Here is a 72,089-nt window from a genome sequence, read left to right as displayed (position 1 = left end):
TAGGTCTAGACAGAGTAGTCCTGCTGTTCAAGGCTACTCCTGTGACCACGAATACCGCGACTATATTGCTGTGTGTCTGGGACTCTGAACAGACTCAGCGTTTCATTTGAGCTTATTTGCCTGCAGCTCTGTGAGTATAACAGAGCTTGCTTTTCTGCACTGGGTGCCGTCTAACCCTTGTGCACATTACCGCCTTGTGGACCCCGGGTGGCGAAAGCACTTTATTTATTTTTTATTTAGTGTCTTCCGCCACTCCTAACAGCCCGTTGGCCCGAATATGTTTCCGAATTAGTTTGGGTCTATAACAATAGGGTACATCGAGTGACTGGCTATACCCCCTATTTCCTGTTGTTTGGGCGAGAAGGTAAAGCGATCACGGAGGTGGAGTTAGACCCCGAAGAGCCTCAGCCCTGGACTGGAGTGTCGTCTTGGGTCCGAAATCATCGCTATCGACTGCAAACTCTTCACCGAATTGTACACACCAAGCTCCGAGACTGGGAGCACCCAGGGAAGAATGCAACCCCGCCTCCTCACCTCCAAAGCGGGAACCGGGTGCTTGTACTAGATCAACGCCCCCAGAACAAACTGGAGCCGCGTTGGGAAGAGAGTCCTTATCGGGTCTTACGCAGTATCCATCCAGATGGACCGGTGTACGAAATACGACCTGAGGAGGATGAAACACTGCCCACTCGTGTTGTGCATCGTAATATGTTACTCCCATGTACTTCCTCCGACCCAAAGCAACCGGAGACTACCCCATCGACATCCGAACCGTCTTCCGTATGTTGGGATCCAGACGACGAAGATTGTCTCCCAGGACCCGGAGGCCCTCCACTAAGTAATGAATCATCTGACACAATTAGCCCGCCCGCACCAACCAGCCCACCGATGTCCACCACCCCAGACAACTCTACCCCAGTTGAACTTAGACGCTCTGAGCGGTCAACAGCCGGCAAACCCCCTGAACGATATGAGCAAGAACAATTCATATGGAAACAAACATTGAAACCCCTACAGACCGATCTCAATAGACTAAGGCTCTCGCCCGAGGACTGGCGATCTTACAGGGTGGGGAATGTGGGGAGGAGGACTCCCAGACAGTGAATGGGCAGGTACCCAGGGGACCGCCATCAGGGTTCCTGAGGGAACGATACTGGGAGGACAGTAAAAGGAAAAACTTGACTGGAGTTGTCAGGGAAACAGGGGGTGGGGCAAGCTTAAAAGGAGCAGGAGGCGCGCTGAAGTGGCAGTTGACAGAGAGCCGGACAACAGACAGGGAGCTGTGTAAAAGAGAGAGGACCGAGGGAGCGGATGGTGTGTTTTGGAGAGACCGGGAGGGGTCTGTGAGGGGAAAGTTACAGACTTACCGACAATTGACATGTGAGAGATTGGCACCGGCGACCGCTCCCCGCATACGGTCGCATAGAGCCACTCCCGCTGCTTCCCACCCTGTTGTGACAAGGCCGCTATCTCAAGTGACCGCTGCGACGCTAGATCATTCCGTTACAGCGTCCAGGGCACTACCTCCCTGCCTTCTCCCACAGCTGCGGCCCCGTCATCACCGGCCCCAGTGGGCGCCACCCTGCTACAGGTGTCCGTACAGGCCCACGTCCGGTTTGCTGAGGGACTCTGGGCTGAGATTGGTGAGCGGTTAGATTTAGAGACTGCATCACTACCGCGCCCCTCACCGGCATTGTTTCTTCAGGGCCTGTTGTGCCCCACTGGCATCATTTCTTCAGGGCCTGTTGCGCCCCACCTGCATCATTTCTTCAGGGCCTGTTGCACCCCACCGGTACAGTTTCATCAGGGCCTGTTGTGCCCCACCGGCACCATTTCTTCAGGGCCTGTTGCGCCCCACCGGCATCATTTCTTCAAGGCCCGTTGCGCCCCACCGGCATCATTTCTTCAGGGCCTGTTGCGCCCCACCGGCATCGTTCCTTCAGGGCCTGTTGCGCCCCACCGGCATCATTTCTTCAGGGCCTGTTGCGCCCCACCGGTACAGTTTCTTCAGGGCCCGATGAGCCCAAACCTTCCCGGAAGATCGAGGCGTCAAGGCAGCCACTTCAACGACCTCTAAGCGGCTACATCTGCAATCCCGAGCGACGCATGGAAGGATAAGTGGACGTTAGAAATAAGTGTATTAGTTTGGCCATATTCTGGCCTCTGACACCCGGACTAGCCGGGTTACTCCCAGTTACACAGAAAGTATTGTTTATCTTATTGAGTCCCTGCGAGGACAGATTGTTTGTTACCCCGTTTTGCCCGCTCAGCCTAGCCCCAGTGGCTTCAATTTATAAAAGTTTATTATACAAGTCATACCCTGTCTCGTGTCTCGTCACTGCATCCTGAGAACCTGCTAGAACCTTACATAGAAACAATTTGTTGTTCATATGTTCAGTCTTTTGAACGTCTTTTAACACTTTTTAACGGTTTCCAAAGACATGAAGTGGTTAAAACAACCATTCTTCTGGTGGCTTCCTTTTTCTGCTCGCTAGTTTTTCAATACATAGAATCATAAAATGGTAGAGTTGGAAGGGACCTCCTGAGCCATCTGGTCCAACCCCCTACTCAAAGCAGGATTCGCTAAATCATCCCAGACAGATGTCTGCCCAGCCTCTGTTTGAAGACTTCTATTGAAGGAGAACTCACCACCTCTCGTGTCAGCCTGTTCCACTCATTGACCACTCTAACTGTCAAAAAGCTTTTTCTAATATCTAATCTGTGTCTCCTCCCATTCAGTTTCATCCAATTGCTTCTAGTCTTTCCTAGTGCAAATGAGAATAAAGATGATCCTTCTACAATGTAACAACTCTTGAGATATTTGTAGACAGCTATTAAGTCTCCTCTCAGTCTTCTCTTCTGCAAGCTAAACATTCCCAAATTCTGTAACCGCTCCTCATAAGACAGGGTTTGCAGACCCGTCACCATTCTGGTCGCTCTTTTCTGAACTTGCTCCAGTTTGTTGATGTCTTTTTTAAAATGTGGCACCCAAAACTGGACACAGTATTCCAGATGAGGTCTGACCAAAAAGAAGTAGAGGGCAATAATGACTTAACATGATCTAGACTGTATGCTTCTGTTAATACATTCTAGATTTGCATTTGCCTTTCTTGCTGCTGCATCACATTGTTGACTCATATTCAGTCTGTGATCTATTAGTATACCCAAGTCTTTTTCACTTGTGCTGTTGCTTACCCCTATTCCTCCCATTCTGCATATGCTTTTTTCATTTTTATTGCCCAGATGTAGTACTTTGCAATTTTCCCTGTTAAAAACCCTGTTAGTTGCTGCCCACTGCTCCAGTTTATTTTTATCTTTTTGAATCCTCTCTCTCTCTTCTCTAGTATTGGCTATCCCTCCTAGCTTTGTGTCATCAGCAAATGTTATCAGTTTACCCTCAATTCCTTCATCTAAATCATTGATAAAGATGTTGAACAATACAGGGCCCAGGACAGAGCCCTGTGGTACCCCACTTGAGACATTCTTCCAACTGGATGTGCAGCCATTTATGACCACTCTTTGGGTCCGATCACTAAGCCAGTTATGAATCCACCTAACAGTTGCCTTGTCCATTCCATACCTAATCATTTATTAAATAAGGATTGTGTGAGATACTTTGTCAAATGCTTTGCTGAAGTCAAGATATAGTATATATACAGCATTTCCCTGATCCACCCAATCCGCGATTCCGTCATAGAAGGAAATTAAGTTAGTCTGACATGACTTATTAGTTACAAACCCATGCTGACTGTTTAATCACTTCATTCTTATCCAGGTACTGACATACATAATGTGTTCAAAGATCTTTCCTGGTATAGAAGTCAGACTCACCGGCCTATAGTTGCCTGGGTCGACCTTCTTCCCCTTTTTGATGATAGAAACAGCATTTGCTCTTCTCCAGTCTTCTGGGACTTCTCCTTTTCTCCAAAAATGTTCAAAGATTATGGAGAGGGGTTCAAAAATTTCTTCTGCTATCTCCTTCAGTACTCTGGGGTGTAATTCTTCTGGACCTGGAGACTTGAATTCATTAAGGTTAGCTAAGTGTTTCCTCACTATCTTTCTGTTTATAGATATCCTGGATTCTTCTATTCCCTTAATAGGACAGTGAAGAACAGTTGATGTTACATTTCCTTTCTGAGAGAAAATAGATGCAAAATAGGAATTTAAAAGTTCGGCCTTCTCAACATCCTGTCTTACCATTTCATCATTTTCATCCTGTAAAAATCCTATAGCATCTTTGACTTTTCTTTTACTTTTGACATCCCCAAAATCCTTTATTATTGCTTTTGATGTCTCTTGCAAGCCTCAATCCATTGTCAACTTTAGATAATCTGATTTGTGCTCTGCAGGTTCTGCAGACAGCATTATATTCTTCTTTAAATATGCCTCCCTCTTTCCATTTTATAAACATTTATTTCTTCATTTTTAGCATGTGCTTAATTTCTGTGTTCATCCATCCTGGTTTCCTTAAATGCTTCCTATTCTTCCCTCTTTTTGGAATTGTTAACAATTGTGCTTTGAGAATTTCATTTTTCAAGATTTCCCATCCTTCCTGAACATTTTTGTCTTTAAGGATATCCAGCCATTGGATCCCTCCAATTCTCTTTCTGAATCCCTTAAAATCTGCCTTTCTGAAATCTAACCTTGACGTCTGAGTCTTCACAAGTCTTCCTCCTCTAGTTATCCACAATTCTAAAATAGCATGGTTGCTACCTCCTAGGGTCCCAGCCACTTTTACCTCCTCAACCATTTCCTCCGTGTTTATAAGGATTAGATCCAAGGTAGCAGTTCCCCTTGTTTTTTCCCCTACCTTTTGGAAGATAATGTTGTCAGCAGAGAGGATAAGAATTTCCTTGACCTGTTAGTTTTGTCTGAGAGAGATTCCCAACAAATGTCTGGTTAGTTGAAATCTCCCATGACAACTATGTCATATTTTTTGGAGAACTTGGCCATTTGATGCATAAAGAGTTCATCCATATCTTCAGCTTGCACAGGCGGCCTGTAGTACATGCCTACAATGGTGTCCTTTCCATTGTTCTGTCCTGTTGAGACCATTTTTTCGTGGCACATTATAATCTATGATAGTGGTAAATTTAGATTGATATATTTTGTGTTTATTTATAAAAAATATCAGAAACTTGACAATAATGTAAAAAAAAATTGCAATTTTCAAACTTTGAATGATTATCCCTTTAATCCAGATAGTCATACCACAGAAAAGCATTAATAAATAACATTTCCCACATGTCAGCTTTACACCAGCACCATTTTTAAAACGCTAATTTATTTTGTTAGCCTTTTAGGAGGTTTAGAAATGTAGCAGTAATTTTTCATTTTTTCAGGGAAATTTACAAAATGTATTATTTAGAGGGAGCTATCCAGGTTTGAAGTGACTTTAGGGGTGCTATATATTGGAAAACCCCAAACATGATACCATTTTAAAAACTGCACCCCCTGACTTATTGAAAACTGCTGTCAGGTAGTTTATTAACCCTTCAGGTGATTTTCAGGAATTAATCCAAAGTGGTATAGCCGCAATGAAAAAGTGTTTGTTTACCACCTAAATGTCACTAAAGGGCCTGTCACACTAAGCGATATCTGTTGTGAGTTAATTTTCCCCTTCGTCACTGAGGTCTGGTAAACTCCCTATTCTGGTAAAGGAAGTTAGTGAGCCTGATTATCAGGCACCTGAGCCTAATGAGGCTGACTGGCTGAGTGGAGTCACGGACTGGATATAAGGCTGCCGACGCCCTTCTGCCCTGCGGGTGATTTCTCTGTGGACTTCTAGGACACCAGTCTGATTCCTGCTCCTCTAAAGCTAAGTTTTCTGCTTTGCCTGTTAGCATTTATGTTTTGTTTTTGTTTTCCTTGCTTTTCTGTATTCTGCCATTCCCTGCTGGGGTGAGCTGAATCTCCTTTTGCCTGTAGCTCTGTCTTCAGAATATTCCTGAGTACTGACATAGCTTTTTTGAAGCCTAGCATCTTCAGGGCCTTTTTCACTGTCAGTCTGTTGGCTCTTATTTTCATAGGGTTTTTCACGGATTGCAGACAGCAGCCTTCCTGTCCTTTTCTATCTAGTTAGCTTGGGCCCCGTCTTTGCTCAGTCTATCTTTCTGTCTGTGTTAGTGTTTTCATCTTGCTTCACCGTCATTATATGTTGGGGGCTGCCTTTTGCTTTGGGGTCTGCTCTGGGGCAGTTTAGATTTCCCCTTTCTTTCTTTAGGCCTATTTAATTCTCCGGCTGTGATCGAGGGGTCTAGGGCATCGTAGGAACCCCCCACGGCTACTGCTAGTTGTGTTGATAGGTTCAGGGGTCTGCAATCCGATAGCTGCCAACTTCTCTGGTTTTCTGGACTTAGCTAGCATTTCTGTTTTTGCCTCCTACCGTGACTCAATCATAACAGAATCACCCGCCATACCGCAGATCCTAGGGTACTCAATAGCAGGAAAGAATTGTGTTTAAAAAAAAAAAAAAAGAAAAAAAAAAGGTGTGTGTATATTCTTTCCTCTATATCTCTGAGGCTGTAGGGGGAATTTTTTTTCTCTCTCAATGGAGATAAAGCAATTGTCTGATCGTGTGGAGCAGCTCGCTGCGGAAGTGCGGGGAATTTCCGCCTACCTTGCTCGTTCGCATGCTGTTGAACCAAAGATCCCTACACCTGATGTATTTTTTGGGGATCGATCTAAATTTTTGAGTTTCAAAAATAATTGTAAATTATTTTTTGCCTTGAAGCCTATCTCGTCAGGGAGCTCCGCGCAGCAGGTTAAAATTGTCATCTCTTTGCTGCGTGGCGATCCCCAGGATTGGGCGTTTTCTTTGAAACCAGATGATCCTATTCTGACTAATGTGAACGCATTCTTTCAAGCTTTGGGGTTGTTGTATGACGAACCTAATGCTATTGATCAGGCTGAAAAGACCCTGTTAGCATTGAACCAGGGTCGAGATTCTGCAGAGTTGTACTGTCAAAAGTTCCGAAAGTGGGCGGTCCTTACTACCTGGAATGATAATGCCTTGGCTGCTCTCTTTCGGAAGGGTTTGTCAGAAGCCGTAAAAGATACTATGGTGGGATTTCCTGTTCCCTCTGTTCTGGACGAATCTATGTCATTAGCCATTCAGGTTGATCAGCGTTTACGTGAATGCAGGATTGCACGAGAGGTGTTGCCACCGGTTGAACAGACATCTGAACCTATGCAATGTGATAGAGTTTTGTCTAAGGTGCAACGTCAGGAGTTCAGAAGGCGTAATAAGCTGTGTTTTTTCTGTGGAGATGCCTCGCATATTATTTCTGTTTGTCCTAAACGAGAGAAACGCTTTGCACACACGTTTTCTGTTGGTGGTGTTCAACCTAAGTTTCTTCTGGCAATTACTCTGATCTGCTCCCTGTCCACATTTTCCACCAAGGCTTTTGTGGATTCGGGAGCAACGCTAAACCTAATGGACTTGGATTTTGCTAAACGTTGTGGATTTCCGATGACACCTCTGCAGACGCCTATCCCTTTGAGGGGGATTGATGCTACTCCTTTGGCTAAAAATAAACCTCAGTTTTGGACCCAGGTGGTCATGCGGGTCGCCCCAGACCATCAAGAAAATTGCAGATTTTTGGTGTTGCATGGTCTGCTTGATGCCGTTGTTCTGGGGTTTCCCTGGCTGCAAATTCATAATCCAGTTTTGGATTGGAAATCTGTGTCTGTGGTGAGTTGGGATTGTCGGTGTGCCTTTAGTGAGGCTCCGGTTTTTTCCACCTCTCCTCAGTCGCATGATGTTCCTGACTATTTGGCGGACTTTTATGATGTATTTAGTGAGAATGAGTCTGCGTCCTTGCCTCCTCATAGGAGTTATGACTGTGCAATTGAACTAAGCCCGGGGTGTAAATTTCCCAAGGGTCGGCTCTTCAATTTATCTGTACCCGAGCACGAGGCTATGCGGTCCTATATTAAGGAGGCGTTGGAGAAGGGCCATATTAGACCATCCTCTTCACCCTTAGGTGCCGGGTTTTTTTTGTGGCCAAAAAGGATGGTTCTTTAAGGCCTTGTATTGATTATCGTGCCCTCAATAAAATTACTATTAAATATCAGTATCCGTTACCCCTGATTTTGGATCTATTCTCTAGAGTTAGAGGTGCTTGCTGGTTTACCAAGCTTGACCTCAGGGGGGCCTATAATCTTATCCGCATTAAACAGGGGGATGAATGGAAGATGGCGTTTAATACTCGGGAGGGACATTTTGAGTACCTGGTGATGCCTTTTGGGCTCACTAATGCCCCTTCTGTCTTCCAGTGCTTCATGAACGATATTTTCCGAGACTTTGTCGATAAATTTTTGATTATCTATCTGGATGATATTTTGATCTTCTCCAAGGATTGGGATTCTCATGTGGAACATATTCGGACTGTGTTCCGGATCTTGAGGGAGAATTCCCTGTATGTCAAAGGATCGAAATGCCTTTTTAGAGTACAGAGGATTTCATTTTTGGGATTTATTTTGTCTCCGTCAACTATTGAAATGGACCCAGCCAAGGTACAGGTCATTTATGATTGGGTACAGGCCACTTCTTTGAAAGCCCTCCAGAAGTTTTTGGGTTTTGCTAATTTTTATCGGAAATTTATAGCAAAATTTTCTAGTATTGCCAAGCCATTGACTGATCTGACTAAGAAGGGTGCTGATGTGTTGAATTGGTCTCCGGAGGCTGTTGCTTCCTTTCAGGAGCTGAAGCGAAGATTTACCTCCGCCCCGGTTTGGGGCAACCTGATGTCTCACTCCCGTTCCAGGTAGAGGTGGATGCTTCTGAGATTGGTGCAGGAGCTGTTTTGTCTCAAAAGGATCCTGTAACATCTAAAATGAATCCCTGTGCTTTCTTTTCCCGAAAGTTCTCTCCATCTGAACGTAACTATGATGTGGGGAATCGGGAACTGTTTGCCATGAAATGGGCATTTGAGGAGTGGAGACATTGGTTGGAGGGAGCTAAACATCAAGTTGTGGTCCTCACTGACCACAAGAATTTGATTTACCTAGAGTCGGCTAAACGCTTGAACCCTAGACAGGCTAGGTGGGCCTTGTTTTTTTACACGTTTTGATTTTGTGGTCTCTTTTCTTCCTGGAACTAAGAATGTCAAGGCAGACGCCCTCTCTAGGAGTTTCTTTGCTGATTCTCCTGTGGTGACCAAGCCTGCTACCATCTTAGGCGAAGGGGTAGTTCTTTCTGCCATCTCGCCCGATTTGAGACTTGCTCTGCAAGAGTTCCAGGAGGACAAACCTGAGCGTTGTCCCAGTGGAAAGTTGTATGTTCCTGACCAGTGGAAGAAGAGAGTGATGTCTGAAGTTCATTGCTCTGCATTGGCTGGTCATCCAGGTATTTTTGGTACTAGAGATCTGGTGAGTCGCTCTTTTTGGTGGCCCACCTTGACTCATGATGTCAGGAATTTTGTGCAGTCCTGTGGGACTTGCTCCCGGTCTAAATCTTGTTCTCGCTCTAGTGGGTTGTGGATGCCTTTGCCGGTCCCCAGGAGGCCATGGACCCATATTTCAATGGATTTCATCTCTGATATGCCGGTCTCTCAAAGAATGACTGTTATTTGGGTGATTTGTGATAGGTTCTCTAAGATGGTTCATCTTGTACCACTCCCTAAGTTGCCATCTTCCTCTGAGTTGGTGCCCCTGTTTTTGCAACAGGTGGTTCGCTTACACGGGATTCCTGAGAACATTGTATCTGACAGAGGAGTTCAATTTGTGTCTAGATTTTGGAGGACTTTCTGTTCCAAGCTCTGCTTTTCACCCTCAGACCAATGGGCAGACAGAGAGAGCAAACCAGACCTTGGAGTCGTATTTGAGATGTTTTATTTCCGCTGATCAGGATGATTGGGTTTCATTTTTGCCCTTGGCCGAATTTGCTTTAAATAATAGAGTTAGTTCTGCCACTTTGATGTCACCTTTTTTTTGTTACTTTGGGTTTCATCCTCGATTTTCTTCAGGGCAGGTGGAGCCTTCTGCCTGCCCAGGTGTTGACACTGTGGTGGAGAGAATGCACCAGATCTGGGACCAAGTGGTGGATAAGTTATCTCTCTCCCAGGAAAAGGCCCAGCGGTTTTCCAATCGACATAGGACCATTGGTCCACAGTTTAAGATTGGTGATATGGTGTGGTTATCATCAAAAAATATTGCTATGAAGGTGGCTTCTCCTAAGTTTAAGCCTAGATTTATTGGACCTTACAAGATTTTGGAGATTATTAATCCGGTCTCTTTTCGTTTGGCTCTTCCTGTCACATTTAAAATCCATAATGTGTTGAACCAGTTGTTCCTGGGGTGGCACCTCCAGACCCTGTATTGGTTGAAGGTAACATGGAATATGAGGTAGAGAAAATACTGGATTCCCGTCTGGCTAGGCGGAGACTCCAGTATTTGGTTAAGTGGAAGGGTTATGGTCAGGAGGATAATTCCTGGGTCTCTGCCTCTGATATTCATGCTAAAAGATTGGTGCGTGCCTTTCATCGGGCTCACCCTGATCGCCCTGGTGGCATGGTTGAGGGTTCGGTGACCCCTCCTCAAGGGGGAGGTACTGTTGTGAGTTCATTTTCCCCTTCTTCACTGAGGTCTGGTGAACTCCCTAAAGGAAGTTAGTGAGCCTGATTATCAGGCACCTGAGCCTAATGAGGATGACTGGCTGAGTGGAGTCACGGACTGGATATAAGGCTGCCAACGCCCTTCTGCCCTGCGGGTGATTTCTCTGTGGACTTCTAGGACACCAGTCTGATTCCTGCTCCTCTAAAGCTAAGTTTTCTGCTTTGCCTGTTAGCATTTATGTTTTGTTTTTGTTTTCCTTGCTTTTCTGTATTCTGCCATTTCCTGCTGGGGTGAGCTGAATCTCCTTTTGCCTGTAGCTCTGTCTTCAGAATATTCCTGAGTACTGACATAGCTTTTTTGAAGCCTAGCGTCTTCAGGGCCTTTTTCACTGTTAGTCTGTTGGCTCTTATTTTCATAGGGTTTTTCACGGATTGCAGACAGCAACCTTCCTGTCCTTTTCTATCTAGTTAGCTTGGGCCCCGTCTTTGCTCAGTCTATCTTTCTGTCTGTGTTAGTGTTTTCATCTTGCTTCACCGTCATTGTATGTTGGGGGCTGCCTTTTGCTTTGGGGTCTGCTCTGGGGCAGTTTAGATTTCCCCTTTCTTTCTTTAGGCCTATTTAATTCTCTGGCTGTGATTGAGGGGTCTAGGGCATCGTAGGAACCCCCCACGGCTACTGCTAGTTGTGTTGATAGGTTCAGGGGTCTGCAATCCGATAGCTGCCAACTTCTCTGGTTTTCTGGACTTAGCTAGCATTTCTGTTTTTGCCTCCTACGGTGACTCAATCATAATAGATATCGCTAGCAATATCGCTATAACGTCACAGGTTTTGTGACGTTATAGCGATATTGCTAGCGACATCGCTATGTCTGATACTTACTGTACCTCCGACCCGCTCCCCCGCTGATTATCGCTGATCGCGTGAGAACGTCCTGGACCGTTTCTCGTCGTCAGCTTCCTGCTGGGCTTCCTGTGGAGAGACGAGCGACGAGCGTGGACATGGGCGAGAGGATGTCAGGATCGCCTAGTGTGACAGGTAAGTATCGACCCCCGACCTCAGCGATGTCGCTGGTGAGATCTGCCTGTGTGGCAGCTCACTAGCGACCACTTAGCGATGCACCAGCGATCCTGACCGTGTCATATCGCTGGTCGGGATCGCTGGTGCATTGCTAAGTGTGACAGTACCTTAACTTCTGAACTGGTCGCTGTAGCCGGCAGACTCTAAGGCCGCTATTTGGCCATGAACTGCTATGGCAAACATCAGGACCACACAATCATGATCTCGGTGTGTCAATTAGATTAAAGTGCAAGCCCCCACAATCTATTAGCCATTTATTTGATGTGGTCACTTTTGACAGCAGCAACTAAGGGGTTAAGCAAATATGGATGGTGCCATCACCGATCATTTGTAATACAGCAAGTTGTCAGATTTAGTGGACAGCCGACAGCTGCTGGATTGTCACCTGTATGGGTATGATATTCCCTTATATCTCAGGTCAGTAAATATATGTATTGGCTGACATGAAGGGGTTAATAAAAAGCCAGTAACGAAAAGATGTCAGAAAAACGGTCCCAAAAATGCAAAACAAAGACACTTCAGTACAAAAGATGGCAGAATTTTATGATACATCTCCTTGTAAAAGCAAAAAAATATTGACTTTATTACTTACTAGCTAAAGAGCCCAGCATTGCCCCGGGCATAGTAACTAACTGTGGTTAGTTGTGAGCTCCCGTCCCCTTGCAGTGTGAGCACCTCTACAGTTGCAGTGTGAAACCCCCTGTGTATTGTGAGTGGGTCGCCCTCCCAGGGCCGTGGGGGTACTCGGTACTGGGCCCGATGAGCTTGAATGGGAGATGTCACAGTAGCTGGGACCCGGCCCGTGGCCCTGGGAGCCCATTGTAAAAGGGGAAAGTTTATGAATGATTCGTGACGCCACTTGTGGTGTTCGGCAATGAAGATGTTAAGCCGACGCTGCAGACAGATCCTCTGGGACAGATGGTGTGGTGCAGCAATGATGTTATAGCCCTCCACAGGCAGGGCTGTAGTCCCAGGGCAGAGTAGGTGAAGTGACACTTAGATGGTGTAGTGTCGGGCACAAGGGATGTAGCAGTGCTGGGCAGGTTGACGCAGGAATGAGTGGAGGACACCAGGACATGTAGTTCCATAGCTTTACTCACAGTCTGTTGCAGGTACAGGTGCCCGCATCCGCGCCGTGTCCTCCAGGTCAGGAGCTCAGCCAACTTCCAGGCAAGATGAAGTACTCCTTTCCAACACTCCGCCAACATACAGTGGGGAAAAAAAGTATTTAGTCAGTCAGCAATAGTGCAAGTTCCACCACTTAAAAAGATGAGAGGCGTCTGTAATTTACATCATAGGTAGACCTCAACTATGGGAGACAAACTGAGAAAAAAAAATCCAGAAAATCACATTGTCTGTTTTTTTTTTCATTTTATTTGCATATTATGGTGGAAAATAAGTATTTGGTCAGAAACAAAATTTCATCTCAATACTTTGTGATATATCCTTTGTTGGCAATGACAGAGGTCAAACGTTTTCTGTAAGTCTTCACAAGGTTGCCACACACTGTTGTTGGTATGTTGGCCCATTCCTCCATGCAGATCTCCTCTAGAGCAGTGATGTTTTTGGCTTTTCACTTGGCAACACGGACTTTCAACTCCCTCCAAAGGTTTTCTATAGGGTTGAGATCTGGAGACTGGCTAGGCCACTCCAGGACCTTGAAATGCTTCTTACGAAGCCACTCCTTCGTTGCCCTGGCGGTGTGCTTTGGATCATTGTCATGTTGAAAGACCCAGCCACGTTTCATCTTCAATGCCCTTGCTGATGGAAGGAGGTTTGCACTCAAAATCTCACGATACATGGCCCCATTCATTCTTTCATGTACCCGGATCAGTCGTCCTGGCCCCTTTGCAGAGAAACAGCCCCAAAGCATGATGTTTCCACCACCATGCTTTACAGTAGGTATGGTGTTTGATGGATGCAACTCAGTATTCTTTTTCCTCCAAACACGACAAGTTGTGTTTCTACCAAACAGTTCCAGTTTGGTTTCATCAGACCATAGGACATTCTCCCAAAACTCCTCTGGATCATCCAAATGCTCTCTAGCAAACTTCAGACGGGCCCGGACATGTACAGGCTTAAGCAGTGGGACACGTCTGGCACTGCAGGATCTGAGTCCATGGTGGCGTAGTGTGTTACTTATGGTAGGCCTTGTTACATTGGTCCCAGCTCTCTGCAGTTCATTCACTAGGTCCCCCCGCGTGGTTCTGGGATTTTTGCTCACCGTTCTTGTGATCATTCTGACCCCACGGGGTGGGATTTTGCGTGGAGCACCAGATCGAGGGAGATTATCAGTGGTCTTGTATGTCTTCCATTTTCTAATTATTGCTCCCACAGTTGATTTCTTCACTCCAAGCTGGTTGGCTATTGCAGATTCAGTCTTCCCAGCCTGGTGCAGGGCTACAATTTTGTTTCTGGTGTCCTTTGACAGCTCTTTGGTCTTCACCATAGTGGAGTTTGGAGTCAGACTGTTTGAGGGTGTGCACAGGTGTCTTTTTATATTGATAACAAGTTTAAACAGGTGCCATTACTACAGGTAATGAGTGGAGGAAAGAGGAGACTCTTAAAGAAGAAGTTACAGGTCTGTGAGAACCAGAAATCTTGATTGCTTGTTTCTGACCAAATACTTATTTTCCACCATAATATGCAAATAAAATGAAAAAAAAAACAGACAATGTGATTTTCTGGATTTTTTTTTCTCAGTTTGTCTCCCATAGTTGAGGTCTACCTATGATGTAAATTACAGACGCCTCTCATCTTTTTAAGTGGTGGAACTTGCACTATTGCTGACTGACTAAATACTTTTTTTCCCCACTGTATATGCCTTTTCTGAACGTCTCCCTCTTAGCTCCTTTGAGTGAAGTACTCACAGTACTGAGTTACACTGGAGTTCCTCCTGTCAGGTGTTCCTAAGAATCCTACTTGTACGGCAGACAGCTGTAGCCTGCTTCGGGGACTCCTTACTACCTATTCCCGGCTCACTATCGTTGCTGTTGTGCCCCCAAGTCTTGGGTGGGAATAAAGTGATCACTACTTCTATTCCTCTGGTGTCTGCTGCAGGACTATTAGTATCCATACAACCTCGGGGACCGGGCCCCGGCCTTGCGCTCAGAACTTGAGAAGGGTTCTCCTCTAATCCTGGTCCTTGTTCTCTTTCACTCCTCACGTTCCGTACTAATCCTTCTTTCTTATGGAGAATCAAACTTTCTTTCTCTGTCTCTTTCCTGTGCAGCAGACCCAGGTCACTGAGGTCTGCTGCAGCACTTCCTTCATCCATCCCTCTCTCAGGGATCTCTCAACTCGACTCCCTGTCACTCTCTGACCTTCTGTCAGACTGACTGACTAAATCCTCACTCTTCCCGCTCTTTAGTGTAAACTAAGCTCCACCCGCCTCCCAGCACGTTTCGTGTTCCAAGCAGGGAGCCACCAAGGGGTGCTATGCTGTACTCCAAGCAGGGAGCCGCCAAAGGTGCTTTGCTACACTACTTTGTGGTATGGGGTGCAGGCGTTGGAGTGTGGTCAGGTGTCTCCACCTTACCTGGATGGTGGGGTACCACACCTCAGGAGGAGGTGCAGTACCTCTGTGGCGACTGAACCCTTCCTTTGCAGTGTGGCACACCCCGTATATTGTGAGACCCCCCTAATCAGTTATAGTTGGAAATAAAGACGTGGTTACACAAATAGTCCACTTGATGTCAGCAGAGAGCTAGAGATGGCTTGATACATACACACACATACATAGATACACTCAACTTTATATATATATATATATATATATATATATATATATATATATATATATATAGATGATCCAGACAATCCAGTGCTGTGCATATATACGTGACGTTTCGGTGAATCAGACCTTACTCAAACATGTGTTATACAAGAACAGCCAAAATAGGACAATCAGAATTAGCATTAAATATCAGGTGAAAACATGTGTGATATCATACAGAGATGGTGCGGAAACCAGTGACGTGATAAGATCAAGTTACAATTAGGACAACGGTGTAAACTCTGATTTAACGACTGTTGTCCGGTACCAGTCACATTGTATTGTAAGATACATCATGTGATTAATAACACAAATACCTTTGCACTACGTGGAAATAAGTTATACGTTATTAAAAATGGCATCTAAAATCTGTCTCATTTGCAAGGTCTCATAAAATAGAGGGATACAGTGGGTACGGAAAGTATTCAGACCCCTTTTAATTTTTCACTCTTTGTTTCATTGCAGCCATTTGGTAAATTCAAAAAAAATCTTTTTTTTCTCATTAATGTACACTCTGCACCCCATCTTGACTGAAAAAACAACCCTGAAATGTTGAAATGTTTTGCAAATTTATTAAAAAAGAAAAACTGAAATATTACATGGCCATAAGTATTCAGACCCTTTGCTCAGACACTCATATTTAAATCACATGCTGTCCGTTTCCTCACAGCTCACAGTACATGTCAGACCAAATGAGAATCATGAGGTGAAATGAACTGGCCAAGGAGTTCAGAGACAGAATTGTGGCAAGGCACAAATCTGGCTAAGGTTACAAAAGAATTTCTGCAGTACTCAAGGTTCCTAAGAGCACAGTGGCCTCCGTAATCCTTAAATATAAGAAGTTTGGGAACACCAGAAGTCTTCCTAGACATGGTCGTCCAGCCAAACTGAGCAATCGTGGGAGAAGAGCCTTGGTGAGAGAGGTAAAGAAGAACCCCAAGATCACTGTGGCTGAGGTCCACAGATGCAGTAGGAAGATGGGAGAAAGTTCCACAAAGTCAACTATCACTGCAGCCCTCCACTAGTCGGGTCTTTAGGGCAGAGTGACCCAACGGAAGCCTCTCCTCAGTGCAAGACATATGAAAGCCCTCATAGAGTTTGCTAAAAAACACATGAAGGATTCCCAGACTATGAGAAATAAGATTCTCTGGTCTGATGAGATGAAGACAGAACTTTTGGTGATAATTCTAAGCGGTATGTTTTTGGAGAAAATCTGGCACTGCTCATCACTTGCCCAATACAATCCAAACAGTGAAACGTGGTGGTGACAGCATCATGCTATGGGGGTGTTTTTCAGCTGCAGGGACAGGAGGACTGGTTGCAATTGAAGGAAACATGAATGTGGCCACGTACAGAGATATCCTGGATGAAAACCCCTTCCAGAGTGCTCTGGACCTCAGACTTTGCAGAAGATTCACCTTCCAACAAGACAATGACAATAAGCACACAGCTAAAATAACTAAGGAGTGGCTTCAGAACAACTCTGTGTCCATTCTTGACTGGCCCAGCCAGAGCCCTGACCTAAACCAAATTGATCATCTCTGGAGAGACCTGAAAATGGCTGTCCACCAACAGTCACCATCCAATCTGATGGAAATGGAGAGGATCTGCAAGGAAGACTGGAAGAGGATCCCCAAATCCAGATGTGAAAGACTTGTTGCATCATTCCCAAGAAGATTCATGGCTGTACTAGCTCAAAGGATGCTTCTACGCAATACTGAGCAAAGGGTCTGAATACTTATTACCATGTGATATTTCAGTTTTTCTTTTTTAATAAATTTGTAAACATTTCTACATTTCAGTTTTTTTTGGCAAGATGGGGTGCAGAGTGTACATTAGTGAGAAAAAAAAGAAATCTTTTGAATTTACCAAATGGCTACAATGAAACAAAGAGTGAAAAATTTAAAGGGATTAAAAACACATGTGACATGCACAAATGTGAACAAGTCGGTCGGACAGTGTTCACACCACCCACTGACTGAAACACAAAAAGAAAGCACAGAATAACAAATGTGCAAAAATACCCTGCAGTAAAAAATATGACAGTAATCAGCAAGTGCTGGTAAAAAGACAACACCACATGCCCACACTAGGAAGCGCCTGTCTTAATCCTGTTCATTTAGACACTGTTCATATTTTCAGGTTTTAAATACAATAGATAGAGACTGCTCCATTAAGGGTTACCTTGACGAGGTGGAGTGGCTTGGTATACACTTTTTTGCAAAAAAATGTATCGACTAAATACTTTGTATTTGTTGTCATCTTTTTACCAGCACTTGCTGATTACTGTCATATTTTTTACTGCAGGGTATTTTTGCACATTTGTTATTCTGTGCTTTCGTTTTGTGTTTCAGTCAGTGGGTGGTGTGAACACTGTCCGACCGACTTGTTCACATTTGTGCATGTCACATGTGTTTTTAATCCATTTTTTTCCTTGCTTATGCATGGTTTGAGAGACCCCACCCCTCTCTTGTGTGACATGCACATAAAGAGCTGTCTTACACCACATGCCCACACTAGGGTATTTTTGCACATTTGTTATTCTGTGCTTTTTTTTTGTGTTTCAAAAATTTAAAGGGGTCTGAATACTTTCTGTACCCACTGTATATTGTAGCCTGGAGGGGTATAGTTTGGCCTACGCTATTTTTCACCCCTGGGTATAGTTTGGACTTGGACAGTTTATCCCCCGTGGTATACACAGGTTAAATCTGGCCAGGGGTTAATCTGGCCAGGGGTTACACTGGGCCATTACTGATCTGCTTTGAATTAAAGGGTCTAAAACATATAAAAAAAATCTCCCAAAAGTTCAACAAGATTTGGCCTTTATGATAGACCATTTTTTCAGAACTTGTTTTTTTCAGGATGAGTTGAATTTCTTAGTGGCATCATTGCAGGGTTGATAGCACTTATTAGCAAACTTTTATCAACCCTTCATGGTGTTATGCAGCGGTATCAACACTGTGCAGTGATGAGGCAGTTACCCAGGAAAGTTCCACAACAAAAAGTCTTTTTAATGCTCAACCCACAAAAATACACAGCACACGATATCCTCTGGATCGCAGCCGGGAGCCACATATCCTCCAGATCGCAGCCAATAAACACGCCAGTCCACCTCCGAGACCGTTTATCAGTGACAGCAGACTTAGCCCGATGGGAGCAGTAGCCTCATCAGCCCATGCGTGCTGACATGAGGTAAGCTTTTTACCGCATGTCACTGCTGCGGGTCACAATCACAGTTGGTAGTCACGCTGACTTGAGACAGCATGACCCCGCAACGCTGTGAAAGACAATAACATCTACCGGCGGTAGTGTTACCTCAGGTCGCATTCACAGCTGCGGGATCACACTGACATCTGACAGCATGACCTCGCAGCGCTCTGACCGACGGTCTTACCAGCAGTAGCATTACGGCCGATAAGAACCACCGCACCAACGTTTCCCACGCTGTCACACAAATGACAGATGGGAAACACCATAGGAAGGCGGTGAAACGAAAACAAAAACTCAGCAAATCCAGAAACATTTTTACACCTACGTTTTTGCTGCTGATTTGATTGACTTAATTGGTGAAAAAACGCTGCAGAAACACACAAAGAATTGACATGCTGCAGAAAAAAGCACTGCAAATACTTAAGGAAATTTACTGATCATGTGCGCAAAACTTCAGGATTGTCATTGAATTAGCTTGCTTAAGGATCCATAGCATTTTTGTCCCATTTCCGCGCAGAAAAATCACCACGAAAACGCATAAAAAAAGCACTGCATGCACATAGACTTACCATTTTTGTGTATAAGTAAAGGCTTTTTTTCTGGCTACTCTTCCATAAAGGCGACCTCTATGGATTGTACGGCTTATTGTGGTGATATGGACAGATACTCCAATCTCTGCTTGGGAACTCTGCAGCTCCTTCAGGGTTACCTTTGGTCTGTGTGCTGCCTCCCTGATTAATGTCCTCCTTGCCAGGATTGAGAGTTTGGGTGGGCAGTCCTCTCTTGTCAGGTTTGTTGTGGGACCATGTTCTCTCAGTTTAATGATATTGGATTTGATGGTGCTCTGAGGATAATCAGAGATTGGGATTTTTTTTATAACCTAACCATGACTGGTACTTTTCAACAACTTTGTCCCTGAAGTTTTTGGACAACTTCATGGTCTTCACGGTGCTGTTAGTGTAAGGGGAGAGATAAATTTTGTTGTTCTTTTACCATATATTAATGCATATATTATTATATTCTGGTACTGCTACACATATAGTGTATTACCGCTATCTATTCAATTGATACTGCTACATCATATGGAGCATTACAATTACTGTCAAATGTGTACTGTTTTGCATTGTATAAGAATAGGGTAAGCGTAGTTCACGGGTTTGGCCACTAGATGGGGGGCATTTCAGTGCACACAGTTCATAGTTAGTAAACACATGGTTAAGTGTAGAATGGGCTGCTGCATAGTAAGGTAGTGTACAGTGTTAGGTTTAGTCAGAGGGCCACAGGTGCCCGAAGGGTCTTCATGGGCTATAGGCCCAGGATGTTGCAGCAACCACGAAATGTTTAAGAGTGAAGCCCAGCTCACTACAGCACAGCACCATAAAACAGCGGATCAGCACAGTTCGGGGCCAGAAGTAGTAGTGGCAACTCATTACTTGGGCACAAACCCTTAGGACTGGGCCAGAAGGCCAAGGGAACCCATGGAAGCAGTGAGTGCAGACAGTGACAAAGCGGTGCCAGCACAGTGGACAGAACATCGGAACAGGTCACGCTCTCAGAAGCTACTGACTGCAGGTATTAATGATCTTGTGTCTGGGGTGGAACAGACAGAGGAATGAATATCCGTAGTGGAGCTGTATAGAGAGAATGTTGAGAAACCATCAGGGACAGTCCGACTGGGGTCCATGCTGAGTAGCCATGAAGAAAGCACAGGGAATGTGAAGGAACCTTGCGATGCGAAACCTGTTGTTAATGCTGTGGAAACTTTGGAAGTGCTGTGTAACAAGTCAAGTAAAGATGTTCTTGTTAAAGTTGTGAAAGACTGTGTCTCAGTTAATCGGGAATTACCCACTGCATAGGGAGGACCCAGAAGGAGCTGGACCAGGAGACACAGGTATGCTGATGAATGCATGTGATTTTTCTGTGAGGGGCGGCCTGGACAGCAGAGCCCCGGTGTCCTTGGCTACGACTATGGTCCTGGCCGAACCTTACATTAGGTTAGGGGTGCCTCTTGCTTAACCCATAACGACCGCGGATATGACTTCTAAAGGTGGCAGTTAAGGGTACTTATTCCTCAGCGCCGCTTTTTAATGGTGCTGAAAAATAAGTGTAGGTGGCAGGTGGGGGTCAAACTTCATCATATGTAAGTTCACATATTTAGGTTCATGCACTTTATTATGCAGGCTAATTTTTCCTGTCCTGTGGATATTAGGCGCTGCACATGTGTGGCTCAAGTCAGATAAAATGGTAATATACCGACATTCTACCTGTATGGACTCGGGTATTTTTTGAGGGCTTTCATGTAATTATTTAGCTATATGCACTAAAAGACACTTTTTTGCCATTGTTATGGTTTTTTGCACTGTCACTTTATTATATATGTATAATTAAATCTTTAATATACCTGGCTGTTGGCACCTTGATTAATTTATATAGCATTTGCACTTTATATGTATGCCTTCTCTTGTGCCCACAGATTTTTCTGATTTTTTATATGATTTTTTTGTGATGAAATTACCCCCTTTGCCTGCTTGGTTAGTGGTATTTATTGTCTGATTTTTATGCAATTTTGCAGAATTAATAAAATTAATTATGTATAAAATAACTCGACTTCCCTTTTTATGCCTAAATGTGGTATTGGTGGATGGTTTATGTGTTGCAACCAGCAATAGACAGAGCAACATGGAGGCAAACAGTGTGAAATTCTTACTGAAACCCAATTACAATAAATGTTTAGCCTGAAATATATACATAAATAAAAAACAAATCTGAACTGAGAAAAGTAAGTTAATGTGTATGCACAATGTAAGTGCATATTAACACATGACCATTAACCAGAGAAAACAAAAAGCAAAAAACACAAATATCCTGAACTAAAAAGTAAAAAATATACTGCAAATAATGCATAAAGGTAATAATAATAATAATAAGGGTATTTAGTAAACATAATTTTGATCAAAATAATGTACAAGCCATCCCGCCACGTCACGGCAACCCCTGTGGGACAGTCCCTACTCTAGTATTTAAAACCTTATCACTTGCCAAGTGGCATGAATGTGAATAAGGATCGAGCGGCTGAACCACTAGTAAAAGCTTAGGCCAGACTGGATGGCTTTCCCAGCTCAGAAAGAGGGCGGTCACACCCATATATGCACTGAATGCACAATGAGATGAATAAAAAACAAATCTGAACTGAGAAAAGTAAGTTAATGTGTATGCACAATGTAAGTGCATATTAACACATGACCATTAACCAGAGAAAACAAAAAGCAAAAAACACAAATATCCTGAACTAAAATAATGTACAAGCCATCCCGCCACGTCACGGTTGCCGTGACGTGGCGGGATGGCTTGTACATTATTTTGATCAAAATTATGTTTACTAAATACCCTTATTATTATTACCTTTATGCATTATTTGCAGTATATTTTTTACTTTTTAGTTCAGGATATTTGTGTTTTTTGCTTTTTGTTTTCTCTGAAATATATACATCCAAGTACAGTAAATAAAAATTGTTCCCAAATGCGAGTGCCTTAAAATAAAAACCTATCTGGTCTAATATTGCCTTTCTATTGCCTCATTCATCTAAGTGAAAGACCTCTTTTCCATTTATCAGCTTTTTTCTCCTCTGAGGGTATGTTCCCATGATCAGGAATTGCTGCGGTTTTGACGCTGCATATGTCAAAACTGCATCAGACAGATGTTACAGCATAGTGGATGGGATTTCTAGAAATCTCATGTCCACTATGCGTGCATGTACACCTGCGGATCACCAGCAGAAACTGACATGCGGCGTGTCTTTCAGGACCGCAGCTTGTCAATTTCTCTTGCAGAGATTCTAGTCCCCATAACAGAAATTTCATCAATAAAAATGTATTGAATGCGGTAAATAAGCATGGTGGCGTGAACACATGTGGATTTACCTGCATTCAATAGAACACAGCAAAGATAAGCTGCATCCAAAACGCTGCTACTTCCGGATCGTGGGCACATAGCCCAACATGCTACAAAGCTTCTGAAATTGACATGGGAGCTGATCCCATAGGATTTCCCTCATTCATATGACACATCAGTTGTTGTGCCACACTCTTCAAGGATCCAAGTCAGAAAATGCAATATGTTATGTTTTTTGACGCAGCTCCCCAGTTTTGCAGCATAAATTATTAAAAAAGCTGGATGACATCTGATACCGGTTTGACGTCAACTGTGATCTATTGAGTCACAAAAAACTGATCTTGATACCACAGATACTGTAATTGGAAATTCAGTTTAAAAATTGCTTCAGCTTCTGAAATGAATCAATCATGTTTTTTTAATCTCATGCAAACACTTTAATTATTTTTAGATATCAGCTCTAAAGAGAACCTGTCTGATTCCCCAGGGTCCCAAGCTGCAGTATCATACAGAGCCATATCCCTGTGTTTTAATCAAGTGTCTGGTGTGAGAAAACTCAGGAGCTAGGAGCGACAAAGACATTTTTGTTTCACTGTTCATGATTTCATACTAATTAGCCAGAACTAGTCTGGCGGGCCATCTATTTCCCCGTACTAACCCTGGCCTCAGGTGCTGTAATCTCACCCATTCGGCATGATTGACATTTTTCTCACTGCGCCCAGTCCATAGATTCAGCGCAAGACATTGTGCCCGTGCGAGAACTCCTGCACTGAACATATGACAGGGGACAGTGAAGAAGACGTGAATCATTCCCAGTTCCTTCTGTATTTATTCTATGTTTTTACGGCACAGAATATGCATGTTTATTCACTATGTATCCAATTTAGGCATGGGAGGACACAGACAGAAGACGGCCCCTGTGCAAGAACAATATATGGGCCAATTGCAGTCCAATAACTCATCATAATGCACAATTCCACCTGCTTTGGAGAAAAAATTGAACCTATTGACCCCTTGGGCTCCAGATTGTACCAATGGTATGCCTGCCCTTGAGATGAGGCATTGCTCCTAGATTACAGAAAAAATATATTGTAGCAAATTAGCACTTTGTGCAGCTGACATATTTTACTTACAGAATATAACCTAGATGCATATTGTTTTATATACTTCTCTGCTGACATCAGGGCTAGTTATAGGCAAATTTACTGCCTCCAAAAGTAAACAAGACAGATGTCATTCACTGACAGCAAAGAAAAATGGCTCCAGGTGGTGGATTAGAGAACTGCTCCACTGTCTAACACTGAGCTGATGAATTTGTTTGGACAACCCAGAGTGGGGCAGTCTGGTCACTTGGCCACATACCTTGCTGTGCTCAGTCAGCTTGCTAAGCTTCCCGCTTCCTATTCTCATTGGATTCCCACCAAAAGCAAGGTGCTGCTGTTTTGGGGTAGTTGGCCTAGGATGCCCTTGAATAGCGGAGGTTATAAACCCTGACGAGCCAGCGGAAGGGTGAGACTGATTGGTGATACAATAAAGTCTTACCAGAGTGTGGTATTCTCACCCTGTGGTGTCTGAATAGCGTTCCCCTGCTAACGGGGAAGGAAAACTGGTGTTATGTGGGATGAACCCTGGCTCATGCGGTCTTTCTAAAGACATCCAGGCCAACGGACGAGAGTACCCACTAACCCTTGTGTCTCCACAGGTTGTCCAAGCTTTGCACCAAAGTTTTCTGTCACTCTCTATGATTGCAGACTGCCGAATCCTCAATAGATGCTTTCACAAATCGATATTCCCAATACAAGCAAGGATTCACGTAACCGCATATATGCGATTTGCATTCTTGAGACCACGTGTAGACTAATTTTATCTGACTTCCATCTTTTCACTTCTATTGTTAAAAGCCAAACTCGTCTAGTAGGCACGTGATCGCAAATATGCAAATCACATGTATGCAATCATGTGGCTGCCTGTGTAGCCATTGTATATTGTCATGATTATGCAGTTAGTGACCACTAGAGTTGAGCGAAACGGGTCGAAAAATTTCAAAAGTCGCCGACTTTTGGCAAAGTCGGGTTTCATGAAACGAAACCCGACCCTAGGATGAGGTCGGCCACAAGGTCGGCGACTTACGCGCCAAAGTCGCGTTTCAAAAGTTTGTTTTGCGCTCTTTTTCAGCCAATCAGGATCCACGGACACTGTGGGCAACGTGATGACATAGACAGGGGTCACCACCCTCTTTCAGAAGGGCATGCAAGTGATTGGCTAGCTTTGGTGGGCGTCACAGGGGTTATAAAAGGGCGTGCACGGCGACCGCCATCTTACTTCTGCCGATCTTAGCATAGGGAGAGGTTGCTGATTCTGTAGGGAGAGCGTTAGGCAGGGAAGAAGAAAAAAAAACTGCTTCTGCTGCTAGCGATTTTGCCTGTACAACACACCAGTCACTGTGTGTGCAGTGCAAGGGGAGGCTATATTGTGGTGGATCAGCGGTGTTGGATGTTAGGCTGCCTTCTAAGGCTTCCTGACAGCTGCATTGCTGTTTACCCACTGCTCTGCAAACTGCTTTTTTAAAAGCAATCCCAATTTTTTTTTTTGTCCTGCTGAGGTACTGAGCGTGCATTTTTTCACACCATACAGCGTCAGTGGGCCTCACACAATCCAAAAGTGTCCAGTGTCCACTAGTGTCTGCAGAAATTCAAAATCTCCCTTATCCTGTAGTCACTTTTTTCACACCTGTGCCATCGAGCCTGTGACATAGCGCTCTGATATTCAGTGGGCCTCACACAATCCAAAAGTGTCCAGTGTCCACAAGTGTCTGCAGAAATTCAAAATCTCCCTTATCCTGTAGTCACTTTTTTCACACCTGTGCCATCGAGCCTGTGACATAGCGCTCTGATATTCAGTGGGCCTCACACAATCCAAAAGTGTCCAGTGTCCACTAGTGTCTGCAGAAATTCAAAATCTCCCTTATCCTGTAGTCACTTTTTTCACACCTGTGTCATCGAGCCTGTGACATAGTGCTCTGATATTCAGTGGGCCTCACACAATCCAAAAGTGTCCAGTGTCCACAAGTGTCTGCAGAAATTCAAAATCTCCCTTATCCTGTAGTCACTTTTTTCACACCTGTGCCATCGAGCCTGTGACATAGCACTCTGATATTCAGTGGGCCTCACACAATCCAAAAGTGTCCAGTGTCCACAAGTGTCTGCAGAAATTCAAAATCTCCCTTATCCTGTAATTACTTTTTTCACACCTGTGCCATCGAGCCTGTGACATAGCGCTCTGATATTCAGTGGGCCTCACACAATCCAAAAGTGTCCAGTGTCCACTAGTGTCTGCAGAAATTCAAAATCTCCCTTATCCTGTAGTCACTTTTTTCACACCTGTGCCATCGAGCCTGTGACATAGCGCTCTGATATTCAGTGGGCCTCACACAATCCAAAAGTGTCCAGTGTCCACTAGTGTCTGCAGAAATTCAAAATCTCCCCTGTCCTATAGACACCTTGTACCTTGTTTTACATTACTATATAGTTTGTTGGATTTTGTCTACATTTCTACAAAAAATGAGGAAGGCTGGTGGAAGAGGCCGTGGAATTGGGCGGGGGTTGGCAGCTGGTAATGATGGTGTTGGTGGTGGATCTGATGGTAGTGGCAAGAGCAAAATAGGACCGAATGCAGGAGGTGTTGAGCCTGCGTCATCGTCTGGCTCCATAAGGCTTCGAAGGCTTAGTTTTCTAGGAGTTGGCAAACCGCTTTTAAAGCCAGAGCATCAGGAAAAAGTTTTGTCTTACATTGCTGACTCAGCCTCCAGCTCTATCGCCTCCTCTTCTGAAGTTGTAAAAAGTAAAAGCACTGAGTCGTCATTGGAGGCTCATGTTCATGAACCACACCTTTCCTTGTGTCCTTCACCCCAACCAAGATTGAAGGATGACGCAGGCCATACTACTGATTACTCCATGGAGCTGTTTTCACATACCATGCCTGGATTATCAAGTGAAATGGTGAATTACCCAGGCCAAGATGAATCTGACATGGAGTGCACTGATGCACAGCCGCTGATAGATGATTCTGCTGGTACATTCACTCAGAGCACTACATTGTCCTCGCAGTGTACAGAGCCAGATTCTGACCCTGATGAGACTCAGGTGCCCCTTCCCGCACACTATACCACCATACACGGTGACACAGAGGAAGGTGCACATGACATTGAAGAGGAGGTGATGGATGACCCAGTTGTTGACCCAGATTGGCATCCATTGGGGGAAGAGGGTGCTGCTTCCAATAGCTCAGATGAGGAGGAGCATCCACAGCAGACATCAACATGGCAACAGCTGTTATCTGGCAGGCCCGGAACACTCCAAAGACATGTTCCAAAAATCAAAAGAGTTGCTGGACAGCTTGTCCAGACGGTCAAAAGATCACAGCGTGCTAGGCCGCAAAATGTCTGCCAAAGTAGGAAGAGTGCAGTGTGGCACTTTTTTGAACAAAATCCTCATGATCAGGCCAAGGTTATCTGTAAGAAGTGCGCAAAGACCTTTAGCCGAGGGAAAAAATCTGAAAAATTTGAATACCATTGCATGCTTAGACATTTAACCAGCATGCACTTGCAAGCGTGGACACAACACCAAACCTCAAGTGCCACATGTGCAACTGATCACAAAGAAGGTAGTCAACAATGCTACATTGTTTCCCCCACTGTAAGCCCACTGGTTAGCACAGCAGCAAATGTTGAGGTGTCGTTGCAAGGCCACAGCAGTCAGGGAATCCCACTGTTATATCAACGAAATACTGAATCTAGGCCATCAGAAAGAACACCAACTCCATCACCATCATCAACCCTCTCTCAGTCCGCCCTGTCCACCGCTACTTCCACCATATGCAGCTCTCAAGTCCAGCTCACCCTCCCAGACACTATGAGTAGGTCAAGAAAGTACTCAGTCTCTCATCCGCGTACACTGGGTTTGAACGCCCACATTGCCAAACTAATCTCGTTTGAGATGATGCCCTATCGGTTGGTGGAAAGCGCAGCTTTCCGCGAACTCATGGCCTATGCAGTACCACGCTATGACCTACCCAGTCACCACTTCTTCTCTCGCAAAGCCATCCCAGCCCTCCACCATCATGTAAAAGACCATGCACTCAAGCAGTCAGTGAGTGGAAAGGTGCACCTCACAACTGATGCATGGTGCATGTCCACAGGGGACAGCGTTGGTGGGACAGTGCTGCCTAGCCCACGGTATAGGAAACAGTTGGCTGTAGGCGTTCCACCCTCCTCCTCCTCCTCCAGAAGCGAAAGCTCATCCACAGAGCGCAGTCGTACGAGCACTCCATCTGCAGCTGCCACTGTTGCACACGAGGTGTCCCCCTATCGAGCAGCTAGTGGAAAGCGTCAGCAGGCTGTGTTGCAGATGATGTGTTTGGGCGACAGACACACCGCCGAGGTGCTGGCCGAGTACTTGAAGCGACAAACTGAGTCATGGCTGGGCAGTGTACATCTTGAGGCAGGCAAGGTAGTTAGTGATAACGGCCATAATTTTGTGGCAGCCATAGCCCTTTCAAAACTCAGCCACATACCTTGCTTGGCTCACACCTTGAACCTGGTGGTGCAGTGCTTCCTCAAAAATTATCCGGAGTTAACAGCCCTGCTCCAGAAGGTGCGAAGACTGTGCGTGCACATCCGCCGGTCGCCTGTACACTCGGTTCGTATGCAGAAGCTGCAGCGATTGCTCCACCTTCCCAACCACCGCCTCATTATCGACATTGCAACAAGGTGGAACTCCACCCTGCACATGGTGGAGCGGCTGTGCGAGCAGAGGCAGGCCATAATGCATTTGTGGGAGGATACACGGCCAGGCACTTTGAGAGCAGACATGGAGTTGACAGGTGTGCAGTGGTCGAAGCTGAAAGACCTCTGTAAAGTCCTTCAGTGTTTTGAGGAATGCACACGGCTGGTAAGCGCAGACGACGCCATCCTAAGCATGAGCATCCCACTTATGCGTCTGCTCATGCAAACTTTGACGCACCTTAAGGAGCAGGCGTCTGCAGCCAATGTTGATGAGGAGGAAGAGGAGGAGGGAATCCTTGATGACATTCAGCCATTGTCTGCTCAGGGACCTCTCCTGGACGAGGTGGAGGAAGAAGAGGAGGAGGAGGATGATGATGGGGATGATTACTTTGGGGAGGAGGATGCATCTCGTGGGGCAAGTGAAAATGTTGGCATGGCAAGGTCTGGTACAGGGTTTGTGCGTGACTGGAGGGATGTAGATTTGCCAGAAAGTGCTCCTCCATCCAGCACTCGCAGTGCATCATTGGCACCGGGAACATTGGCCCACATGTCAGATTATGCCTTGCAGATCCTAAAAAGGGACCCCCGCATTGCCAAAATGATGAACGATGACGACTACTGGTTGGCCAGCATCCTGGATCCACGCTATAAAGGCAAATTACAAAACATCATGCCACAGGAGAACCTTGACCTAATATTGGCTAATAAACAAGCAACTCTGGTAAATCGGTTGCTTGAGGCATTCCCAGCACACAGCAGCGGTGATGGTTCTCACACGAGCCGTACAGGCCGGGGGCAGCTTGGCAGAGGTGTTCATGGTGCACACAGCAGAAGTGGCGTTGGAGACAGGGGTTTCATGACAATGTTGTGGACTGATTTTTCACGGACCGGTCACACAACTGGTAATACTGCATCGATAGAAAGTGACAGGAGACAGCAGTTGTCAACTATGGTTACAAACTACTTTTCCTCCCATATCGATGTTCTCCCACACAGGTCATTCCCCTTTGACTATTGGGCCGCTAAACTGGGCCTGAATTGGCACAATATGCCTTACAGGAGCTCGCTTGCCCAGCTGCAAGTGTGCTATCGGAAAGAGTCTTCAGTGCAGCTGGATCAATCCTGACAGAAAAAAGGACCCGTCTGTCAACCCAAAATGTGGATGATCTAACCTTCATTAAAATGAACCATGCATGGGATTCCAAGGATTTTGTCCCACCTTCCCCTGATGACACATAGGGTGACAGAAAAATGGCTTGCTTTGGTCCACCTCTTCCTGGGACTTGACCTATTTCGCCTTTTGCATCAGCTGAATGTCCAACATCAACATATGCCACTTTCTAAAACTCCCTAACTGTGCTGCCTCCCCCCCCCATGGCCGGGGTCACCACCTAGCGCACGACACCGTGCGAGTGCCGTTGCCCTGGACAAGTGGGTAGGCCGACTCTTGGGCGCGGGCACTGGCACAGGGTCCCTCAAAGTGCAATCAAATGTCTCTGACGGTGGTGGTGCACACCCGCCGTCAGACACACCGCCGTACTATGAGGGGCCCAGTGCCAGTACCGACGCCCACGAGTGGGCCCCCCTTGCTTGGGCAGGGCCCCAGCATTTGCAATCTTTACCTCTCCCTGCTCCTCCGCTGTGTAGTCTGGGCCGTCAAATCCATACTGTGCCTGACACCGTCTGAGCCTGCCTCCTGATGTATAGACATATATTTTGAATGTGTACGCTATCCATACATGTTATCCGGGGATACGGTACCCTTTCTCACCTTTGTGCAATCACGTGCAATCCATACTGGGCCTAACACCGTCTGAGCCTGCCTCCTGATGTATAGACATATATTTTGAATGTGTACGCTATCCATACATGTTATCCGGGGATACGGTACCCTTTCTCACCTTTGTGCAATCACGTGCAAGCCATACTGGGCCTAACACCGTCTGAGCCTGCCTCCTGATGTATAGACATATATTTTGAATGTGTACGCTATCCATACATGTTATCCGGGGATACGGTACCCTTTCTCACCTTTGTGCAATCACGTGCAAGCCATACTGGGCCTAACACCGTTTGAGCCTGCCTCCTGATGTATAGACATATATTTTGAATGTGTACGCTATCCATACATGTTATCCGGGGATACGGTACCCTTTCTCACCTTTGTTCAATCACGTGCAAGCCATACTGGGCCTAACACCGTCTGAGCCTGCCTCCTGATGTATAGACATATATTTTGAATGTGTACGCTATCCATACATGTTATCCGGGGATACGGTACCCTTTCTCACCTTTGTGCAATCACGTGCAAGCCATACTGGGCCTAACACCGTCTGAGCCTGCCTCCTGATGTATAGACATATATTTTGAATGTGTACGCTATCCACACATGTTATCCGGGGATACGGTACCCTTTCTCACCTTTGTGCAATCACGTGCAAGCCATACTGGGCCTAACACCGTCTGAGCCTGCCTCCTGATGTATAGACATATATTTTGAATGTGTACGCTATCCATACATGTTATCCGGGGATACGGTACCCTTTCTCACCTTTGTGCAATCACGTGCAAGCCATACTGGGCCTAACACCGTCTGAGCCTGCCTCCTGATGTATAGACATATATTTTGAATGTGTACGCTATCCATATATGTTATCCGGGGATACGGTACCCTTTCTCACCTTTGTGCAATCACGTGTAATCCATTCTGGGCGTGAGAACGGCTGGCGAGCTGTTAAGCAAGCTACAGCACCTGTGGTTTGCACACGTAAGTTTTTCATTTTTTCAGGAATGACGGTTAGGCCTAATTCCGGAACTGCGGTTGACCTGCACTTACTGGGAAATCATCGTTTGCGGGTAATAATTGTAATCAGTGATCCCCATCACTAACGTTGTTCAGCGGGTTATCTGCACCTGTAAGTGACAAACGCTGGCCTTTTCAGTGTAGCGCACATGCAGCCACGGACATGTAAGGGCATGACACACCAGTTATTGGCCAATCTCATGTGCCAGAGCCTCACGTGTCCCTCTAGTAAGCCGGACTCGGACCGCGGGGCATGACAGAGTCTCGTTCGTTGACGGAATTAAGCTTGCAATGTGTGCATCTGTTCTGTAGCTGGCATGGTTGAGGTTTCCCAGGTGGAGTCGAATTTAACCGTAGGCTCCACTCCTGGTGGTGCCCTTCTGGACATTCCTTTAAGGTTCAGCTTTGCAACCATACTGCCCACGTAAAACAAACACTTTGCCTTCATGAACACTATTTGGAGGGTCATGACTCGTGGGAATAACGCCGCCCAATCAGTTAACCTGCTAGAGAGATCCTTCGTTGCTCCCAAGCATGACATCACACTCCCTAGGAGGAAGGTAATGCCACTGTGGCGACCGTACTCCTGGGGGCGACACAAGTGCACTGATGCCCAGCCACTGCTCGATGAATCTGCTGGTACATTGACCCAGACCACTACATTCCCCTCGCACGCTACACGGCCTGAATCTGACCCTGATGAAACTCAGGTTACCCTTCCCATATACAGTTCCATCTTACACGGTGACAAAGAGGAAGCTGCAGATGAAAGTGCAGGTTCGGCCCACCCGCCATCAGACACACCACCGTACTATCAGGGGCCCTGTGCCAGTGCCGTCACCAACGAGTGGGCCCCCCCTGCTTGCTCAGGATCACAGCACTTGCAAGGTTGAAATACTGTGCAGTGAGATGGAAGATGGGGACGACGAGGAGTCCAGACTAGTACAGGGATTCCCTAGCGAGGAGACTTATTTGATTGTTTTCAATGTTGGGACAGCAATTTTTGGGGAGCACTATACTCTGGAGATTGATAGATGGGGCCCACCATACACTGGAACATTCCAAAGGTGGACATCAGACACTGGAGCAGCATTTACAGGGCCCATTATACACTAGAGCATTAGAAATGGGGCCCATTATGTTTGGAGCATTATTTGGGCCCATAAGACAGTGGAGCTTCATCGATGGGGACCAACATATACTGTAACATTATGTGGAGCTCATCATATACTGTTTCAAACATTATATGGGACCAATGATTCTGTATGGAGAAATAGATGGGCCTCGTCATGAGATGTAAAAAGTGAAGTATTTTTCATTGTACTATACCGCTATTTCTCTGCCGTATCGGAGCATGATGAGTTGTGGTATGAGTTAAAGGGGCGCTCTTTCGCCCAGGGCACATGAAAACCTGGAGCCAGCCCTACCCCCCCACAACTTTAGCCAAATAACCCCCATTTTTCAGTGCGTAACTTGTATTATGAAGTTAATTAAGGTTGACAAGCTTAAGTAAGAAGAATTGATGCTTTTGGCATTCAAATGGGCACTGTAGGTGTGTTTCCTGTCCTCCTCTCACTGCCGACTTTTATTCCCCATTGACTTACATTGGGTTTCGTGTTTCGGGACGACCCCGACTTTTCCCTATAATCGGCCGATCTTGCTCGACCCGACTTTTGGAAAAGTCGGGTTTCACGAAACGAAACTCGACCCTAAAAAAACAAAAGTCGCTCAACTCTAGTGACCACACATAGTGACTACAGTCTATTGTCCCAAACCAAGACAACCAACTTAAACTAAAGGTCATTTCCAAGTAGGATATTTGAATTTTTATATTTAAAACATTGAGCTGAATGCTGTTCAGCTATATTAAGAATAGAGGGGAATTATTGTGCGTTCTCGAAGCAGCTCACAGAACTGCAGTCTCCTCAATTACTGGTTGCCTGGGTGTGGGGCACTACTCCTTGAGTGCCAGTTCTGATCAGGAGCCATCTTCCTGCTATATCACATTAATTGTCTCTCAGTGTTTGCTCTGAGCCTACAATATTTTCACTATAATTGCATATAGAGATATCACGGCCCAGGAAAGTGAGATCTGGGATTAGGAAAACTGCTATTTAGGGCCAAGGGGCTGTGATACTACAGGAATGATTGGAGCACCTTGGTCAGGAGCTGAGAGTGAGGGGGAGGAAGATGGGCAGCTGTCTTACTGCTGTATAGAAATCTGTGGAGGGAGCTGACTGGGATCTTAAGCCCCCTTCTCACATAGCAAGATCGCTAGCAAGATCGCTGAAGCGTTACCGATTTTGTGACACAACAGCGATCTCGCCAGCGATCTCGCTACATGTGACAAGCAGCGGCGACCGCCCCTCCGCTGGATATCGCTGATCGTGCTCGAATGTCCTGGGTCATTTTTTCGCCGTTGGCATCCTGGTGACGTGCAGTCGCCGCACACATCAAATCGCTGCAGAAGACAGAAAACATCTGTAGTTTATCCTGTGTAAGAGGGACGCTGGACGAGTCCTTGAGGGGAGATATGTATCATCGCGGTTGGTAGCTTGGAAAACATGCTCCAGCACATATAGTGCTGAAAGAGTTTTTAGGCCATTCCAGGACCGGGTTTTACGAGTCGTTAAGAGATGGGTGGGACTTCTCACATATCCCTACCCCAGGAGCATGGTTTGACAGATAAAATAAAGACCGAGTGTCTCATTCAGTGTCTAGGTCTGGAGATGTGTGGATTTCCTGTGTGTTGTTCTGTTTGCACTCAACTGTAGGGGGCGGGTCAGGGATAAAAGGGACAGTGCGCGAGAAAGTGACAGACTTGGCAGGAAGACAGAGTGCACAGCAGGAGAAAGTTGATTCACTTTCCGTGGAGTGACACGATAGTCCAGGCCCAGGCTGCAGATCCCCAGCCTATGCACACACTGACTGTGAGCAACGTGTATCTGTGTACCCGCTCACCCCTATCACTGAGAATTCGTCCCGCACCATTCTACTGACTGCCCAAGCGTGCGACCTAAGTTTGACCATGCGAATCATACAGAGCCAGGTAGCTTCACCCTCACCTCCGCCACTGAACTGAGTCACATTCCGGCGGTACCACAGACTACTCCACATCGCGTACATCACCCCGAGAATGCAGGACCTCACCTTGGAGAGCCAGGATACGCCGCTTCCATCAGGAGACAGTGCTTCAACTTTCTTCAGGATCAGGCCAGAGACTTCAAGCGTCACTTGCGGTGCCAACGTGGGATTTCAAGCTTTCACCACCTGGAAACCATCAGACTGATAAGTTTACCTGTTTCATAAACATTTGTTCTTTCCCTAATAGAATACTCAGTTTTACTCCCTATAACTACACTCTTTATGTTGCTGGTAGCTAGCCTACTGTTTCAATTTGGCCTTCTGCTTTTGGCCTGAAATGAAGAACCTTATCTGGGTGTCACTGGTCTAGAAAGGGTTTTTCCCCCTTGTTAGATAGGTTCTCCATTATCATGTCCAACTGAGCCCCAGTTCCATGGAACAGAGGACACATTTAGAAGTGACATCTGTCCCTCCTGGTCTTATCTAGAGCGTCTCTGCCTGCGGTATATAATGCCATGATACTGATGGATAGAATGGACTGTTAAACCACAGTGTCACACACAAAATCCAATGCTAATGTGGCGCCCCTGAGGGTTAAGTCACCACAGAGGTACTGCACCTCCTCCTGAGGTGTGGTACCCCACCATCCAGGTAAGGTGGAGACACCTGACCACACTCCAACACCTGCATCCCACACAATATAGTAGTGTAGCAAAGCACCTTTGGTGGCTCCCTGCTTGGAACACGAAGAGTGCTGGGAGGTGGGTGGAGCTTAGTCTGCACAAGAGAGCGGGAAATTATTAGGACTGGGTCAGTGAGTCTGAGGAGATCCCCTGAGAGGGATGGATGAAGGAAGTGCTGCAGCAGACCTCAGTGACCTGGGTCTGCTGGCACAGGAAAGAGATATTTAGAAAGCCTGATTCTCCATAAGAAAGATAGTTTTGCATGGAACCTAAGGAGAAGAAGAGAACTAAGGACCAGGATTAGAGCAGAGCCCTTCCTCAAGTTCTAAGCTCATGGCCGTGGTCCGGTCCCCGAGGTTGTATGGATACTAATGGTCCTGCAGCAGACACTGGAGGAATAGAAGTTGTCACCACTTTATTCCCACACAAGACTTGGGGGCACAACAGCAACGTGATTGAGCCGGGACTTAGTAGCAAGGAGTCCCCCGAAGCAGGCTACAGCTGTCTGCCATACAAGTAGAGTTCATAGGAACATCTGACAGGAGGAACTCCAGTGTAACTCAGTACTAGGAGTACTTCATTCAAAGGCGCTATAAGAGGAGACGTTCAGAAAAGGCACATATGTTGGCGGAGTGTTGGAAAGGAGTACTTCATCTTGCCTGGAAGTTGGCTGAGCTCCTGACCCGGAGGACACGGCACGGATGCGGGCACCTGTACTTGCAACAGACTGTGAGTAAAGCTTTGGAACTACATGCCCTGGTGTCCTCCACTTATTCCTGCGCCAACAAAGTCGCGTTTCAAATGATGCTTTCAGCGCCTTTTCTCACCCAATGATAGAGGGCGCACACTGTGGGCAACGCGATGACATACGCAGCGGCCAGCACCATCTTAGAGAAGGGCATTGAAGTGATTGGCTGGCTTTGTGTGGGTATAAAAGGCTGTGAACGCAGACCGCCATCTTACTTCTGCCGATCTTACAATAGGGAGAGGTGCTGCTTCTGATTCTGAACAGGGAGAGCGTTAGGCAGGGAAGAAGAAAAAAAAACTGCTTCTGCTGATAGCGATTTTCACTGTACAGTTAGTGTGCGGTGAAAGGAGAGGATTTTTGTTGTGTGCAGCAGCGCTGGTGGTGATTAGGCTGCCTTTTAAGGCTACCTGCTAGCTGCATTCAAACTGTTTTTTTCAAAGCACTCGAAATTTTATTATTTTGTCCTGGTGAGTTACTGAGCGTTCATTTTTTGACACACCATCTAGCGGTGTACGCTCCTCACACACTACCGTGTACCGGCTGGTATCACGGGCAAATAGAAGCTATCTGGGTGTGACTCTGGAAGAAAAAGCCGAGGAGTTTGTCCGTTTTTCCAGACCTACACTTTAGAGTCGTGTCCGTTTTTCAAACAGTTTTGTATTTCTGCTGTTTGATCACGGTCAAAACTAGACAGAGACAGCGTGTGTCAGTCTGTATACAAATACACGGAGCTTAACAATTTAACATACACACACCATACAGCGGTGTACGTGGAGCGCCCTCCCAGGGCTGGCGGGGTACTCGGTACCGGGCCTGTTGATCTCAATGGGAGTTGTCACAGAAGCTGTGACCCAGTCCGTGGCCCTGGGGCTCCATGGCAAAAGGGGATGAGTGAAGAATGAAATAGAATTGATGAATAGTTCTTGACGCCACCTGTGGTGTTCGGCAAGGGAGATGTTAAGCCGACGCTGCATGCAGATCCTCTGGGACTGGTGGTGTGTTGCAGACAAAATGGTGAAGCTCCCCACAGGTGGAGCTGTAGTCCCAGGGCAGTGTAGATGTAGGGGTAGCTGAGAGGCGCAGGCAGTGTAGAAGCTGGTACCCAGATGTAGCGGTACCCGGTGTGTTGGCGCAGGAATGAATGGAGGACACCAGGGCTTGTAGTTCCAAAGCTTTACTCACAGTCTGTAGTACACACAGGTGCCTGCCTCCGTGCTGTGTCCTCCAGGTCAGGGACTCAGTCGACCTCCAAGCAAGATGGGACGCTCCCTTCCAACACTCAGCCAACATGTGCCTTTCTGAACGTCTCCTCTATAGCGCCTTTAAGTGTGAAGATCTCCTAGTACTGAGTTACACTGGAGTTCCTCCTGACAGATGTTCCCAAGAACTCTACTTGTACGGCAGACAGCTGTAGCCTGCTTTGGGGACTCCTTACTCCTGAGTCCCGGCTCACTATCAATGTTGCTGTTGTGCCCCAAGTCTTAGATGGGAGTAGTGCATTTACAGCCCACTACTCCACCAGTGTCTGCTGCAGAACCATTAGTGTCCATACAACCTTGGGGACCGGGCCCCGATATTGCGCTTAGAACTTCTAGATAGGGTTCTTCCTCTAACCCACGTCCTATGTTCCCTTTTACTCCTACGTTCCATACTATTCTTTCCTTCTTATGGAAGATCAGGTTTCTGTTCAATGTCCTTCTCTTTCTTTCCTTTCCCGTGCCAGCAGACCCAGGTCACTAAGATCTGCTGCAGCACCTCCTTCCTCCATCCCTATACCAGGGATCTTCTCTCCTCACTCACTCCTCTGAACTGAACTGAACTTCTAACCCTTCCCACTCCTTTATGTATTCTAAACTCCACCCACCTCCCAGCATGTTTAGTGTTCCAAGCAGGGAGCCACCAAAGGTGCTCTGCTACACTCCAAGCAGGGAGCCGCAATGTGACTTTGCTGAACTACCGTGTTGTGTGGGATGCGAGTGTTGGAGCATGGTTAGGAGCCTCCAACCTACCTGGATGCTGGGGCACCACACTTCAGGAGGAGGTGCAGTACCTCTGTGGCAACTGAACCCTCAGGGGCGCCACACTCTCCCCCGTTAAACAGCAAACAAAGTTGACAATACAGGAACATGCAAAATTTTGTAATGCTGAATAAACATTTCTTATACTAAACTTCCTAATAAAGGAGGCATGGTTTCTTGAACGTTGCAAACAGTTTTAACTTACTATCTAAATTCAAAATTATGCTACCTAATTTAAATTGCTATAGAAGCAACTCAATATCAATTCACATTTGCTAGCAACACATTTTCTTTCTGTTCTATTAATTTTCACATTTTCTTCTTTCTACTGTCTATTCTAGACGTAGGATGACAATCATGGATACCTGGTTCGTCACCTGTACTTTCAATTCTATATTCACATCCTCAACATCTTTATTCAAAGTTCTGTAAACATTCACTATGTCTTTTTCTCAAGATACTTCCATAAAATCTGTCATTAATACTTTTCATCATACACTATTACTTTTTAACTTCTGTGAAGGAATGACATTAAGCATTATCAATAAGTGCAAAAGTAGAAACTGGTCCGGGCATCGTGTCCATAAAGATGCTCTTAACCCCCCGGGGCGTCCAATTGTCTCTGGCATAGGAGGGCTGTGTTATCCGATTTGCAAATTTATTGATCATTATCTTAGATCACAGGTAGATACGTTGCCCTCCTATGTCAGAGACACTACCGACGTCCTGAGGCGTCTAGATGGGATGATTCTTGAGCCAGATATGTTGTAAGTCACGGCGGATGTTGAGGCTTTATATACCTCCATCCGCCATGATGATGGACTTGAAGCTGTTTCATTTTTCTTGGAATCTAGCAATATTGATGTGGATGTTAGGTGTCTGGTGCTGGGGCTCTTGCGATTCATTCTTACTCATAATTTATTTACCTTTAGGGATCGGTACTACCTTCAGAGCAGGTGCACCGCTATAGGGGCGGCCTGTGCGCCCTCCTATGCTAACCTCTTTCTGGGCTACTGGGAGAGGGGCATATTTCAGGGGGCTGTACGGGCCGCTCCCCATATTCTGGGGTGGTACCGATTCATAGATGACATATTATTTATTTGGCAAGGTACTGTTGACCATTTACATGAATTTATGCGGGAATTGAATCACAACAACCTCAACATCAGACTCATATATAGTTATCACATGAAAATGATTTCTTTTTTAGACATCAATTTGCTTGTCCAAGATGATGGCTCAATCCATACTGATGTGTACAGGAAAGAAACATCTGTGAATGCTCTCCTCCATGCTTCCTCGTCCCATGTGAGCTCTACAATTGGAGCGATTCCTATTGGACAGTTTTTACGGATGAGGAGAATTTGTACTACTGAGGAGACATTTGAGCGTCAATCTGTGGACCTTGGGGAGAGATTTCAAGCGCGAGGATATAGTAAGAGGAGTATTAAGAGAGGATACTATCGCGCAAGAAATTCTAAACGGACTGAACTGCTCGTAATGAATAAGAAGGTCAAAAAAGAAGATTTAAGAATCCGGTTTATATCCACATTTAATCACAGGTGGGAGACCATGAGATCGATTCTCAAAAGACATTGGCCAATATTGAAAACTGATCAGACACTGTCCAGGTAACTCTCGGATTCTCCCCTCATGACGGCCAGGAGGAGTAGGAATCTGAGAGATATTCCGGTGCAGAGTCATTATGTCCCCAAAAAACCTGATCCCTTTGGAGCTGGCAAACGAAAATGGGGTTTTTATCCCTGTGGAGATTGCCTAGCATGCCGAAATCATGTCCGCACCACTTCCTTTATGTCTGCTGATGGCCAAAAAGATTTTAAAATTACAGAGTATATTTCATGTAGTACTACATTTGTAGTCTATGTGGCAAAGTGTACTTGTAATCTTTTGTATGTGGGCCTGACATCATGCGAATTGAGAATTCGCACTCGTGAGCATGTCAGAGATATCATAGCAGCAAAGGAGGTGGAGGACATTGCACTTCTAAAAACTGTGCCACGACATTTTAAAATACATCATAAATCTAATCCCGGTGACTTGCGGGTCTTTGGGATAGATAGAATTAGATGCGGCATTAGGGGTGGGGATATGAAATGTTTATTGGCACAGGTGGAATGTCGTTGGATCATTGTCCTAGGGACAATGAGTCCTCTAGGTCTGAATGAGCAGCTGAGTTTCGCATCTTTTTTGTAAGTAATTCTTATATGAATTGTGTCCCAATTTCATGGATTTTAATTTGTGTGTTGTTGTTTTTTGTCTATTCAGTATTTTCACTCATTGTATTCATTCCATCATTGTCTGATGTTCGGAGTATCTTATGATTGGGGATCATCAAGTGGATTCAGAATAATCGGCTATTCAAGATACGGCTATCCTGAAGCGGTCCTGTCATTATTGGGCTGACTATTCTATATGGGGGGTCTTTTTTATCCTATCTTTACATGTTGATATACTATCACTATGTATAATATATATTGTTTGTTATTTACAACACTATTATTTCAGCATCTATGTTTCACATATATACTTATTTTTCTTTCTTTTATTATATATTAATTATATTTAGGTGTGTCTGTTTAGGAGGGGTGATCTTTATTTTTAATTTTAAAAATTTTTTTTATTTTTATTTTTTCTATTGCCCTTTTTATTATAATAGATAGTCACTGCTACACTTTATTATTGTTCTCATTATTATGAGACTCTGCGGTAATTATATCTTTCTTAGTCACCTTAATATTGTCTCTATCAACATTGGATATAGCGATGTCTATGCCCTCTTTTCTGCCCATATTCAAGATGGTGGCTTCAGTGTGTGTGCGCATGCCCAGTGTGGCGGCTCCCATGATTCAACTCTCCGGCGGCTAGCGGTGACACGGGAGGCTATTGACGTCATGAGGGACATCCCTCTGCCTTCCGGTCACATGGGCGGCTGTGGGCGTTGCTTTGTGGCGTCTAGCTTAACACTGCGCATGCGCCGATAATGGCGCTGATAATCATGTACACCTGGATCTCCTACATAAAATGCCCATATGTCCAACACACAGACACAGCCCCCCGAGGAAGCCCACGCGAAACGCGCGTTGGGGCTGCTCTGTCTTGTGCAGCGCTCACCTGCAGTTACTATATGGGTATGTTATTAACTTTCTGTATTGTGGTCTATTCAAATCATTGTTTGGAGTGTGTTAGCGCTGCTTTCCCTATATGGTGGCCTGTGCATTATGCAAATATAATATCGTTATGATTAGAAACTGTGCACTATGCATATATAATATCATTATGATATGAACATATAGGCAGTATAGAGACTCATCGCTTCATATACATTCATTACCCAATCTGCTATATAGGGTGTTGTTAGCGGTTACCACATGTGAGCCTTGTATGAGCACTTTTGTCATTTGTCTGTATTTTGTACTAGTTTTTATGTATTTGCAATAATAAAACATAATTTTATTATATCTAGATGTCTTGTGGATTATATCTCCGTGGTTTGTGTAGGATTTATACGGTATCTCTGCTGTCAGCAATTCGGCCAGAGCTGTAGCGGGTACCGATAGATGTTGTTCTGCGATTGCAGGTGGTACCACAGCGAGTGATACTACAACCGGTTGTTGCGGATATGAGGCAATTTAGGTGCCACCACATGATGTCGGCGTGATCACTGGACCGTTTCTGTCTGTGGGTGCGGCTCCTAATACCAGGATCATGGTAGGGGCGATCATCATACCTGCTACCTCCCGGTGATGTTCTGGCTCCTGCGGAGGCACTGGATGGTGAATGATGGCAGCCGCAACCCCCGGGGTTGTCTGTCGTACGGCCGGTAACTGTATCTGTCCTGGTGCAGGACCAGGACAGGCCGGTAGGAGCCTGCGTGGCCGCGCCGGTTTCGGGCTGGGACTCCGCTCCTGTCCCACAGTCTCTGGGACTCTCATGTATCTTCTCCTGGCAGGCCGCATCCAGTGACAGCACCGGCCTGGAGGCAGCGGCGGGCGCTGTAAAGGGTGTCGAAGCGGCTGTATGCTCCGCGAGCGCTGCCTGGGGGAGGGCTGCTTCCCCCCACCATTTTCTTCTGGCCTCCACGCTCCTTCCATCATGGTGTTCTGGCGTTCTTCTTCCTGTCTCGGCTTCCTTCCCGCCACTGGCTTCCGCTCCTCCTTCTTGGGGCGGCGTCTTCTTCCAACTCCTCCATACCAAGCCAGTATACGAACCCATCGGGGGTGGGCCAAGTTGCTGTCGCATAGAAGTTTAGACAGGGGAGGCCCAGGACAGTCTGCGCTCTTTTCTTAGAACCACCCATATGATCACGCCCTTCTTCTCCAGGCTGTCGGCCATTTTTAGTATTCATTTCACAGTCTATCAAATTGGGTCTTCTGCACATTCTCAAAAGTTTTAAGTCCAACAAATCTTAGGCACACAGAACCCGATGGCATCGGTTCTCGTCATCCTGTTCGTGACACCAGAATGGAGCGCCCTCCCAGAGTTGGCGGGGTACTCGGTACCGGGCCCGTTGATGTCAATGGGAGTTGTCATGGAAGCTGTGACCCGGTCCGTGGCCCTGGGGCTCCATGGCAAAAGGGGATGAATGAACAATGAAATAGAATTGATGAATAGTTCGTGACGCCACCTGTGGTGTTCGGCAAGGGAGATGTTAAGCCGACGCTGCATGCAGATCCTCTGGGACTGGTGGTGTGTTGCAGACAAGATGGTGAAGCTCCCCACAGGTGGAGCTGTAGTCCCAGGGCAGTGTAGATGTAGGGGTAGCTGAGAGGCGCAGGCAGTGTAGAAGCTGGTACCCAGATGTAGCGGTACCCGGTGTGTTGGCGCAGGAATGAATGGAGGACACCAGGGCTTGTAGTTCCAAAGCTTTACTCACAGTCTGTAGTACACACAGGTGCCTGCCTCCATGCTGTGTCCTCCGGGTCAGTGACTCAGTCGACCTCCAGGCAAGATGGGACGCTCCCTTCCAACACTCCGCCAACATGTGCCTTTCTGAACGTCTCCTCTATAGCGCCTTTAAGTGTGAAGATCTCCTAGTACTGAGTTACACTGGAGTTCCTCCTGACAGATGTTCCCAAGAACTCTACTTGTACGGCAGACAGCTGTAGCCTGCTTCGGGGACTCATTACTCCTGAGTCCCGGCTTACTATCAATATTGCTGTTGTGCCCCAAGTCTTAGATGGGAGTAGTGCATTTACAGCCCACTACTCCACCGGTGTCTGCTGCAGAACCATTAGTGTCCATACAACCTCGGGGACTGGGCCCCGACATTGCGCTTTGAACTTCTAGGTAGGGTTCTTCCTCTAACCCACGTCCTCTGTTCCCTTTTACTCCTACGTTCCGTACTATTCTTTCCTTCTTATGGAAGATCAGGTTTCTGTTCAATGTCCTTCTCTTTCTTTCCTTTCCTGTGCCAGCAGACCCAGGTCACTAAGATCTGCTGCAGCACCTCCTTCCTCCATCCCTCTACCAGGGATCTTCTCTCCTCACTCACTCCTCTGAACTGAACTGAACTTCTAACCCTTCCCACTCTTTTATGTATTCTAAACTCCACCCACCTCCCAGCATGTTTAGTGTTCCAAGCAGGGAGCCGCCAAAGGTGCTCTGCTACACTCCAAGCAGGGAGCCGCAATGTGGCTTTGATGAACTACCGTGTTGTGTGGGATGCGAGTGTTGGAGTGTGGTTAGGAGCTTCCAACCTACCTGGATGGTGGGACACCACACCTCAGGAGGAGCTGCAGTACATCTGTGGCAACTGAACCCTCAGGGGTGCCACATACGCTCCTCACACACTACCGTGTACCGCCTTCTAGCACGGACAAATAGAAGCTACCTGTGCGTGACTCTGTAAAAAAAAGCCGAGGAGTTTTTCCATTTTTCCAGACCTACACCTTAGAGTCCTGTCCGTTTTTCAAACAGTTTCGTACATCTGCTGTTTGATCACGGTCAAAACTAGACAGAGACAGCATGTGTCAGTCCGTATACAAATACACGGAGCTTGACAATTTTCCATACACATACCGTACAGCGTTGTACGTTCCTCACACACTACCGTGTACCGCCTTCTAGCACGGACAAATAGAAGCTACTGGGTCGCCTCCCAGGGTTGTGGGGTACTCGGTACCGGGCCGGTGTCAGTGGGATGTGTCACAGCAGCGGTGACCCGGTCCGTGGCCCTGGGCGCCCAAGTAATGGGGGAATGTAATGTAGATTAAGTGGAATGGAATAGTTTGTGACGCCACCTGTGGTGCTCGGCATGGGAGATGTTAAGCCTACGCTGCAGACAGATGCTCTGGGACAGATGGTATGGTGCAGCAGTGATGGTATAGCCCTCCACAGGCAGGGCTGATATCCCAGGGCAGTGTAGTTGTAATGGTTGTGGAAAGGCACAGGCAGTGTAAAGAATGGTACCCAGATGTAGCGGTGCTGAGCAGGTTGGCGCAAGAATGAATGTAGGACACCGAGGCTTGCAGTTCCAAAGCTTTACTCACAGTCTGTGGTACAAAAGGGTGCCTGCCTCCGGGCCGTGTCCTCCGGGTCAGAGACTCAGCCAACCTCCAGGCCAGATGGAAAGCTCCTCTCCTACACTCCGCCAACATGTACCTTTCCTGAACGACTCCTCTATTGTGCCTTAAGGTGTGAAGATCTCCAGTACCGTGGTACTCTGGAGTTCCTCCTGTCAGATGTTCCCAAGAACTCTACTCGTATGGCAGACAGCTGTAGCCTGCTTCGGGGACTCCCTTCTCCTGAGCCCCGGCTGTCTAATCAGTTGCTGTTGTGCCAAAAGTCTTAGGCCTGTTTCACACTTCCGTTTTTTACAATAAGTCACAATCCGCCAGGTTTTGAAAAAAAACGGATCCTCAAATTTTTTTTGAGGATCCGTTTTTTTCCCATTGACTTGCATTAATGGCGGATTGTGACGGATTGCTGTCCGTTGCATCCGTTTTTTGTGAGGATCCGCCAAAAGTTGCTGTCCGTCACCATCCTCAAAAATTTCAAAACGGAGCTTGTAACGTTTTTTTCTCTGGCGGATCCTGCAAACACTGATTTAACCCGAATTTCTTTCTGGGTGCCGGACAAAAAAAAAAAAAAATTCTCTCTCTCTCTCTCTCTCTTTCTCTCTCTTTCTCTCTCTCTCTTTCTCTCTCTTTCTCTCTCTTTCTCTCTCTTTCTCTCTCTTTCTCTCTCTCTCCTTCCCGGCCAGCGATTCCTTTAAATTTCTTCATTTTCAGGATCCGTCTGAAAACGGATCCTGTGCCATCCGTTCACATCAGTTGAGAACGGATCCGCTTGTCCGCCTTTTTGGCGGATTATAACTGATGCAAAAAACTGAAGTGTGAAAGAGGCCTTACTCCTTCGTTCCGTACTAATCTTTCTCTCTTATGGAAGCTTAGGTTGCAGTTCTACGTCTTTCTCCTTCTTTTCGCTTCCCGTGCCAGCTGGCTCAGATCACTGAGGCAGCTGCAGCACTCCTTCCTCCATCCCTTCTTCCAGGGATCCTACCTCGTGTCTGAGTGACTTCTTACCCGCCTGACCTTCTGCCAGACTGAACCTCTAATCCTACACTTTCCCACTCTTTTATATATCTCAACTCCACCCACCTCCCAGCACATCCAGTGTTCCAAGCAGGGAACCACCAGAGGTGCTCTGCTACTCTCTAAGCACTGAGCCGCAATGTGGTTGTGCAGAACTACCCTGTTGTGTGGGGTGCGAGTGTTGGAGCATGGAAAGGAGTTCCCACCTTACCTGGATGGTGGGGCACTACCCCGTAGGAGAAGGTGCAGTACCTCTGTGGCGACTGAGCCTCAGGGACGCCACACTACCTGTGTGTGACTCTGGAAAAAAAGCCAAGGAGTTTTTCCGTTTTTCCAGACCTACACCTTAGAGTCGTGTCTGTTTTTCAAACAGGTTCATTTATCTGCTGTTTGATCACGGTCAAAACTAGACAGAGGCAGTGTGTGTCAGTCCGTATACAAATACACGGAGCTTGACAATTTTTCATACACACACCGTACAGTGTTGTACGTTCCTCACACACTACCATGTACCGCCTTCTAGCACGGACAAATAGAAGCTAACTGTGTGTGACTCTGGAAAAAAAGCCCAGGAGTTTTTCCTTTTTCCAGACCTACACCTTAGAGTCCTGTCCGTTTTTCAAACAGTTTCGTGTATCTGCTGTTTCATCACGGTCAAAACTAGACAGAGACAGTATGTGTTAGTCTGTATACAAATACACGGAGCTTGACAATTTTACATACATCGTATAAAGCTGTCCGATTCTCCAACAGTATTGTATATCTGCCGTTCGCATTACAGTCACTTTTATACCTAGTTAGCGTGTGTGTGACACTCTGTAAATACATATACGGAGATTGTTAGTTGCACAAAAATCGTATACAGCTGTACACTTTTGATACAGTTCCGTATATCTGCTTGTTGGATTACGGTCCAATACATAAAGTACTGTGAGAGCGTCTGTGACTAACATAATATATACAGTACGTTGATTTAATTTGTTTAATACACCTTACACAGCTGGACGCTCCTCAATCAGTACCATCTCTCTGCTGGAATTTTTGGTACATTTTCCCGAACATGAGGAAGTATGGTGGAAGAGGCCGCGGATGTGGGCAGGGGGGCGCAGTTGGTACTGATGGTGGTGGATTCTGACAAAAGCACAATAGTAGCTAAGGCAGGAGATATTGAGCCTGCGTCATCCTCTGGCCCAAGAAGGCCTGTAAGGTTGCCTTTTCTTGGAGTAGGAAAACCGCTTTTAAAGCCAAAGCATCAGGAAAAGGTTTTGGCGTACATTGCCGAAACAGCCACCAGCTCTATTGCCTCCTCTTCTGAACGGTCGAAACCTGCAAGCACGGAGTCGTCAGTGCAGGGTTCTGGTCATAAAAAACCCCTTTCCTTGTGTCCTTCACCCCCACCAAAAGTTAAGGATGCGGCAGTCCACACTTCAGATTACTCTATGGAGCTCTTTTCACGTACCATGCCTGGGTTATCCAGTCAAATCCTGAATTCCCCAGTCCAAGATGAATCTTACATGGAGTGCACTGATGCACATCCACTGCTAGATGATTCTGCTGGTACATTGACCCACAGCACTACATTGCTCTCGCAGTCTATTGAGCCAGAATCTGACCCTGATGAAACTCAGGTGCCCCTTCCCGCATACTATACCACCTTACACGGTGACACAGAGGAAGGTAAAGAGGAAGGTGCAGATGACTTTGAAGTGGAGGTGATGGATGACCCAGTTCTGGACCCGGATTGGCATCCATTGGGGGAAGAGGGTGGCGCTGGCAATAGTTCAGATAAGGAGAAGGATCCGCAGCAGGCATTGACATCGCAGCAGCGGTTATCTAGCAGGCCTGTAGCTGTCCTAAAACGTGGAACAAAAACTAAGAGTTGCAGGACAGCTTGACCAGATGGTCAACTTAGCACAGCGTGCAAGGCCAGAAAATGTTTTCCATAGTAGGAAGAGTGCAGTGTGGCACTTCATTGTCCAAAATCCTACTGATTTTTTTTAAAGGTTACCTGTAAGAAGTGCGGAAGGACCTTTAGCCGAGGTAAACAACTCAGAAATTTGAATACCAGTTGCATGCTTAGACATTTAATCAACATGCACTTGCAAGCGTGGGCGGACTACAAAACCTCAGGTAGCACATGTGCACCGGCTCCGACTGAAGGTAGCCAACAATGCTCCATCGCTACCCCCACTGTAAGACCACCGCCACCATTAAGCACACCACCAGCACTAAATGTGGAGGTGTCGTCGCAAGGCCAAAGCACTCAGGGAATCACAATGGTTTTGCAACACAACACTGAATGTAGGCCATCATCACCAATACCATCACCAACCCCTTCTCACTCCATCCGGTCCACCGCTACTTCCCCCATATGCAGCTCTCCAGTCCAGCTCACCCTACCAGACACTCTGAGTAGGAAAAGAAAGTACTCATCCTCTCATCCGAGGACACTGTGATTGAACGCCTACATTGCCAAACTAATCTCATTAGAGATGATGCCCTACCGTTTGGTTGAAAACGAAGCTTTCCGTGACCTCATGGCCTACGCTGTCCCACGCTATGACCTACCCAGTCGGCACTTCTTTTCTCGAAAAGCCATCCCTGCCCTCCATCGGCATGTTAAAGACCGCATTGTCCATGCACTAAAACAGTCAGTGAGTGGAAAGGTGCACCTCACAACAGATGCATGGACCAGTAGGCATGGCCAGGGCCGTTACGTGTCCATCACTGTGCACTGGGTTAATGTGGTGGATGCAGGCTCCCCTGGGGAGAGCAGCGGTGGAACAGTGCTGCCTAGCCCTCAGTATAGGAAACAGTTGGCTGTAGGCTTTCGCTCCTCCTCCTACTCATCTATCAGTGAAAGCTCGTCCACAGAGCGCAGTCGCACGAGCACTACATCCGCAGCTCGCAGTGTTGCACACGAGGTGTCCCACTGTTGAACAGCTAGTGGTAAGCATCAGCAGGCTGTGTTAATGATGATGTCTTTGGGCGTCAACAGACACACCGCGGAGGTACTGGCCGACTACTTGCAGCGACAAACAGAGTCATGGCTGGGCAGTCTACATGTTGAGGCAGGAAAGGTAGTCAGTGATAACGGCCGTAATTTTGTGGCAGCCATAGCCCGTGCAAAACTCACACACATACCTTGCCTGGCTCACACTTTGAGCCTGGTGGTGCAGTGCTACCTTAATAATTATCTGGAGTTAACATCCCTGCTCCATAAAGTGCAAAGACTGTGCTCGCACATCTGTCGCTTGGCCGTACAGTCCAGTCGTATGCAGAAGTTGCAGCGATTGCTCCACCTCCCCATGCACCGCCTAATCATAGACATTGCAACAAGGTGGAACTCCACCCTGCACATGGTTGAGAGGCTGTGCGAACAGAGGCAGGCTGTAATGCATTTGTGGGAGAATACACAGGCAGGCAGTTTGAGGGAAGACATGGAATTGTCGGGTGTGCAGTGGTCAAAGCTGAAAGACTTCTGTAAAGTCCTTCAGTGTTTTGAGGAATGCACACGGCTGGTAAGCACAGACGACGCCATAATAAGCATGAGCACCCCACTTATGCGTCTGCTCATGCAAAGTTTGTTGCACATTAAGGATCAGGCGTCTGCAGCGGAGGAAGAGAAGGGAAGCCTTGATGACAGTCAGCCATTGTCTGGTCAGGGAACTGTCTTGGACGAGGTGGAGGAAGAAGAGGAAGAGGAGGAGGATGAGGGGGATGATTATTTTGGGCAGGAGGATGTTTCTCAGGGGGCAAGAGAAAATGTTGGTGTTCCAAGGTCAGGTACTGTGTTTGTGCGTGACTGTAGGGATGTGGATTTGACAGAAACTGCTCTTCCACCCACTACGGGCAGTGCATCATTGACACCTGGAACATTGGCCCACATGTGCGATTATGCCTTGCGGATCCTAAAAAGGGACCACCGCAATGCCAAAATGATGAGGGATGACGACTACTGGCTGGCCAGCATCCTCGATCAACGCTACCAAGGCAAATTACTCAACATCATGCCACAGGAGAACCTAGTAATAATATTGGCAAACAAATAAGTGACTCGCCCCCAGAGGCCATGGGGTACTCGGTGCTGGGCCCGTTGATTACAATGGGAGATGTCACAGTGGCAGTGACCCGGTCCGTGGCCTCAGGCGGTCAATGTAAAAGGAGTAGAGTGATGGGGATAAAGTCACTGAGATGATTTGTGATGCCACCTGTGGTTTCTGGTCAGTTTGACCAGCGCTGCAGGGTTGCTTTTCTGGGACGGATGGTGTGGTGCAGCAATGATGTTGTAGCCCTCCACAGGTAGTGCTGTAGTCCCAGGGCAGAGTAGATGAGGTTGGCAAATGAGGAGATAGTGAGGAGAAGTAGATGGTGCAGTGTTAGGCACAGAGATGTAGCAGTGCTGAGTGGGTTGGCGCAGGAAGATGGCAATAAGACAGATGAATACAGTTCCATTTCTTTTACTCACGTTCTTGTCACAGACAGGTGCCCGCTTCAATGCTGTGGTCTCCAGATCAGGGGCTCAGCCAACTCCCAGGCGGATGGAATTAACCTTTCCAGCTCTCCCTTTCGTGTGCCTGTTCTGAATGTCTCTTCACTAGCGCTTATACTGAAGTACTTGTAGTTGTGTGTTAAACTCAAGTTCCTCCTTTCAGATGTTCCTTTGAACTCTACTTGCATGACAAGTGACTGTAGCCTACTTCGGGGACTCCATCCATCATGTCCCGGCTCACACATAGGTTGCCCCCGTGTTTTTGAGTCTTTTGTGGGAATAGAGTGGTCACAGCTCCTATTCCTCCGGTGTCTGCTGCTGGAACATTAGTTTCACAAACAGCCTCGGGGACCGGACCCCGGCCATGCGCTTCAAACTTCAGGAAGGGTTCTGCTCTGACCCTAGTCCTTAGTTCTCTTCTCCTTACGTTCCATACTAAACTATCTTCCTTCTGAAGAATCAGGCTTTCTATTTCTCTTCCCCGTGCCAGCAGCTCCAGGTCACTGAAGTCTGCTGCAGCACCTCCTTCACTCCATCCCTCTCAGGGGATCTTCTCTCACCAACTGACCTATTCCTTACATTCTCCTGCTCTCTTGTGCAGTCTAAGCTCCACCCACCTCCCAGCACTCTTCGTGTTCCAAGCAGGGAGCCATGAAGGTTGCTCTGCTACACTACTGTGTTTGTGTGGGATGCAGGTGTGGGAGGCTGGTCAGGTGTTACCATCTTACCTGGATAGTGGGGTACCACACCTCAGGAGGAGGTGCAGTACCTCTGTGGCGAATGAACCCTCAGGGGCACCACACAAGCAACTTTGGTAAAGCGTTTGTTTGAAGCTTTCCCAGCACACAGCAGCGGTGCTGGTTCTCCCACGAGCCGTAGTGGGCAAAATGGAAGAGGTGTTCGTGGTGCACACAGCAGAAGTGGTGTTGGAGACAGGGGTTTAATGACCATGTTGTTGAATGATTTCTCAAGTACCGCTCACACGACTGCTAATACTTCATTGATTAAAAGTGACAGGAGGCAGCAGTTGTTAACTATGGTTACAAACTACTTTTCCTCCCATATCGATGTTCTCCCTCACAGGTCATTCCCCTTTGACTATTGGGCCTCTAAACTGGATGCCTGGCCTGAATTGGCACAATATGCCTTACAGGAGCTCGCTTGCCCTGCTGCTAGTGTGTTATCAGAAAGAGTCTTCTGTGCTGCTGGATCAATCCTGACAGAAAAAAGGACCCGTCTGTCGACCCAAAATGTTGATGATCTAACCTTCATTAAAATGAACCATGCGTGGGTTTCAAAGGATTTTGTCCCACCTTCCCCTGATGACACATATGTTACCAGAAAAGTGCCTCGGTTTTTTCCTCCTCTTCCTAGGACTTGCCCAATTACGCCCTTTGCAGCAGCTGAATGTCCAGCCAACACATCAACATATGACAATTTTTAAACCTTCCTAACTGGGCTGCCCACCCCTCCCCCAACGGCTGGGGTCAAGACCTGGCGCACCCGGGCAAGTGCCGTTGCTCTGAACAGGTGGATGGGCCCACTGATGGCCGATGGCAATGGCACAGGGCCCCTCATAGTACAATACAGTGTCTCAGATGGTGGGAGGGCCCACTCGCCGTCAGACACACCAGCGTACTATGAGGGGCCCTGTCCCAGTACCGTTTACCACGATTGTGCCCCCCCTGCTTGGTCATGGCCACAGCACTTGCAAGTTGCAATACTTACCTCTCCCTGCTCCACCGCTGTGTAGTCTGGGCAGTTAAATCCTTCACAGGGATGGCCACTAGAAATTTGGTGTATTGATCAATGATGGTTAAGATGTAGCTATGGCCTGTCCTGCTGGCCTCTACCTTCAGATGATCAATGGCTACCATTTGAAATGGACGTCAACTTACAAGAGGATGCAGTGGTGTTTTATGATCACCTTTCACAGTTGTGATAGTCACAGACGTGTGACATTCCTGCCACCATTTTTCAATGTCTCCTCTCATGCCAAAACAATAGAATCACCTACGGCCTGTGGCTTCTGTCTTTTGCACTCCAAAGTGACCAGACACATCATGATAGGCAGTGAGGACCATGGGTACGTCTCTCCCTGTGATCACAATTTGATGGAGACGAGTAACGGTGATGTGATCCACGCTACTGCGATAAAGCAATCCTTTCTTCACAAAGAACCTTTTTCGCTTTCTCCACAGACACAGTAATTGAGGGTCTGCATCGCCTCTGCAACATCTACCGGGAGGTTTTCCCACGATGAGTAATTCCCAAATTTCTGCTAACACTCGACTTTGCGTCTATTCTTGTATCTATGTAGTTTCCAGTAGTGGAGATTCTGGACTGGCTTACTGAAATTGAAATATATACGAAGATTTAAAAGTACCACAACACTGTACACTGGTGTACGCTATGAATTCCTTTCCCTTTTTCTACTGTGGCTAGCCTAGGCCCAACCACCACAGCGCTGCACCAGTCTGAGCACAACGTCCGTATGATAGCCCCAGGCCGTCTTCGTCTGCGGCTACCATCCTCTGGGCCACCCCCCCGTGACCGCCTCAACTGTCAGTCCTCTCTGGAGCCTTTCCACTGTCTCTATTTCCTCAGCAGAACTTCCTCTTTACTGTGCTCCCTTCGCTGACTGACTTTTCCAGAACCTTCCCTCAGCCTTTTATACTTCCAGTTCTGGTAACTCCGCCCACCATCACCTAACAGTTTCTCTGACCAATGGCAGTTATTCAGTCCAAATCCTACACTCTCTACTGCCCTCCAATGGGCAAGCTAAAACACTGCACCCTTTCTCTTTATCTTAGCGGTTTCACACCTACACTGCGCTACACCTCTGCTTCTCACAACAGGCTGGTTTGTCTGTCAGTCCACCTTCCCTACATCTTCCATAGTGAGTGAGCCTGTGTGGGTTACGCCTTCTATATATACGGTGAATCGGAGAAACAAATTTTTACACTATACTTGATACAGCTTGTATCTTGTTATTGTGATAAAACACTCCGGGATCGCCTTTGCTGGGGTCAAAGGTCACGTGCGTTCAGCATGAAACTTAGGCGCAGAGCTGGGATTCGGGTATAACTGACACTGGGTCAGGTTTATTAACGGTGAAAGCAATGCATAAAGGAAATAAAACATAAAACAAATCCTTGCCTGTCCAGCACTAACTAAACAAGGTACAACCTAACTACCAACTGGCGGGCTTCTCCCATCCAGCCAAACCACAGTTGCAGTGAGCACTGCTTTCACTCACGTGTGTCTCTCACACAGACAAGCTCTCTGTGTTCCCAGGCTGAGACACTCACACAACCACCTGGCATCCTTTTATATCCGCCTCCCATTATTCATTAGTAAGCCGGTGCGATACTGATCAGACTAGGCCACATAGGAAAGGAATCTGGGCGAGATATACCTGCCCTCATCCACTATTCCCACATGATTCTCACATATCCCCCCCCTCTGCTCAGACCACTCCGGTCGAGCAATGACACCCGCCAAACAGTGCACTCGGGACAGGGCATCTGCATTCCCCATCTGTACCCCTGGGTGGTGCTCCACCGTAAAATTGTAGGCCTGCAGGGCAAGGAACCACCGGGTCACCCGGCTATTCCGTTCCTTGTTCAAGTGCATCCACTTGAGAGGGGCATGGTCAGTGATCAGCCTGAAGTTTCGGCCCACGAGGTAATATTTGAGGGCCTCTAGAGCCCACTTAATGGCTAGGCACTCTTTTTCTATGAATGCATACTTTTGCTCATGTTTGTTCAGCTTCCTGCTGAGATAGAGGACTGGGTGTTCCACTCCGTCCCTCACTTGTGACAGAACGGCCCCGATACCGGTATCAGAGGCATCCGTTTGTACCACAAACTCGCTGCAGAAGTCCGGAGTCACCAGTACTGGTTGAGAGCAAAGTGCCCGTTTTAGGCTATGGAAGGCTTCTTCAGCCGCTAAACTCCATTTAATTATGATGGAGTCTTTCCCTTTTGTAAGATCCGTCAGGGGGGTAGCGATGGATGCAAAATTGGGTATGAACCGGCGATAATAGCCGGCGATCCCCAGAAAGGCTTGCACCTGCTTCTTGTTGACAGGTTGCGGCCAGTCCTGAACCGCCTGAATCTTATCGAGCTGGGGGTTAACAATACCCCTCCCAATTACATACCCCAAATACCGGGCTTCTTCTAGCTCGATGTGATATTTCTTGGGGTTCGCGGTTAGACCTGCCTCCCACAGGTTGTCAATCACAGTTTGTACTTTCTGGAGATGAGTCTCCCAGTCCAAGCTGTAAATGACAATGTCATCCAAATAGGCCGAAGCGTACTTTTGGTTGTGAAGTAGAAACTGCCTGACCTCAGTCTTTTGCCGCTCCGAGAGAGTCTCTGCAACCCGTACCTCTGGTATGGTATGCGAGCAGACGGGACGGGCCAGCTCCGCTGACAAGGCAGACCGATCTTTCCAGGGTTTTATCAGATTTACATGATAAATCTGTTCAGGTTTCCGTTTACCTGCCTGGTATACTTTGTAGTTTACTTCACCAACTCTTTCCTTAATCTCAAAGGGGCCCTGCCACTTTGCCAGGAACTTACTGTCCACCGTGGGGACCAGGATCAACACCCTATCTCCGGGTGCAAACGTACGGATCTTGGCGCCCCTATCATAGATTCTTTTTTGGGCTCCTTGAGCCTGCATCATGTGTTCTTTGACGATAGGCATAACAGCTGCAATACGGTCCTGCATTTGTGTGACGTGATCTATCACTGTTTTAAACGGAGTGACCTGACCCTCCCAGGTTTCTTTTGCAACGTCTAACAGTCCGCGAGGATGTCGGGTGTACAATAACTCGAAAGGCGAGAATCCCGTGGAAGACTGGGGTACTTCCCTGATGTCAAAAAGCAAGTACGGAAGTAAATAGTTCCAGTTCTTCCCATCCTTGTCTATCACCTTTCTCAGCATCTGCTTCAGAGTTTTATTGAACCGTTCGACCAACCCGTCTGTTTGAGGGTGATACACGGATGTGCGTAACGGTTCGATTTGTAACAATCGGCAGAGCTCCTTCATTACCCTGGACATAAAGGGGGTCCCCTGGTCGGTGAGTATCTGTTTTGGTATACCGACCCGACTAAACACATGCACCAGTTCCTTGGCAATCGTCTTGGTGGCCGTGTTACGCAAAGGGATGGCCTCCGGGTAACGAGTGGCATAATCCAAGATGACCAGGATATGTTGGTGTCCACGTGCAGACCGTGGAAGGGGCCCAACTAAATCCATCCCAATCCTCTCAAACGGGACTTCAATAATAGGTAGGGGTACCAAAAGGCTACAGAACCGGGGCTTCGGTGCAGAGGCTTGGCAGTCAGGACAAGACTCACAATATACACGAATATCGTGATGCATGCCTGGCCAAACAAAACAGTGTAATATCCTTTCGGTGGTTTTCTGGACTCCCAGGTGACCTCCCATCACATGTCCGTGGGCCAGGTCCAGCACCTGCCGCCGGTAGGGTTTTGGCACGACTAATAGTTGCACTGTGTCTTCCCCTTTTTCTCTATCTGATAGAGTAAATCATTCTCCAGAACCATGTAAGGATATGCCAACCTAGAGCCAGGTTCTACGGGTGCCCCATTTATCACTTTTACATTTGTCCTAGCCTGATAAAGGGTAGGATCCCTTATTTGCTCACTTTGGAAGTCATCTTTCTGAACTTCTAAATCCGGCAAACGGGGAGGTGGACGGCTGTCGGCCTCCTCCTCTTTATCACCCGCCATGACTGAAAACGGGAACTGCAGGTCATTTCCAGCAGACTCTTCCCCGAGTCTTCTGGGGAGACCTCTTCCAGGGGTTCGGGACCCACACGCACCCTGGGAGAAGAATCATGTACACTATTACCCTGGGGTATCAACTGATTCTCCCACAATTGCTAGAAGTGTGGAAAATCCCGGCCCAGGATAACATCATGCAATAACGCAGAGACGAGTCCCACTTTATGTTGCACAGACCCATAGGAAGTAGTAATGCATATGACCGTGGTATGAACAGGTGTCTCCATGCACACACATTACAGAAAATTTGTCTGATGGTCCAGTCGGGGCTGACACCAGACTGGCCTTCACCAGATTCACCACACTTCCCGAGTCTAACAATGCCACCACATTATTTCCATCAACAGTTAAATCACACAAGTGTTTTTCCACATCCTTTTGACCAGCCTTCACACTCACTACCCATGCAACCATAGACAAGCGGTTTTTAGAGTCTGTGACGTCGCACTGCATGGGTTCAGTAGTGAGCGGACAGTTCGCAACAATGTGTCCCATCTCTTGGCAGCGGAAACACCTAACGGGCCTCTTGCTTAGACCATAGTTCATTACTCTCGGCCTCGCAGTGCGGGCAGTCCCGTTTTCCTCCCCCACTGTCTTAGGGATTTTTCCTTCTCCCCTACTCCCTGGAACAGTCTTACCGGTTCCACGTGGAGACGATGAAGAATGAGGTGGGGTAGCATCGTCTCGGAGTCCTTCCACCACGGAGTAACGTTCAACCAGGTCCACCAGTTGATCAGCCGTCGTAGGATTTCCATGGCTTACCCACTTCCTCAGGGCTGGCGGTAGAGCTCTCAGGTACTTCTCCATGACGACTCTCTGGATTATCTCTGGCGCTGTCAACACCTCAGGTTGTAGCCACTTCTTCGTCACATGGATCAGGTCGAACATCTGTGACCGCGGTGGTTTATCCGGCTGATAAGTCCATTGATGCACTCTCTGTGCACGGACAGCGGTCGTCACTCCCAGCCGGGCCAAGATCTCGGCTTTCAGTTTGTCAAAGTCCTGCGCAGCTTCAGGCTCTAAGTCATAATAAGCCTTTTGGGCCTCACCGGAAAGAAACGGGGCAATCAGGCCGGCCCATCGTGCCTTCGGCCATTTTTCTCGCACCGCCGTCCGTTCAAATGTAGTCAGGTATGTCTCGACGTCATCTTCGGTCGTCATCTTCTGCCAGTACCGAATCACGTGAATCACTCTCGACTCGGCTTCCAGGTTAACCTCAGGTAAGCTTGCCAGGCGCTGCGCCACCTGCTGGAGAAGCGAACGATCGGTAACTGTCATGTCCACCAACTCCTTCAGCTGGGCCATCATCACCCGATTAGCTTCTTGCTGGACGGCGGTGGACTGTACCAGCGCTTTCACTACATCCTCCATGCTCATGCTTCCAACGTGATGCCCGCGTTCTCCACCACAATGTGATAAAATACTCCGGGATCGCCTTTGCTGGGGTCAAAGGTCACGTGCGTTCAGCATGAAACTCAGGCGCAGAGCTGGGATTCGGGTATAGCTGATACTGGGTCAGGTTTATTAACAGTGAAAGCAATGCATAAAGGAAATAAAACATAAAACAAATCCTTGCCTGTCCGGCACTAACTAAACAAGGTACAACCTAATTACCAAGTGGTGGGCTTCTCCCGTCCAGCCAAACCAAAGTTGCAGTGAGCACTGCTTTCACTCATGTGTGTCTCTCACACAGACAGGCTCTCTGTGTTCCCAGGCTGAGACACTCACACAACCACCTGGCATCCTTTTATATCCGCCTCCCATTATTCATTAGTAAGCAGGTGCGATACTGACCAGACTAGGCCACATAGGAAAGGAATCTGGGCGAGATATACCTGCCCTCATCCACTATTCCCACATGATTCTCACATTATACAGTACCTTTGTTCGACATTTAGCATTACGGTCAAATCCATACTGTGTAAGCGTCTGAGAGTGACTACAGGACTATTTATATGGAGATTTCAATTGTACCCTAAAAAATATATACTTGCTATCTTATTATCCAGTACCTTTTTTTACATTTTTTATTATGGTCAAAACCAAACTGAGTGAGCGTCTGAGGGTGACTACGGAAATATATACCAATATTTTCAATTTGGCCAACACTGTATACAGCAGAACGCTTCTGATACAGTAACCTTATTAGCTATTTAGATTCTGGTGTAATCCATAATGAGCCTGTAAACGTCTGTCTGTTACTCCGGCAATATATTTGGAACTTTAAGATTACCCCAACACTGTATACAGCTGTACGCTTGTGTTACATAACCCATTTACAGCTTTTCATATTCTTGTGTAATCCATACTGGGCCTGAGAGCGCTTGTGTCTGCCTCCTGAAATGTATATGGAGAATCAGAATGTTTACACTATACTATACACTCACTGGCCACTTTATTAGGTACACCATGCTAGTAACGGGTTGGACCCCCTTTTGCCTTCAGAACTGCCTCAATTCTTCGTGGCAGAGATTCAACAAGGTGCTGGAAGCATTCCTCAGAGATTTTGGACCATATTGACATGATGGCATCACACAGTTGGCGCAGATTTGTCGGCTGCACATCCCTGATGCGAATCTCCCGTTCCACCACATCCCAAAGATGCTCTATTGGATTGAGATCTGGTGACTGAGGAGGCCATTTGAGTACAGTGAACTCATTGTCATGTTCAAGAAACCAATCTGAGATGATTCGAGCTTTATGACATGGCGCATTATCCTGCTGAAAGTAGCCATCAGATGCCTGTTCTTAGCTGAGAGGAGTGGTACCCAGTGTGGTCTTCTGCTGCTGTAGCCCATCTGCCTCAAAGTTCGACGCACTGTGCGTTCAGAGATGCTCTTCTGCCTACCTTGGTTGTAACGGGTGGCAATTTGAGTCACTGTTGCCTTTCTATCAGCTCGAACCAGTATGCCCATTCTCCTCTGACCTCTGGCATCAACAAGGCATTTCCGGCCACAGAACTGCCGCTCACTGGATTTTTTTTCTTTTTCGGACCATTCTCTGTAAACCCTAGAGATGGTTGTGCGTGAAAATCCCAGTAGATCAGCAGTTTCTGAAATACTCAGACCAGCCCTTCTGGCACCAACAATCATGCCACGTTCAAAGGCACTCAAATCACCTTTCTTCCCCATACTGATGCTCGGTTTGAACTGCAGGAGATTGTCTTGACCATGTCTACATGCCTAAATGCACTGAGTTGCCGCCATGTGATTGGCTGATTAGAAATTAAGTCTTAACACACAGTTGGACAGGTGTACCTAATAAAGTGGCCAGTGAGTGTATATACCTTGTATCTGGTGATACCGTACCCTTTTTCAACTTGATATTTTATTGGGTAATCCATACTGAGCCAGTGAGCGTCTGTGTATGCCTCATGAAATATATAAGGAGATTTACTGTTATCCATAGACTGTATAGAGCTGTACGCTTCTGATACAGTACCATATATCTGCTGGTATTTTGGGTCCATTTTCCAAAACATGAGGAAGTATGGTGGAAGAGGACGCAGATGTGGGCGTGGAGGGCCACCTGGTACTGATGGTGGTGGTGCATCTGCTGGTAGGGCCAAAAACACAATAGCAGCTAAGGCAGGAGGTGTTGAGCCAGCGTCATGGTGTAGCTCTGGAAGGCCTGGAAGGCTCCCTTTTCTGGGAGTAGGTAGACTGCTTTTAAAGCTGGAGTATCAGGAACTGTTTGTGGCTTACATTGCTGAAACAGCCTCCAGCTCTATCGCCTCCTCTTCTGAAGTTGTAAAAAATGCAAGCACTGAGTCGTAACCGCAGGCTTCTGATCAGGAGCAACCCCATTCCTTGTGTCCTTCACCCACACCAAAAGTGAAGGATGTGGAAGCACACACTTCAGATTTCTCCATGGAGCTCTATTCACATACCATGCCTGGGTTAAATAAAAATAGGGCCCATCATGTACTGGAGCATTGTAAATGGGGCAGATCAGACACTGGAGCAGCATCTAAGGGGCCCATTATACACTGGAGCATTACAAATGGGGCCCATTATATATGGAGCATTATTGGAGCCCATCATACACTGGAGCATCATCCATGAGGCCCATCATGTACTGGAACAATGTAAATGGGGCAGATCAGACACTGGAGCAGCATCTAAGGGGCCGATTATACACTGGAGCATTACAAATGGAGCACATTATATATGGAGCATTATGTGGAGCTCATCATATACTGTATGGAACATTATATGTGACTAATTATTTGGTATGGAGAAATATATGGGGCTCATTATTCTGTATGGCGCACAATGTGGTGGCCATAACACTGTATGGAGTAATATACTGTCCTGTTTTTGAGCTCTTGTACAATTTAAAATAGATCAGTCATGTCATGTAAGCAGTGAAGTATGTGTCATTGTACTATACCTATATTTCTGTGATGTATCGGAGCATCATTAGTTGTGGTATGTGATAAAGGGGCGCACTGACGCTCTTTGGCCCAGGGCACACGAAAACCTGGAGCCAGCCCAACCCCCCCACAACTTTAGCCAAATAACCCCCAGTTTTCAATGCGTAACTATTATTAGGAAGTAAATTAAGGTTGACAAGCTTCAGTTATAAGAATTGATGTGTTTGGCATTGAAATGGGCACTGTAGGTGTGGTTACTGTCTTCCACTCCCTGCCGACTTTGCTTCCCCATTGACTTGCATTGGGTTTCGTGTTTCAGTCGGTCTCCGACTTTTCCCTATAGTCGGTCGATTTCGTTCGACCCGACTTTTGCAAAACCCGACTTGGGATTCTACTTCATTGCGCTCTTACATCAACAGAAATATGATACCTCGTGGATTAAGGATCATTAAATCTCCTACCTTTTCCTCTTTTCCTGAGACTTTTTTGAATGACTGGAACACCATTCTTTCCAAATGTTTACTGCAGCTTATGGAGCTTATTGTAAAATATGAGGAACAAGAGCTGGAGATTTGCAAAAACAGCATTATTACAACAGAGACTGCTTTGGATAAATTTAAGGACTTTCCTGAACTAACTAAGTTAAAAGAAAATTTGGATAAACATCTTACCACCTTAGATGATAAAATTGCGGAACGAAAAAAACGCAAACTAGACAGAGACATTAATGATTATCGAACAAAAAAAGTTTATACTTGGAGAAATTAATCTCACCAAAATTCCATCTTGAGAAAACAAGATAATAAAAAATTTTTCCAAAAAAATTCCAAACGCAATGTCAGCTTTGGCGATACTAGCATCTTTTCAGCTACCACCAGTTATTCAATAGAAAATTCTTCAGATTCCTCAATTGATGAAATTAATCCTTCTGCTCCTATCAATAAAAAATACAAGAGAAAAAATGCTGCTTCAAAAAACGCATCAGGAGAGGAGGCAGGAAACATTGGAAACACAAGGTATCCGGATCGCAGGAAACGGAGACATTAACCTGTCCGGTTTGGAACTTGTCTGCCCAGATCCTCTCCCAGCATCATTTATCTGTTTTGTCTAAGGGATTGAGTTTTTGCCCTACAAATAAATTCAATGTTTTCAGGACTTTATTGGATGTGAACAAACTAGCTAGAAACCTAACGTTAAAATGTCATTTTTATAATGATAATGATTTACAGGAAAACATGTCTTCATTTCCAAATTCTGCTGAACATGATTCTAACATAATACCAATGTTTCATGAATCGAAAAAACTTTCTGATTTGCGACAATTGGAGTCAGAATGTAGAACTTATGACTCCTCTCCTGATAGTTTTGTAACTTCTAACCCCTTTTTTTACCCTGTTCAATCTAGGCCATCTATCCTAGATATTTTTCAGGAAAAGGTGGAGGCAGATCTTGTTGATTTAGACAGAATTACAAGTATTGATAAAAACAATCTTAATCCTCAAGAAATTCTGGCACTACAAGATCTGCAATCCAACACAGGGTTAATTATCAGGGAAGCAGACAAGGGGGGAGGGGTCGTGGTTCTGGACTCTTCACTTTATTTTAAAATGAATCATGCTATTCTATCTGATAATAACACCTACCTACATCTCCAGGGGGACCCTACTAATTTTTACAAGAGTAAAATCGATAAATTACTTCAAGATGGTTTGGAGGGGGGCATTTTTTCTCAAAAAATATACGATTATTTAAAAGTGGATTTTCGTATTATCCCCATTTATCATGCCCTCCCTAAACTTCACAAGGGTATTTTTCCACCACCCTTTAGGCCTATTATATCAGGCATTGGTTCCCTTGGAGAAAAGCTGGGTGCTTGGATAGATCATTTTTTGCAACCTTTAGTCAGAGATGTGCCAGGCTTTCTGAGAGACACCAAATCTTTAATAAACAACTTATATCCCATTTCTTGGCATGATGATTATATGTGGCTGACCTGTGATATTGTCAGTCTATATTCGTCTATACCACATTATGTAGCCATTGATTGTCTCCAGGTGTTTCTCAGAAGGCATAGTTCTTATCCCTTACAGACTCAAAACTTCATTATTACAGCTATTAATTTTTTGTTGACACATAATTATTTTTCTTTTGATGGGGAATTTTTTCTTCAGAAGTGTGGCGTTAGCATGGGAGGTAAATTTTCCCCCTCCCTTGCTAACATTGTGGTCGCCATTTTTGAAGAACTTTACATTTTTGATGATAATAATAGTTTTTCAGAGCATATAATCTTTTATACACGTTATATCGACGATTTATTATTCATTTGGGAAGGAGATGTTGCTACAGCACATTCTTTCATAAATCATCTCAATCAAAATTCCTTCAACCTCAATTTTACTTTTCAAGTCCATCCGTCTACTACCAACTATTTAGATGTGACTTTGATTGGCGACCGCAATAAGATTGATATTCTTCCCTATCATAAAGAAACTGACTCTAATTCCATTTTACTAGCTAGCTCATGCCACCCTCCCCATACGGTGAAAAACATCCCCATTGGAGAATTAATCAGACTAAAGCGTAATTGCTCCAGGTCTGATCTTCTCCAACATGAAACTAGCAAAGCTGTTGCTAGATTAAAACACAGGGGATATCCCAACTGGTGTTTGAATAGAGCTCATAAAATAGTGAACCAAATTGACAGATCGGACCTTTTTCTAAATCATCACAAAAATAAACATAATATTAATCACCAATTAACTTTTTCTACCAATTTTTCTCCGCAATTTCAGGATATTGTAAAAATAATACAAAAACATTTACCTATTTTATTACAGGACAATCAACTTAGTCATATTCTAGAAAAAAATAAAATCAATTTTGTGGCGAAAAAAGCGCCCAATTTAGCCCACATCTTGTCACCTAGTCTAGTAGTCAGTAATAATAAAAAGAGCAATTCCAAAAATTGGTTATCATGCACTGGCTTTTTTGGCTGTGGGCACAATTTTTGCATATCGTGCAAACATGCCAAGAGATGCAAATCATTTACCTCCATGTACACTGGTTTGACTTACAACATCAGGGATTTAATTAATTGTAATACCCCTAATGTTGTTTATCTTATTGAATGTACTTCTTGTTCAATTCAATATGTAGGTTGTACAACTTGTCCTCTCAAACAGCGAATACGCAGACACATGTCTGATACTTTAAATCCTTCTGCAGTGAATGTTTCTGCAGTCTCGAGGCACTTTATTACTACTATTCATAATAGGTGCCTCGATTCTCTCACATTCACTGGCATTGAAAAGGTCTACAAACCAGTCAGGGGAGGGGACCATCGTAGAAAGATTCTCAATCGAGAGTCTTTCTGGATTTATAAATTGGGTACTAGAGTGCCGCATGGTATGAACAAGAGGAGAGATCTAATCATGCAGTATTCTTAGGTATCTCTTTCTCTTGTTCATGCCATTCATATGTGTGGTCTCTTTTTTTTTTTTTCCTCTCCAGTAAATAACTTAGACATTTTCACAGTTGGATATACGAGGGGTACTTAACACAGGGTATATATTTGTACATATATATCTTTGAAAGAAAATTGTAAATGAATGAAACAATGGTTTTTTTTATTTTTTTTTTGCTGCAGTATTTTTCTCTTTCTTTCCGTTTGTTGTAATGCAATCAATTCCCACCATTTGATAACATGCTACGTACAAATTGTCCGCAAATTATAAGATCCTTGTTATAACGCTATCAGAGTACATTATGGCTTCCTTTAAATACCTATATGGTTTTTTAACTGCTTTATATGTGATATATCAAGTAAGAAAAATTTCTTTATAAAACATTTTTTATAATTTTTTTTTTTTTTTTCCTTGATCTGTTTATTATTATACCCTTCGTATGTGTTGGTTTCCATGCATTGTACACTTTTTTCAAATTTGGTTTTGTCTATGTTAAATGTAATGGGTGTGTTTTTCACCTAATTGAATCACCTTTCCTTGACATGTTTTGCACTTAAATATCTGTTTGGAGACCTTCTTTACGCATTCCATGATTAAGCCTTTTCAGGGTGAAACGCGTAGGAAAGTGCTCCCCTCCATATCCCTCTTTATGTTGTTTTTACTTGATGGTAAGAAGATTTTATATTTTCAATAAAGCAATTGTTATTTTATCTCCTGGAGACGCTGGAAAATCTTTTTCTATGTTGTGCATGCACTATTCATCCGGGTCAGGGTGTTTCCGTATGTCAGAGGTGTGATAAGGAGTGAAGAGGGGTGAGCAGAAAATTTCCTTTTGTGCATACCTATATTTCTGTGACGTATCGGAGCATCATTAGTTGTGGTATGTGATAAAGGGGCGCACTGACGCTCTTTGGCCCAGGGCACACGAAAACCTGGAGCCAGCCCAACCCCCCCACAACTTTAGCCAAATAACCCCCAGTTTTCAATGCGTAACTATTATTAGGAAGTAAATTAAGGTTGACAAGCTTCAGTTATAAGAATTGATGTGTTTGGCATTGAAATGGGCACTGCAGGTGTGGTTACTGTCTTCCACTCCCTGCCGACTTTGCTTCCCCATTGACTTGCATTGGGTTTCGTGTTTCAGTCGGTCTCCGACTTTTCCCTATAGTCGGTCGATTTCGTTCGACCCGACTTTTGCAAAACCCGACTTGACCCAAAAAAAAGGCAAAGTCGCTCATCTCTACTACTGATGCTTTGATCAGAAAAATTAGAGCCTCCTTCACTGGGCACGACTGTATGTTTAAATAACTTTAGCACGGCTGTGTCATCCTTTGGGGGAGCTTACCCATCATTTTCTCCAGCTCTTGATCAATCATATGCATTGATTTAAATATTTTTATTCAGAATGGGAACCTTTTCAGGGTTTTTCTATTCATTCATCTATGAATGATTTGGTTTACTTAATGTAGCAGAGTGTATCTTTTGGGAATCGACTGGTACACAGGAGAACTTCACTGAGCAAGTTATCTTGAGTAAACAGCATTTACTTCTTATGGGTAAGCATGAGATAAGAGAATTCAGAAGCACACAGCCCATGCTGCTGGTATAATACAGTCAAAAGAGAAAGTAAAACTAAACAATAACAAGAGAGCTTCCCTCCCCACAATACAGCAAACATTTAACTTCACACTATCGTCATCTGCTGTCAGGCTAGTGTAAAGTCCTCCTTTGCATAAACAATAAGTCCATTTCTGTTGCATATGCCAACACTCTTTCTCAACAGTAAGGACTTATTCAGTCAAACCCAACTTTTTTTATTAGTCTCGGCTGTTTATCAGCATTCAACGCCTTTGTGAAGATGTCTTCTGTCATTTCTTCAGTAGGATAATCCTTCAAGAAATGATTCTTCATATTTCCCAAGTCTCTGATTTTGAAATGTTGCTTCAGGATTTTTAGAATGTTTTCTTTATCCCTTTCTTGTTCAGAATAAATCAAAATGTCGTCTACATATATGAGTACATAAATCCATCTGTTCATCAGTCTTTTTGTGTACAAGCATGGATCAGCTTTGCTTCTTTGAAGTTTTTCATTTGTAAGCACTCCTGTTATTTTGTCATTCCATGCTTTAGCTGCTTGCTTTAAATCATATATGCTTTTCTGTAGTTTGCAAACTTTGTTTGGGTTTCTTTCTTCTTTGAATCCTGGAGGTTGTTCCATGTAAATGTCTTCTGTTAAATCTCCATTCAAAATTGCTGTCTTTACATCCTGATGTATCAGTTCCATCTGTTTCATTGCTGCTACTGTAAGTAAAGTTCTTATTGTAGTATGTTTGACAACTGGAGCAAATGTCTCATCATAGTCTTATCCATATTTTTGAGAATACCCTTTATCTATGAGTCTTGCTTGGTATCTTTCAGGTGTGCCATCTGTTTGGTATTTTACTTCAAAAATCCATTTACATCCTATGGCTTTTCTTCCTTCTGGTAAATCTGTCAGTGTCCATGTATTTGAGTCATGCATGGATTTCATTTCTGTTTCTGTTGCTTCTATCCATTTATTAGCTTCTTCTTTAGGGAGTTTAGATATGTCTTCCCAAGAAGTAGGTTCATAAATTTTACTTGTGTTTGTCTTGTATGAGAGATGCTTTGGTGGTTTACCTTTGTTTTCTCTCATTGAATGTCTTGTTTCGGTGTCTGTTTGTAGTTGTATTTCTTCATTTTCAGTATTCTGTTCTTCATCAATTTTAACTACTTTCTCCTCAGATACCTCTTCAGCTATGTCAGTGCTGTTTTTCTCATTTTTTGAGTCAATTAAAATCATAGTGTCTTCATTTAGATCCTCAATGAATGTCACACTGTTACTCACCGTGACTCTGTCTGTTTTGGGATATAGGATAATGTATCCCTTGCAATTTTCACTATATCTAACAAATATTTCCTCCATGGATCTGTTTTGAAGTTTTCATCCAAAAACTTTTAAATGATTCACACTTGGTTTCATACCTTGCCACAGTTCATATGGAGTTTTCTTCAGTTTTCTGGAAAAAAAAAGTCTGTTCTGTAGATATGTAGCTGTCATTGCTGCCTCACCCCAATATTTCTCTGGTAGTTTGGAATCTGTCAGCATACATCTCATCATTTCAGTCAGAGTTCTGTTTTTTCTTTCTGCTACTCCATTTTGTTCAGGTGTGTACGGAACAGTTTTCTGGTGTTCTATACCATTCTGTCTTAAGTAGTTTTCTATTTTGTGACCTGGAAATTCACCTCCATTATCACTTCTGATGACAATTGGCTTACTTTGAAATTTGTTAGTCGACCTTGTTACATAGTCTACAAGTTTATCAAAAACTTCACTTTTATTCTTAATTAATATGTGACTGTGTATCTTAAGTAGTCATCTATGAAAGTCACCATGTATCTATTTTCTCCTGATGTAGTCACTTGCATGGGTCCACATACATGAGTATGCACCAAATCAAGTGGTATTTTGCTTTTCATCTAACTTTCTTTTGGAATTGATATTCTTGTGGCTTTAGATTTTATGTGATCTTATGGTAATTGAGCAAACTGAAATCTTTAGATCTTTAGTCAATTCTTTTCTTTGTAGTTCCCTTATACTGTCAGGGTGTCTGTGTCCTAGATGTCTATGCCACACATGAATACAGTTTTTGTGATCATGTGTACATACCTTCATCTGTTCTTTTGGTGTGTCAAGATGATACAATTGTTCATCTGCCTCGACATTACTTATCACCTTGTTTCCTGCTAGAATTGCACACTCATTGTCTTTGAATTTTACAGTGAGTCCATTGGCTGTTAAACGCTTCACAGATAACAATCCGCCTTCCAATTTTGGAACATACAACGCATTCTGTACTAGTATCTTTAAATCTTGTCCGAACTTGTTTGAACAGTTTAGCATACCTTGTTCTATACCTTCTGCGGTTATTTTGCTTCCATCTGCAAGATAAATGCCTTCTTTCTTATCTAAATCAAGATCAGTGAAGAAATTTTTGTCACTTGTCATATGACTCGTTGCTCCTGAATCAACTAACCAACTAAGTGATGATTTCTTGTCTGTTACTTTAAAAGTGCCATTACAATTATTCTCACATGAATTGGAAATTGTGTTTTTCACTTTCTGTGTATGCTCTTTATGTTGTAATTTTTGTTCTGCTTTCCATATAGTACTGTCTTTCTTTAAATGACCTTTTTTCTTACATCTGAAACATTCTCTTCTCTTTATTATAGGGTTTTTTAAATTTTGTAGCTTTAAGAGTGTTTCCACTGTCCTTTTCAGTAGAAGAATCATTTGTCTGTTCTTTTCTTCTCTGATATTCATCTATTAGTCTGGTTTTCACAAAATCTAATGTGATGTCTTTTTCTGGTCTCGTCTCTAGGGCATTTATCAAGGCTGTATATGAATCTGGTAAACTGCACAATAATATTGCTGCTACATGACTTTCCTTAATGTCTTCACCAATAGACCTTAACTGATATTACTTCCATCATTGAGAATATGTGCTTCTGCATATCGTCATTTGCACTCAATCTCATACTGTAAAGCTTTCTTAATAGAAATAACTTGTGATTTAAACTGGGTCTTTCATATAGCTTTTTCAATGTCTTCCACATTCCTTTCGCTGTATCCTCATTTCTTATGTGTATTAATTGAGCATCATCCACTAATAAGCTAATGGTGTCTCTAGCTTCTCTATTCTTTATATCCCATGTCTGATTATCTTCATCAGGTCTATCTGTAGTAATTACTTCCCATAAATCATCTTTAGATAACAACATCTCTACTTTGAATTTCCATAACTGATAATTTTCTCTGTTCAGCTTAGATACTGTGAGTTTCAGTTCAGTGCTGCACATCATTTTTTATATAATCTTACTTGTTTTTTGAAGATATTCTTCTTTCCTCTTTCTTCTTTAGAGTTCCTGTATATCCTGTGTGTGGTGATTCTCTGTAATGATCTCCAGTGTGTGGTCATCCAGTTCCTGGGTCATAAATTCCTTTGTCCTTCTGTACCTGGATTTTTTCTTTTTAACCTCTGTTCACTGGGTTTTATCTCCTCCTGTTAACAGAGATTATCTGATTCTCCCTTGTCTGGATTTATCTCCTGGGTGTCTGGGACTATCTACTGTTCTGGGCCCATAACCTGTAGCAAAGTGTATCTTTTGAGAATCCACCGGTACACAGAACTTCACTGAGCAAGTTATCTTGAGTAAACAGCATTTACTTCTTATGGGTAAACATGAGATAAGATAATTCAGAAGCAAACAGCTTGTGCTGCTGGTATAATACAGTCAAAAGCAAAAGTAAAACTAAACAATAACAAGAGAGCTTCCCTCCCCACAATACAGCAAACATTTAACTTCACACTATCGCCATCTGCTGTCAGGCTAGTGTAAAGTCCTCCTTTAAATAAACAATAAGTCCATTTCTGTTGCATATGCCAACACTTAAAAGCTCTCTTGCTTTTTTAGGTATGCCACACTTTCTCATAATCTCCAAACATAAAATATCCCCAGGATCCAGATTCTTAACCATTCAAGACATTTTCTCTATTGAAAAAAAATTAACCTTCTGGTCACCCTCACTCTCATGGAGGGAAGAATAAAACTAGTCTATAATCTTGGAAAGTTCTGCATCCTCCGACTCTTTAAGAGGCGAAATCTCCTCATGGTTAAGAGAGAGCTAGGGACTCGGATTTTCCTCATAACCATGCCTGTTTTGTGATACAGCTTGGCTATATTTTCTTAATGTATCATGTACAAAGTCATTCATCCACAGGATCAAAACCTGTCTGTCTGCACAAAAATACTCCCTGCCAAATGGCATTAAATAGTATCACAAGACCTCCATGTCAAATGTCTCAGTTTTTCTGAAGACTCCCCACCACCTCAACCACACCCACACCCCTCAAGCTTTTGTCTGTCTGCAGTCTTGTGACATCTGGGTATAGAGAAAAAGGAAGAGAGAGAAAAAAAGTCCTTTATACTGAGTATGAAAGCTGTGTTTGTTTTCCTGGAGGTCTAACCTCAAAGCCGTGGCCTGGAATTTGGGAGGGCTGTCTAATAGGGGAACTATTGGAAGGTTATAGAGATATAGTTAGTACACAGATACAGGTAAATGGATTGGGAATAGCTCACATACTAGGAGGGGTTATAGCTAACAAAAGGGGAAGTACAGTATATACTGTACTTCCTGATAGAGAGTCTCAGACAGAGTTAGGGTGCAAGGTTCAAGTTCACATACAAGCTGTGATGGGCCCTAACAGTACCAAGCTTGCAAACAGCAGGAGGGCACACCAAGAGTCTAGCATAGATCCCTGGACAGTCTGGGACCTATGGGTCTGAAGAGGCATTGGAGTTAATGTCTCATTTTCTCCTAATAGGAAGAGACCAGTTTGAGAAGAGCAAGAGGAAACAGTGGCAGGCCTCAAGAAAGCCTTGTTGCTGGACAGGGATTCCCTAGTGCCAACAGGAGCTGTTGATGTTGGGACAGTTGAGGTAGACCAGAGGCAGGACCTTGAATTGTAGTTTTTTATGGGAACATCAACCGAAGGGAGCTCTGCCCATACTGTATGCCTCAGCTGAATGCACCTGAACTGTATATTAAAATCAAACCTGTTGAACAGGGCTCAATGTCTCCTGGTGTCTGTGTTACTACTAATCCCAAGGACAAAGATGTAGCAGAGGCTTCCAGCCCACAAATAAGTGTAAAGCAAGCACAATAGCACACATGGGAAAAATTTCCATTCAGAAGAGGCGTTTTGGGGTGAAGGGAAGACAGAACCTCACTTGCCAATGGACCAGGGCAAGTGGGAAAAGGTGAGACAAAGCACCAGAATTGGTGCATCATGCTCCATTTCTAGGACATCTGAGGGCTGATGTTTTTAGTCTGGGAGGGGGTCAATAGCCAAGACTGTTCTCAGCCTATTAATATCAGCCCGTAGATGTCTGGTCTTTGCTGGTTATTAAAAATAGGGGAGACCCCATGTCAATTTTTTTGGTTCCCTCTTTTTTATAACCAGTAAAGGCTACGCAGACAGATCCCTGCTGTCTGTTTTCCTCAGCTGGCTACTGAAAATAAGGGAGATCCCATGTCATTTAAAAAAATGATTTATTTCATAGGATTTAAAAGGCTAAATACCCTTTAGTGACACATGAAAGACAATAAAGGGTGCTAGTTTATCATATATAGGGGGATTGTGACTTTAAATATCTACAGGACATCTATCCTATTTATTCGATCTATCTCATCTATCTACACTCACTGGCCACTTTATTAGGTACACCATGCTAGTAAGGGGTTGGACCCCCTTTTGCCTTCAGAACTGCCTCAATTCTTCGTGGCAGAGATTCAACAAGGTGCTGGAAGCATTCCTCAGAGATTTTGGACCATATTGACATGATGGCATCACACAGTTGGCGCAGATTTGTCGGCTGCACATCCCTGATGCGAATCTCCCGTTCCACCACATCCCAAAGATGCTCTATTGGATTGAGATCTGGTGACTGAGGAGGCCATTTGAGTACAGTAAACTCATTGTCATGTTCAAGAAACCAATCTGAGATGATTCGAGCTTTATGACATGGCGCATTATCCTGCTGAAAGTAGCCATCAGATGTTGGGTACATTGTGGTCATAAAGGGATGGACATGGTCAGCAACAATACTCAGGTAGGCTGTGGCGTTGCAACGATGCTCAATTGGTACCAAGGGGCCCAAAGAGTGCCCAGAAAAAATTCCCCACACCATGACACCACCACCACCAGCCTGAACCGTTGATACAAGGCAGGATGGATCCATGCTTTCATGTTGTTTACGCCAAATTCTGACCCTACCATCCGAATGTCACAGCAGAAATCGAGACTCATCAGACCAGGCAACGTTTTTCCAATCTTCTACTGTCCAATTTCGATGAGCTTGTGCAAATTGTAGCCTCAGTTTCCTGTTCTTAGCTGAGAGGAGTGGTACCCAGTGTGGTCTTCTGCTGCTGTAGCCCATCTGCCTCAAAGTTCGACGCACTGTGCGTTCAGAGATGCTCTTCTGCCTACCTTGGTTGTAACGGGTGGCAATTTGAGTCACTGTTGCCTTTCTATCAGCTCGAACCAGTCTGCCCATTCTCCTCTGACCTCTGGCATCAACATGGCATTTCCGGCCACAGAACTGCCGCTCACTGGATTTTTTTTCTTTTTCGGACCATTCTCTGTAAACCCTAGAGATGGTTGTGCGTGAAAATCCCAGTAGATCAGCAGTTTCTGAAATTCTCAGACCAGCCCTTCTGGCACCAACAATCATGCCACGTTCAAAGGCACTCAAATCACCTTTCTTCCCCATACTGATGCTCGGTTTGAACTGCAGGAGATTGTCTTGACCATGTCTACATGCCTAAATGCACTGAGTTGCCGCCATGTGATTGGCTGATTAGAAATTAAGTCTTAACACACAGTTGGACAGGTGTACCTAATAAAGTGGCCAGTGAGTGTATATCTATATATAAGATTGCTTTATTACTTAGAAAACTAGCTTTAAATGACAGAGATTGACAATATGTAAACGCTAATTAAAAAAATTAGCGTTTTAAAATTATGTGTTTAAAACACATTGCATATGAATTGTATACGCATGTCATATGGAAGCTACTTGATAAAAAAACGCATGACTCTGGTCCTACGTTTCAGTAACAACATAGGAGCGATTTAATTTATGCTGATGAGCGAGTGCTCAAAAAGAGCAATACTTC

General features: G+C 45.2%; 1 long non-coding RNA gene across 1 annotated transcript; it reads left to right on the top strand.

The window, feature by feature from the left end:
* Positions 1-19,876: 19,876 nt before the first annotated feature.
* On the top strand, positions 19,877-41,090 carry LOC141083999 (uncharacterized). Its single transcript, XR_012230901.1, has 3 exons — positions 19,877-20,191; positions 38,840-39,191; positions 39,916-41,090. It is a non-coding gene; the product is annotated as an uncharacterized lncRNA (long non-coding RNA).
* Positions 41,091-72,089: the final 30,999 nt, after the last annotated feature.

The sequence above is a fragment of the Dendrobates tinctorius genome, unplaced genomic scaffold (assembly GCF_039654945.1).
Source record: "Dendrobates tinctorius isolate UK_male_01 unplaced genomic scaffold, ASM3965494v1 ptg000022l, whole genome shotgun sequence".
Classification (NCBI taxonomy): domain Eukaryota; kingdom Metazoa; phylum Chordata; class Amphibia; order Anura; family Dendrobatidae; genus Dendrobates; species Dendrobates tinctorius.
This window is presented reverse-complemented; position numbering and strand designations above follow the sequence as displayed.